The sequence below is a fragment of the Accipiter gentilis genome, chromosome 6 (assembly GCF_929443795.1).
Source record: "Accipiter gentilis chromosome 6, bAccGen1.1, whole genome shotgun sequence".
NCBI lineage: Eukaryota > Metazoa > Chordata > Aves > Accipitriformes > Accipitridae > Astur > Astur gentilis.
The window spans coordinates 43,507,843-43,579,931 of record NC_064885.1 but is presented as its reverse complement, the minus strand read 5'-3'; the positions used below and the strand labels follow the sequence as shown (position 1 = coordinate 43,579,931).

At 39.4% G+C, this 72,089-nt stretch overlaps 1 protein-coding gene across 5 annotated transcripts; it reads left to right on the top strand.

Annotated features, from left to right (window-relative positions):
- Window positions 1–19,731: 19,731 nt before the first annotated feature.
- MME (membrane metalloendopeptidase) lies at window positions 19,732–71,307 on the top strand. Of its 5 annotated transcripts, none has more exons than XM_049803294.1 (23): window positions 19,732–20,179; window positions 23,876–24,045; window positions 25,470–25,505; window positions 32,625–32,786; window positions 34,356–34,436; window positions 35,187–35,282; window positions 35,388–35,506; window positions 36,527–36,592; window positions 39,957–40,091; window positions 42,462–42,563; window positions 45,661–45,797; window positions 45,930–46,023; window positions 49,023–49,151; window positions 50,102–50,200; window positions 52,094–52,174; window positions 53,462–53,565; window positions 56,065–56,123; window positions 59,853–59,972; window positions 60,695–60,828; window positions 63,060–63,125; window positions 66,554–66,649; window positions 67,063–67,139; window positions 69,888–71,307. In XM_049803294.1, exons 2-23 carry the CDS (start codon window positions 23,886–23,888, stop codon window positions 69,985–69,987), a joined length of 2,253 nt encoding a protein of 750 aa, XP_049659251.1. In that variant the 5' UTR covers window positions 19,732–20,179; window positions 23,876–23,885; the 3' UTR covers window positions 69,988–71,307. The 5 variants fall into 5 exon arrangements, with proteins under 5 accessions (XP_049659251.1, XP_049659252.1, XP_049659255.1 ...); XM_049803295.1 differs by having other exon boundaries at window positions 19,732–20,191; XM_049803298.1 differs by lacking the exon at window positions 19,732–20,179 and adding an exon at window positions 20,530–20,661 and having other exon boundaries at window positions 32,628–32,786.
- The last annotated feature ends 782 nt before the right edge of the window (window positions 71,308–72,089 follow it).

Here is a 72,089-nt window from a genome sequence, read left to right as displayed (position 1 = left end):
CAGGACAACTACAAACAAGCTCCTGTGGTATCTTCAGTATAAATGCCAAACAAAATAATAAACACCACAAAACCGTAGGAGCTGGGGGTGGAAGAGTTACTCTGCAATGCCCAAAAGAACATGAGGCACTGAATGGGCAACGAGGTCATACTCCTTACACTAGGATGTGCACTGGGGGAAAAAGAAAGAAAAAGTCAGAAAAGCAGCTAGATAAAATCTCAGAAAGCCTGAACAAATTAGAAATGCTTTTGTGTGGCTGAATGAACACTTAGACGAAAGCTGTCCCAGTAGAGCTGCTCCACAGAAACTTTAGCACTGTCTCCTCTCTCAGCCTTGTGACTTTAGGAGATTACACAGCCACAAGAATAATTCCAGAACGTCAGTGCTGCCTCAGCACTATCTTTTGGTTTTTTTAAGAGTTACCCCTTGCACTAAGAACAGTTTCAAATTGCCTGGCACCACCCCCCGGGCTTGATAGAATTCAAGTATCTGCAGAACAACTTTCTGCAATCCTAGACCCAATGTCATCAGCTTTATGTAGTGCAATTTGTCAGGTGGAAACAGAACACTGCAGAAAAAACATAATACAGCTACATATGAAAATGAGTAAAGCTCCTGATGGAGCTCTCTGAAGGAGAAGAATTCTGTATTTGGCTTGTCTGGAGCGTACCATGTACCACAGCAAGACAGAAGCATTTGATTTTCTTCGAGAGATGTTTGCCTGAGCGCTGTGGAAGCCTGACAGCTTTTTATTTTCTGTGTGGCTTGAAGCCTGTTATCAGAGCAAACACAGTCCTGCTCATTTATAAAAGGGGTTTGGAATTCTTTGATGGGTGCCAATACTGGCTATCACGCTTTGGATTTGTTTTCTGCGTGCACTGTAATGCACTAGTATTTTGCTTCAGTTCTGTATAATTCAGTATTTATTTCTTTCTCCCACTGTGTCCTAAAATAACACTTTTTATTCCTAATCCCTAACTGCCATTCTGAGGAAAAAAATATATGGAAAATTATTATGTTGGGAAGATGTATTTAAATCGTTGCCAAAAATGCACAATTTTAAAATAGTAAGAGCAAAAGCAAAGTACTGTGGCTTTTGGCCAGAAGAAATTTTCACTCCAAAAATTTTATTTAATATACACAATAATTTCCCCAAAGAAAGAATGCTTTTCTCGTTTATGGGATGGGATGGATCTTTTCTGAACACTGGCACAAAATTTAAGATTAACTGACATGAAGAATAATTTAATTTCAGTTCTCTTGATTAGGCATCCATTGGCAGCTTCTCCTGAACTATGAAGAATAAACAATTAACTTCAGATGGAAATATGAAATCTAAATTACAGTTGCTAAACCTACGCACAGCAAAGAGAAGATTCTATTATAAGAAGATATATTCAAACTACATACATAGCACCTTTAATTTAGGAGGGTGGGCTCATTAGGAATGGCAGAGATGTGGATAGATTATGAAGTTTAGTATTTCTTTATATTCCTCAAACTTGATCATGACCAACACAAGACTGTACCTTGTTTTCTCTCAAAGTTTATACACAGAAAATCTTAAACAGCTTCTCAACTGTATATGCGTCTCTCCTATAGATACAACTTGCCTCATGTTCCACTGGGCCTGTTTTCCATCCTAAATCTTCCAAAAATTACTCACTCATCTCCTGGAGAGGAGACCAGGAACTGTGCTTGAAACTTCAACAGATAATACGAGTAGCTTGGCAAGTGAGCCTAGAGCCGTGAGAAAATATGACTGGCTTTTTATTTGCAATCTGGAGAGTACAATTCACTTACAGAGTATGGGTCAGTGAGAGACAGATGCCAATACATCAATACACTGATACAAAATACTTGAGACAAAGCAGTCAGTCTGTTAAGTGAAACTACTTGCAAAGCATTTTTTCATTAGCAAACTCTTACTCATTCTTATCCTCAGTATAATTACTGCTTGACATATTGTTTCCCTAAAGTTCAGTTTACTTTTCCACCCACCTGCCCTGACATGGTTGAGCTATAACTGAAAGTGCTAAAAAACCACGCTGAAACACAGCCTTGCTAGATTTTCCTGTTTTAAAGGTTTTACTCAATTGGCAGAACCTAAAGGGAAAGCTTCCTAGACATATTCCCCCCATGTAGCCTCTGGAAACTCCCCCAAAAACTCAGATCAAAGCAAATCACATTTAACTGGACAGATGTGATCTTCCAGAATACCCTGATCTAGCTCATCAAACCACCCAACTCTCCCCCTTGTGAGCACACCATCTTTTTCTCTTTTATAAAGACTACAGTTTAACTATATTCAGATGTACCTGTTTCATCTCAGGAGGCACAGCTGACATTCTCAACTCTCCCAAACCTCCTGCTGCTTTGCTGCATAGTGGTATTACTTCTACAGTCATCACTAGGACAACACAGCTGAGAAAACCTCCCTTACTATAATGAACTGGCCTAGCCCCTCATCACATTTCTTCTTTGTGGGAGACATTAAGCAGTGAATTACCTTGAAAAGTTATTAGTGTAGCTACATCACAAGGTCATCATTCCACATTTGCTGCTTTATCTGCATGGCAGTGTCCAGCTGCAGCCTACATTTCTACAAAAGCTGTTCCAAAAGTATGCTGTTTTCCTTGCTCGGTACATCAAAAGTAGCAATGGTTACGTGGGTACTGCAGAGAATGAGATTTGAAATTATTTTATCTATTAAAAACCTCAATTTATCGATACTGTTAAGGTGGTCCATATTATGCACATAGCAAAAAGTGAAGAAAAAGTTACTTATCGTCTATGTGAGACAGTACTGAAACACTGGATGGTACTCAAACATATGTAAGTATAACCTTAGAAGAAGAAAGAATGGAAACACTCAAGTTAGATTTCCAAATCAGCCATTGTTTTGCTTTATTCAGTTTCTTGAACTTCCACCTCTATGATGAGCAACTTCACTCTGTTTCATAACAAATAAAGGGGTTTTGAAAAGTATTCTTTTCATCTGGTGGAAGCTGCAATACAGAAATCACAGTTTAAATATTTATTTTAAAATACGTGAAGCAGAAGAGCAGGTCCCAGGATTCCCTCCACTTTACTGAGGAAGGCTGTAATCTGCCAGACTAGTCATGCTTTCTCACCCTTTTCCCCATGTAAACTTTGCTTTTTTGTTTTTTAAACACTACAGCTTGTTTCCTGAACAAAATGAAACACACATAGGAAAATGTGCACAAATGAACATCAAGTAAGAAGGGATTAAGCAGATCCAAAGCCCAGAATCAAGAGACAGGTGGGAATCACTGTGCATGTGGGATCTCTGATGAATGACTAAGCATGACTATGGGACACGGAAAGCCACTCTGGTTTTCAGAAGTGGAAGGACCCTGCCTTCTGTCCAGCTCAGTGAGAGCTGCAGACACCAGCATCTCTTTAACGTTGAGCAGAACAGTAGTGCTGAGCACTGGAGAGAAGGAAAACTGTTATGGTTGTGTGCTGGTCTGGCTCTGTAAGGGCTCTCAAACTGTCTGCTTTTTTGCAGGTAACAGAACAAATCTACTTCACCATCACACTGCAAGGAAAGACTCAAGACAGTAAGTATTTTAACAGTCATGTCTACAGCATGCAGAAAAATCACTAAAACTCCATGTCATTAATTCATCAATGGACTTCATATAAATAAGAGCTAATTCCTCAGTTTGTATTAGTTGACTTAAGACTCAGCTTTTAAGTCTTGGCCTTCTTTTGGCTGGGGAGCTGCATGACACACCTCCTGTCCCAAACCACTCTTTCTGCTTAAAAATTAATTAGAATTTTATTCTGAGATCAAGTTCTCACATTTTGAATCCAACTATGCCAGACATGCTTTGAAGATAGGCCTTTAATGGGCTTTATCCCAGACATGCTTTGAAGATACATCACTAATGGGCTTGGGGCTGCTTCCCAATCTTCATTCTTCTAATATTAAGCGACTTAGAATTTTACCACACCAGGATGTCCTTTAACAGTCATTGTTGTGGCAGTGCTCCACGTTTCAGAGCATCCGTTTAACCACAAGCATTGCTCTTGGACAGCTTCAAATATCTTCCATTCATATTCAACAATGACATTTCACTATTGCCTTGCATATGGTCAACTCACATGTAGTTAGAATGTATCATTTCAGCAGGTCACATGGGAAATGGAGTAAACTAAATAAAAATCTGATTGATAAAGAACGAGCCCTAATTAAACCCACTTCTGGTGCATTAAGGGGGAGAAAAGAATTTATAAGATAGACTAGATTTTTTTCCAAAAGCATGTACATAATTTATGAACTCAAGTTCTAATGGAAAGCAGGTGGGACTTGCACTATAAATGGCTCCAGCTCTAGAAAACAGAAATGTTCATTGAACATAGCCTGTCAGTTAACCACAGAAAATTCCTCTTAAAAAGTATAAAATCCAGAAATGTTTAATATTTTTGGCAGAGGATACTTCTAGCACGTTCACTTGCATCATCTTAAATAGCACCCAGAAACAAATGGTAGCAGTATATGCTATGTTCTATAAGATTTCAAACATTCTTGCACTGCTTCTTTTTACTGTAAAAAAGCAAACAGCCCAAGTGAGAATAACTTGGAAAAATGCAGCAATATTGCAGAAATGCTCACATGAAGAGACAGAATCACAGACAGGTTTTCAAACGTGTGTCATGCTGAATATGAAGGAAATACATTGAAACCCACTGTGACCAATATTTTCAAACTTAGAAATTTTGTTTTCAGTACTCCTGGGCACTCAGCTTCCAGCGACTTCAAGGATACCTCTGCCCATCTACCACTTATTTGGTTGTTTGGCAACTTAGCTTGTCTTCCTGTGTCCTGTATTTATTATACAGTGCCCTTGCAGAATTTCACAAGAGCTGGAATGGAGAAAGGCTTCTTCTGGAAAGAGTAAAATATTAGCACTTCAAAACAAACAATAACAATTGACTGTATTTCCAAAAATGTACAAGCTTCCATTTGCTTCCAATTTGCATCTTATTTTGGCTATCATTCGGGAAGGCTATTAGTATTTAAAAAGGGAAATGTGCCAGGAGCTCCTTTTAACATAGTATTCTTAAGCTGGAAGATGATCTGATTAGCCCCAGGGAAGTCATGATTTCACAGCAGGGTATTAATGGAGTTTTCCATTAAAGCAGATACATAAAAACAAAGCAGGTCACAGCTTAACAAAATGAATAGTTTAATTACATTTGTAACTAAAGCACATATTATGACTGACATTTTCTATGTGGATTTTTTCAGCTGCAATAAATGCAATAAACATACTCATTAATTCTCTTTTAGCAAAACCTATTCATGGAAAGCCAGTGGTGTCATCTCCTCAGATGTTTCTTTATTTAATCAAGCTGTTGTTCTTACACCAGCAACTGAATTCTTTGAATTTAGCGAATTGTCCAGCAAGGTAAACTTTTAAAACTTCAGAACTTCTAAATCTTTTGAGTCTCCGCTGCAATTGTGTGTAGGACAAACACAGCTCAAAGAAGAGGAACAACAACACTGAACTACACCTGTTCCTGAGCCTTACCAACATAGAGAAATATTACATATCCACGTATCTACATTCCCCTCTTTTCATTGCTTTCTAAGCTGTCTGAGCTTTCTGTGTATCTCAGCTCAAACAAATAACTTCAGCTGCATTCTTATTGTATTAAGGCCTGGTACAGAAGACTGATTGTTGTTATTATTATTCCTGATCTACTGGAAGGTATCCCTGCCCATGGCTGATCTTTAAGGTCCCTTCCAATCCAAACCATTCTATGATTCTATGATTATGCTGGAAAACCTTACTGTGCTCCTCCACCATTGGATGAGAAGAAAATTAAAAACGAAGTATCGCCTGTCAGTATCTTTAAAATAACTAAAGCTGGAAACTGAGAATTCATCTTAAAAAAGCTAGGAAAATCTTAACTGGATAGCAGCTGATTCAAATTTCTAATCTCCTAAAATGCTGCAAGCAGAAATGGTTAATTTTATATCCCAAACAAATTTGGATTATTCCCTCTAATCCCCATTAAATCACATGAAAGATAATGAAAAACTATTTTGGTTTAACCATTATTAGCAAAAACTTCTGAGAAATCTTATCCTTTAATCTCCACATAACTGAAATATTAAGATGACTGTATCAGCAATGATTTTGCTACACCTGTCAAAAATCATGAGTCTTCCCAGCTTAAATTATGCTGGCCATAGGGAAGCTGTAGCCAGTGTCACCATTAAAGAACGTTTTAATGTTTATCTGAATGCTAGCAAAGTTTCTCCAGCAAGTACAAGCTCATTGGGAATAAAAACCAACATAACAAAACCCAAAACAGAACACATTAGCACACCTTTAAGTCTTGTCTTACACACACTTTAAATTTTAATCTCATTCTACCTAGTTCATCTTATACATTTTCATTTATCATCCCAGCAGAATCAACAATCTTTAAGTCAGCTTCTTAAGAAACCAGTTGTGATGGTCTGTCAAATTATAGCCAATGTCTCAAACATTCATTAAAAAACTTTGGTGGAGAAAACGGCCTCTGCAAAAGCACCAGAGTTGCATAAACAGGAAGATGTGGCTGGAGGAGAGGGCCCCACAGGGATGGGACCGCACTTCTCCAAAGTCACCCTTCCCTATCTTAAGCAACCATGAGAAGTGGCATGACGCACATGCCAAGAAGAAAGGTCAGATAGAAGTCATGCCTACAGGGAGGAAGAAGTAACTCCCCGACAACCCACCGACCCATTTCTAGAGACATGAACTGTGCATGTCAAGACCGACGATTCACTTCTGGAACATTCCTGAGCACACACTGCGCCTGCTCAAATCCCCGTCTATAGGGGTGGACACTCTAGGTATGAAAGAAGGACAGACGAGTTCTCACGAGGCTCTCCGCACCAAACACCCCCATTGGCAGGTCGAATGCTGGATCCAGGACTGGTGATCTTTCTGTCTCTCCATCTCTCTCTCCCCCTCCAAGTAGCCTCTAAAGTTACAGCTAAAATCGTTAAGTAATGCAAGGCCAACCTTGATTTCCCATAAAGTAGCATAACTTAGGCAGATCTAGTTGTGAAAGTGCCATCATTTGTGCAATATTTGTTGCTATAGAAGTCTCCCATTTATGTTTATATACAGACCTCGAGTGCTATTTCACTTTAATCCTCACCCAGGGGATTTGTGAATCTGAGTCACTCCTCACTCCCCACAGGTGGTACATGACACCAATATCCCCATCAGACAAAGTCTAAAAAAAACCCAAACCCACCTGTAACATAAAAGGCAAAATACTTTTTCTTTATCACTAAGTTGATCATCCAACATATCTAATGTTAAGCTATCCAAGATACAGCAGGCTGTTTCAGTAGTATTTCAGAGCATATGGCAGGTAAAATCTGGGAAAAAGTGGCAATAAATATTTGCAAACATTCTTGTGAATTTTATTTTTGCTCAGCCATCTTTATCACAGTATTATTTACATAATAAAAGCAAATTCCTATCTGTAACCAAAAATTAATAATCAGGGCAATAATGCATGTTGAGGACAAATAATTTTTGTCTCAGGTGGAAACAAGTGTAACTTATAAACATGAGAGCATCCAGTCGGTGAAAAACCATGAATAATGTCACGGCATATCACAGAGTTTGAACTGATCTTCCCAAACATAAAGTAACAGCTGTAAATGATGCATAAGCAAATATAATATTTACCTAAAACTGTCGAGAAAAGCTTGAATAAAATATAAGCTAAAAGAAACCTCTCTGTGAAGAAATTATAAACTGTAAATGGAAACAGCTGAAATCTCACAATGTAAAAAGAAGTTTATTTATGCTACATTTTAAATTTAAAAATGCATAGGGCAAGGCTAACTCAGTGTAAATACACACCAGGCAAACACACTGCAGTAGGTTCTGAGGATGCTCAAGATCAGATTAACATAGAGATGCTGTAAATTCATTTTTGTTCTCTCACTAAGCTAAACACTTGAAGTACAACGCATAGCCTGACAAGTTGAGACAGAAACAAGAGAGTCACAACTCAGAAGTACTGTTCTGTAAAATGAGAATTCTGAACTATGTCGTTCAAATGAAAGATACATTTTACACTACTGCATACCAAAAAAACCAAATAAGCACCAAACAAATGTACTGCCTATGTTGAAAGACTAACATGGCTCTTACCCACTACGGTCTTCCCCCCTGGTTTTATTACCATTAGCAATGCTTTAAGTTCCATTGTGAATAAATTCACCAAGGAGCTATCCTCCCTTTGCTGTCTGCGAGAGGCTGCATAGAACCTCCCCCAAAGGGCAAATGTGGATTTCGATTAGGAGAGCCTTTCAACGTTTGTGCTTGGTTGGGATCATCCACAGAAAGAACGGACTGCTGGAGAGATACACCATCCCTCTATCAAATAAAAGGAGGGAAGACTAGCTAGAGAAAACTACTTTTAAAACCACAGAAGGATTCAGAATGCTGTAAAACAATATACACAGAATAAGGAGAAACAAAGCGAAAAAAGGTAGCTGTGCACTTAGTGAGGACTTGTGTTATTTTATAATCATTACTTTGCACCATTCCTCACATAAATCAAGAACAGCTTTGACAGAAATATTTCTTTAAAGTATGAAAATAAGGAGACAAATTCTACTAGTTCTGAGCATTTCTGGATATTTTTCAGAGGAAGTCTTGCTGGAGTGAAGGTCAAATCGTAATTATTACAATATTCTAAAACAAGAAAAATTTAAAGGCCTATGAAAACATGCAGAAATTACATCAGCACATTGTTGTATTTCATTAAGAATTTTCACAAAATAAATACTACATTTTCCAGTCCTCAGAAATGAATGGATGTCGCAAGTTTCACACAAAGAAATTTAAACAAGTATTATCTTCTCTACCTTCACACACAGTGAGAAGGAAGCAAGAATCGCCAGGCACCCAGAGTAGCTAAGTACTATTATCCCCTATAAAAGTAACTGTCAGAATTTGCTTTTATTAACGTTTAGTTTTCTCTATCTACAGGACCTCTGCTTGGCAAAGGCAGGTACAGTGTCTACCATCATCACCACCATCAGTGAAGAAACAAAGACCTAAACCTGTTAAGCTATTCCTCCATGTCTGCACCATAAGCCTGTAGCAACCCCCAAAATAACGCAAGACCATTTGCACAACTTTATGCGTGTGTGTCTCCCAGCCTGGAGTGATTCCAGTTACCAACCTCACACTACAAAGCAGGGGTTGTGGCAGAACTGGACTCAAGACTTCCCCTGAACTCCTTCAATAGAGTTACAAGTCTCACTGGAGTTACTAGGGCCTTGTCATGGCACAGCACTGAGAGCCATGCTTCCGTTACCAACTCACTAGTTTCAGTCATGCTATACCAGGCACACATCATTATCAGATATAGCACTTCATATTTGCTGTTCACTGTTTCTTTTTGGATAGGAAGGGAATGTATTTAACTGGTCAACAAACCAGAAGTCTTTTTTAATTTTAACATGGCATTCCCTGGGGTTCTCCCTATCTCCCTATTCTCCCTATCTCACTGAGCGAGAGAGAATAACAACACACTTCTGGAACGGGCTTGGTGCTTCAGCCAGATTCTCTCTTCTCACTTCCGCCTGAGTCACTCTCTGATCCCTCAGGCTTCTCCACAGCTGGGTGTCAGATTATTTTGGCTGGGAGTTGTACTTGCACAGTTGGTACCACCTGCTGTAAATTCTTCAGCCCTTGTTATCTCTGCAGCAGCTCTTGGCCTTTCAAAAGCTAATTCAGTGAAGAAAGGAAGGGACAGTTTGTGCTTGATGTTTAAACTGCAAATTTGTTTTCCAGAAACTCTTCAGATTGATAGTTTTGGTTATATTTTAAGAACTCACAGCACGACACAATGAACTATCAACTCCTGCTGCTGCTATCATTTAAAGAAGGCCAAACTCTGTGCCGTTAAGTTGGGTGATCATAAATACAGTGTAATACCAAAGACCACAATGGAATTACTTTACCTGTAGGTGACAGAGCTACTCTGGTAAATAAGAGAATAAAAGTACACTGTACCTCTCTATATAGATAAAAACCAAGCTATTAGGCACAAAGAAGACTCTAGTATTTTTCTGTTTATCCCACTACTCACAACAGTCAGCATTTTTAGAGACATTTGGTTTTAGTACTGAGGATGCCATCAGTCAAGTAACTGGGGAGGTAACAGAGATAGTTGTTACAGAAACAGCTGAATTTATATTCTTGTATTTAAACAAGACTTACTTAAACTCACTGTAGCTTCAAGACTTGAACATTCCACAGGAATGAACCGATTTAACATTAACAAGTGCATTCGGATTGCTGCAGTCAGAAGATATGGGTATGGACCCAAACTACTCTGAGATTCTGACACACATTACTGTTAAAAGAAAACCTGAATTTGAGACTAGAGCCAAATTTCACAAGTCAAACCCACTGCTAATCCAAAAATAGATCTGAACAGGTCAAATTTAAAAAAAAGTTCTACTCTCACTTTGCTGTACAGGTAAGCGGACTAATTTTTATTGCTGTGTGGTCTTTTTACAGCATAGTCATTGAACAAAGAGAAGAAAGCTAATTACGTTTTGGATATCTTTAACCTGGAAGGAAAAAATAGCAGTTTTGTGCTACAATGAGAAAACTGACCATTTGTTTTCTGCCTTTCCTTTCCCTTACCTTCTGTCTTGTCCAAGATAAAAGCTTAACCCAAAGCACTGAGACCTGGAGTAGGGGGAGGAAAGTACTTTTAGGTTACATGTATTTTGCTCTTCCTCTCTAGAAAGTAAACAACAACAGAAGCTCATACTTGTTCTCAGTTATGAGTAAGAATAAACTAGGACTTCATGATACAATAACCTGGCATTTAACAGACACAATCTGATCTCCCCAAAAAGATACAGAAAAATGTAATGCCACAGAACCTTATAAGTGGCAAACAGGTAGGATGGAGGAAAGCAAATACTTCATGATTTTTTTTACACACAATTATGTATTCAAAGATCAGAAAGTAGCAGTAGTCATATATACCTACAGTATGATGCATACATACTGCCTGGTTAATGTGTACTTTAATATTCATGTCTTATCGAATAAGTAAATACAAATTCTCAGGGAAAACACACATCATACGGTTTAAGCCAGCCATGTGTTACCAAGATAATTTTGAAAATCTATTTCTGTACTTTGAAACTTGTCCTTCTCTGGAAAATAAGCATTTTTCTACTTCTCATCTCACAGTTTTATGTGCATTTAAGAGACGCCCTACTTCAAAATCTTTCCCTGCCTAGATCAGTGGTGTCTTTAAAACTTCTTAAGGAATTTAATAGGTCTGGAAACTCTTAGTAGGCTACTAAATCCCCCTATAAATCCTGGCAAACTCCCAGACTCCCCATTCTCAGAGGGATACATGGCCTAATTACAAATCCATTAAACACTGTGAGTTCAAGGGTCTGCTTTAACCCTGGAATTATTTGATCTGCCTTACACTAATAGCTTCAGTGAAACAGAGAAGAGTAAAAAACGACAAAGCCAACAGGAAAATAAAGTGAAAACACGATCAGAGAGTAGGCAAACTAAAAACATGAGAAAAGTAAATGGCAATCGAAAAAGACTAAGCAGTAAGGGAAAGAACACTCTGAGATAAAGGGGAAGACTTTCAGCTAAAGGGGAAATAAGAATACTGCTCGCATTGTATAAGCTATCTCTTAGCCAAGTGTAAATAAACCAAGAAAAGATGTTAAAATGTTGATGTCACGCCACTTCTCTAGGTAACAAAGGTATGGGACCAGCTCTGTCTCTGCTGTTCAGCGGGGGCCACAGCCAGTTGCTGCAAGTGGGTAGGTATCACTGTAGAACTCCACCTGGCAGAGGTGTGATGATGCCTTTTAAGCTGAAGGTAGAGCAGGTATTTGCTTTTATTGTATGTGCTTAATTTTTTGTATGCTCAGACATCTGCAACTGTGCTTTATGCAACTAAATACCACAAACAAGCACCTAATTAAATGGCCCGATTTCTCAGGGCAGAAAGACATCCTAGGTCTTGATCTCATTGATAAAGTTACTATAAGTTTTGCCACAGGCTCAAGTGAAGGCATGACAAGTCCTCACTGAGACAATCAGTAGAGATTTATTTTCCCATTTTCAGATTCACACATACAGAAGCTTAGCCCTTTCATATTTTAAGGTAGAAAACCTAATGTAAACCATTAGGAAAAACTATTAGGTTTCTCTCCCAGATCTACTATTCGATGTGACCCAAGAAGGATATTTTGGAACAGAACAACTGTCACTGTGTTGTGACAGTCCAGAGTCAGGGGTTTTTTCCTCCCCATTTTCTATACAGTACTCATGTTATGCAAGCCTTGTACTTTGTCGTTCGGGATTAAGAAAAGACCAAAAAGAGGCATTTAAGTCATGGACTTTGTTCAAATTATCTCATTGTCCAGGGACGTGGAGCCAGCTAATCTGTGACATTGAAACAGAACTTATTTTTCTTGTAGACTACTTGCTTATGTCATTTGGATGGCGAACAGAAACTCTGATCTAGGGTGCAAGCAGCAAGAAAGAACAGAAAAATGTGACTACTGATTTGCCACTATGCCAGGCAAGGTGGTATTACTTACTGTTTTTTTAAGTTGTGGCTGATTGTTTTCCAGTGACCTAGACATCACTTATGAATATTTTTAATATGTCATCCTAAATTTAGACATTTCTTTCCTCTCATTTTGAATACCTTCCAGCCTTAATAATCTTCTTGATTGTAACTGTACTCAACACTCACAGCAAACATGGCCTTTAGTGTTTAGCATGTTTATTAGGCTTGCAGTACGTCAATGGCTCGTTGTTTTAACAGAATATGACAATGAAAAGAATCACACCCTTCGGCATGGTATAACCTGATTAGTGGCTTGACATTTTTCCAACCTACTGAGAAAATGCATACTTCAGGATCTGTTCTTCAAAGAGTTTGTCTCTCCTAATAAAGGCCTCCTCATTTATCAACAACCTAATGTGGTCAATACACAACACAGATGTCCAGTATCTCCACAGAATGCTAACTTATACATAACTCCCACACAGCACTGCTATGCCCTACTATTTATATTTAGTTAATAAATAATTTGTTTGATACTCTGAACAATAATTCAAAGTGGTTTTGGACAGGATGCTTAGATTTGGGCATGTGAGGTAAAGATATAGAAGGTAGGCATATTTTAAATGCAAAAGAAGTCTAATCACTTTAATCCACTGAAATAATTAGTATTTTTTAATCTTGCTTCTTTGCTGTACTTTTAATTTTCACACCAAAATACCTAGGAGGAGATGCTCACCATATAAGTGATTAAGTATTGATGACATTCATTATGAGCCTCTAGAGAAAGCAATGAGGCCCACATTTTCTCAAAGGTGCTGGGGCTCTATGAACTCAGCAGCAGCTGTGGAGCCTACTGAAATATTTGGTCTCCAAACACATCCAGATAGCTATCACATTAGAAGAAAAGTGGACCTTGAAGAGACAACTCATATGAGAGCTCTTCTGAGTGCAAGTTGGCACACTCAGTTCTGAAAGAGCATTTACACTGTATAGCACAGGAGTCATCAGCTTCTCAGGCATGCTATATCCAAGCATCCACATTAGAAGAGCTCATGTAAGACTTCACATAGTATCACTCAAAATTTCTAACACCAAGCGCAAAGCTAATTATTGCACAGTAACTCCAGACAATTCTTAGAATCTGTCCTGTTACTACGAAAAAAACTAGTCCATCTTTCTCAAGTACCATGGCTAAGTTCACCTATCAGCGCATTTAACTACAGCTTTATACCTTGGTTCTGAAACAGAACTGTTTCAGCCAGTGCCAAGCCAGTACTTGGGTAAGTTATTCTGTGACCACAGTCATGACAACAGGGATGCTTTGGCAGGCACATACCTTTGTGAAGCCTTATCAGGGCTTGAAGAGAGGACTTTGGGTGGACAGCAATACTTCCAGAACTTCCATGCAAGTCATGCCACCTTCCTGGCACTGTGGCTGAAGCCTGTCTCACCATCCAGGGAAAGAGGCATATTTTGTCTAGAGCAAGTCACCTATGCCATCTGGAGGCTGCTCCAGATCTGGGGCTAGGTGGCAAGGCATTTGACAAGTCAGGTGACAGTACACAGCTGCTTGACTTTTGTCATCTCTTTCTCCCTTCCATTCCTAACTAAGTCTCTGGGTGCTCTTTAATGGAATGGATCACCTCAGAGACCCTCTTTTTTCCACAGAAGTTCAGAAAACCATGACTTTTAATCTACACTTGATTAATGCTACCATGACCTCCACAGAACTTCTAGATTCTATCTTAAATGTCTGAACTATTAACAGTAAGAACTGAAATTTGCAATGACTGGTTACTGCGTTACCACATGATACCTATTGTACCCTGGCTCACATGACAGAGAAGTCAGAAACACAAAAGAGAGACAGGACAAGCACTCTGATGGACACAGAGCCAGTTTTACTCCTTGCATTAGTGTTTATACCAACACCAGTGCCTCTGGGGACTAAGCAACACACTCCGTTTGAACCTTGGAGGAATCCAAAAGAGCCCTCTGGTTTGTATTTCAGTAGAAGTAATTATTTCCACAAATCTGCTCAAATTCATGTACCCTCCATCAACAACAGGACAGGGCCTTTCATAAGCTCACTCCATGGCTTCCAGTCTGAAGTTCTCTGCAGAGCTGAGTAAGGCTGGTCAAATAACAATTCCTGGACAACCAAGTCATCTGTAAACTATCGAATGGATCCAAAAACCCGTGCTCCTTTATTCCTTGGTAACTTTAAGTATCTTGTACAGACACACCAGGCATTACAATTCAGGTTCAAACAGTGCTGCAGTCCAACATATTCTTAGCCTTTATCTCATTATTTAGCAGGATCTAGCTGCTATCATTTGGCCAGGAGAAATACAGAAGCAAGCACATGCTTTACAAGTTCCTAATTCAAAATATTCCCTGCATTCGTGGTCCCCATGTATCTCCCTGCCCACGGTTCACTCTTTGGTCAGTACTGCTACTGACTACTCTGGCACTTCCTGTACGAAAGCAACCCCAAAACACATCCTACATTATCATCTGACCGCCGCCACATGCACAGTCCCCTTTCCTGGCATATCGCTCTACTTCCCAACCACAAGGCTCTCTGGCAATGTCAAGCTCTGCAATAAAGGCAAATAGGAAATTACTAGCCCCAAGGCCTAAGAATAACAAAGAGGATGACATGCTAACAAAACACAAGTAAAGTTTAGGCTTTTGAGGCAATATAAGCAGCTGTCTTCTCCAGAAGAGGAATATGTACATTTAAATGTGAACTACGTCATCAGGAAAAAGCACAAATAGACAAGTACGGTCGACGGTCTTGCTAACAGCAGCAACGCCACGACGACTACTAGCGATTATTACTGAGGCAGCACCCGCCACAGCCCTACAGGAGCTCACACCAAAGGCTCCCTGAGGCGGCGGCAGGGCCCCGCCGGGCCGCCGTTCCGCTGAGGGATGAGCCGCGGGCGCCCAACCCCGCCCCCTCACCGGAGCCCCGAGTCGCACCGGAACAGGAGCACTCCTCCGAAGGGGCAGAAATCACCACAGACGAAACCGTTACCGTGTTCGCTGCGGGCGCCCGGCCCCCTCCTCGGCTGCACAAAGCCCGCCTCAACCGCCGCCTCAGCCGCGCCGCCCGCGCGCCCCCTGGCGGCCCCGCCCGCCCCGCGCTTTCTAGAAGGTTCTGCGCTGAGGCGGGCGGTGGCTTCTCCTCATGGGAGCGGAGCCGCAGCCCGCTTGTTCTCGGTGGGTACGCGGCTGGGCGGTCAGCTGGACGGCAGAATTACACGGTTCCTCACCCAGGAGGCTGAGCCGCTAGCTCTGATGTGAGAACCGCTCCTTGTGGTGGTGTGCAAGCGGGTGAGTGCGGGCCCATGGCCGCCTGAGGCGAGGCCCTGGGGAGCACAGCCCCTGCCCCGGGCGGGGCTAACGGGGCAGGGGCTTCGCCTGCGGGGCAGCCGTGCTTCAGAGCCCAAGTGCGAACAGCTGCTTGGAAACACGGCGTGAGTTGTTGACTCCTTACATTTTGTGTGTCCCTAGTAGTTTCTGTTCCAGTTGTTGCTGGAGTAAAGGCCTCTCTGTGCTTGTGCTCATTTTTGGCAACACTGTGGTTTTAAAGTTAACTGGGAAAGTGTGACTAAGATTTGCATAGTCATATCTGCAACCGTCCAGGAAACCTTGACTTTAATTCATCCGAATTCTGTTTCTTACCTCTTGCTTCTGTGTTTACATTATTGTCAACTTTTATGCTGTCTGCATATGTTACATGCAGTTTTACCTCACTTCAATTTTTACCCGTTTCTTCCACAAAACCCACGCACTATTTTCCCAATAATGCTTACAACTATGATTGCCAGTATGGCTGCAGAGAAATTCAGGACCCCAAAAAGTCTGTTAGCCTGCGTTAGCTGAAGCATTGTGTGTGGCTTTTAGGCAATCTCAAAAACAGCCACACAACAAAACAAAACAAAAAAAGGCAGCTTTTCAGCCAAGCATTTTATCAGGCTTGCAAACACCTGCAAATCAGTTACACTATGAAGCCTGTAGACTAACAAAGACAAAGCTTTGTAATACAATGCAATTAGACCTGAATAATTTAGGCACTGAAGCAAATATTTTTGAGACTTAGGCTGTTTACTTTCCTGAATGAGAAATTACCCAGACTTGGATTCATTGTAAACCTACTGAGGAAAAAAACCCACAAAACTACCCAGACTTGGATTCATTATAAACCTACTGAGAAAAAAAACAAAACAACAAAACTACCCAGACTTGGATTCATTATAAACCTACTGAGAAGAAAAAAAAAAAACAAACAGCAAACAACAAATGAGTAAATACTCAGTGTGTTAGACTTTAGCATTTAAATTCTCTCACAATCCAACTGCACTGAACATGCACGGGGCCAAGGAGGGAAGGCAGGAGATTTTTCATTTTCTTCTTCTGCCTGTAATACAGGACTTGAAAGGGAGAAAGATCACCAGGATTAAGATGGGTGGTCAAAAATCACACAGGCAGCATTAATGTTGGCAGCTGTTTGTTTCTTGAAGGTTGACTTTGTTACTTTGGGAAAGTGAGCTTTCCCAAAAGGAAATACAAGAAGTATCATCGACTTGTTTCATAGTAATGTAAATTAGTCCTAATTTCCTAAATGTCATCCAGAGGTCACATTGAGAATAAGGTCTTACTGTTGTCAGTTTGGACCAACTGGAGAAAACAATATTGAATGGGTTATTGGCTTCTCTTCACTTGATGAAGAATTCAAGTTGAGCTATTGTGACGTAGTATGTTTTTCTGATGGCTGGACAGTGCAACTTCTTTTATGTGTTGTTATGAACTACCTGCAGGCACAGTTTCTGGAGGACCATGCTTCCCTAGTCACTGATTTTTAAGCGAGTACTGATATCTCCTCTCAAATTAGTATTGAGCAGAAACCTTTATTTTTCAAGGACACTGATTTAATGCCAGTGTGGTCTTTCAATTAACTCTTTTTTCATTATCTGAGACTCTAAATCATATGCTGAGTTTTATTTCATTCTGTAGATTTACCATGTATTTGTTTCAACCTGGTGGTTCTCCATCAGAAGTCCAGAGCATTGTCAACAGTAGTGCCGCATCCCATTGAACTTACCCCTAAAGGATGAACCCGCAAACCCTTAATCCTGCTGTCTTTATCACTGAAAGCAGTTAAGATTACTTGAGTGTAAGACAACTCGGGAAGGTTATAAGGACAAACTATTTATTCTGATCTCTAAATGTGAGGATTTCATTATTTTTTTTCAATTCTGGGGTGAACTTTCTGTTGGTTTGCTTTTTTGTTTCTTAGCTTTGTGAAATGACAGTACTAGAAAGATGAAGGTGAGTAAGAGGAAAGCAAATAGTGTTTGACAGGAATCAGTAAAAGCTGTAATCTGCTCTTTGGTTCATCTTGGCATTGGGTGTACACACCTTAGCAATGTGTAGGGCATTTCCATTAATAGAATGAAGCAATAGGTCTCTTATTATCCCTAAAAAGACAGGGCATAAGAATAACCAAATAACTGTCGATCTCATCTAGGAAATTGTAGAAGTTGTTCCTATGTGGAGCTTGAAGGTCAGTGAAAGAAGGAACTTCATGTGTATGCCACCTACTGAAAGCCCTCTGTTCAGCTGAGGCGTGCTGGGGTGGGTGGCAGGAGGAGGGCAGTGACGGGCCCCCGTCACACCCTGCCCGTGGGCTGAGGAAGCAGCGGGCAGCAGGAGAGCCGTCCTGCGGCAGTGGCAGGGCTGTGCTGACTGAAGAGTGTTTCAGCTATAGCATAGGCCCAATACAGTCAGTGTATTGTCTCCTACTACAAACCTGGCTTCTCCAATTGTCTGCAGGAGCATCGATAATGGGTCTTAGCTTATTGTTAGGCAGGATATTACACTGTTGACTTGATGGGAGTTTTCCCTAAGTAAGGCCCAAACAGGAATCTCAGCATTTGACTCACAGATCACACCTCTTGCAGCCTGCATATATACAAATGTCTGATCCCTCTTTCCAAGCACAAGGTTCTGCAAAAGTGGGAACTCTCACACTGTCTGTCAGGCATGTTAGTCCTCTTTGGTCTATTTACAGATTTCCAGTCAAGTTTCTCCCTTTTCTCTCTGTTTGTGGTGAATTAGGCAGCTACGCTTTTTTGGTTCACCTAAAATTTTTTAAACAAGTCCTTTTTTGCCATTTTGGTTCAGTCTGTTCACACGCATCACCCTCTGGTTTTCAAGCTTTGTTGTAGTCAAGGCTGTACCATAGGCATCTAGTTACATACGTTTTTGCTGACTCCTCTATTCTCCTGTTGCTTGGTGAGATTTTCTGTTGTTCGTGTCGAGGTGTCTTTGAGGCACCAGGTAATGTCAGGACTGACCTGCAGGAGCAGATGGCTTGTTCTGGTAAGCGGAATGGAACTCTGCAAGAATTAACGCAGGAAAGGTTGAAAGCGAGATATTTATATTAATTTGAATGCTTATTCTGGAAAGGATATAATCAGTGTTTACCCCACTCCTGCCTGTAAGAAATGCAGTATTTTTGTTCTCTAGACTTTTTGAAATGTTTTTCTTGCCTATTTTTGGTACTTCTATTGCCTTTTCTCTTGAGTGAATAAAGCCTTATTCATTCTTGTTCCTTCTTCAGATGTTAATTTTGCGAAAGTGCTTCATTTTTACAGCTAATGCTCAGTTAATGCCTTATCAGCCTCCCCTCTTCATTGCATCTGCTCTGCGTGCGGATCATTTGCTGTGCAGTTCCATAAAGAAGTCAGTATTCAGTTTCCACCTTTCTTGGAGAGGAGGAAGGTTGCCCCTCTCAAGCAGCAGACATTTTAGTGTGTGTAGCGGGTAATAAAAGATTTCGGAAATTTCAGCTGCCATTTCTGCCTTGGTGGTAAGAAAGGTGCTTTTAGGAAGGCAGCAGAAGTGAGCGTGATACCTGGTTTGAGTGAGAGGAATGACAGCAACTCGTATTGCTCCTTCTGATGTTTGCAGATTTATTAGTAAAAATGAACTTTGATAAAAATGGAACTTAGTAATAATGAAGCAAGTATCTTTTGATACTTGGTTGGCAGGGAAATCTTACGACAGAGCTTGGAGCTGCCTCTCTGTGCAAGAAGTCACAGCTGTCTCCCTCCTGAGAAGAAATCACTCGGGAATGAGGATACAAGATCTCGCAGAGCATATGTGACTGCATTAATTTGACAAAGGCAACGAGTCCGCACGGAAACGGGCACCAAGCACTGCAGGCATGCAGCCGCTAGCCTTCCCTGTGCATCAGCTCTCTCCTTCTCTTGAACTGACTGGGGAGAAATGAAGAACCGGAGAAGGCAGGCAGGTGCGGGCTGCTCTCGCACTCCAGCTCAGCTGCCGCTTTGCGGACGGCCTCGCTGCCTTCCACCCTCCTCCGCGGCAGGCAGAGGTGGCCTCCCGAGCCCGCGGTCCCGAGTCGGGAATGGGGCAGCTCCATCGGACATAACGCTCATCTGCACCGCCTGTCTCCAGGCGGCAGCTCCTTCTCTCTCCTCTACCTAAGCGCTCGGGGAAGCTTTGCGAGGTGAAGAGCCTGGTTAGTCGCTGTCGGGGCGGGGGGTGGGGTGGCTGGGGGGGCGGCTTGCTTGTTTGTTTGTTTCCTGCCCCATCACGTTTTTATGATCGCAAAGAGGAAGAAGCCTTCAGGTCACCCGGAGAACTGCTCGTCCGGCAGCCCGCAGACAAGGGCTCCTTTGATTGCCAGCAGCTTGGCTCTGCGGCGGCAGCGCCGAGCAGCCGGCGCGGGGAGCGGGGAGCGCCCCGGGCTTTGATGTCCCGGCGATGCCGGCGCCCCGCGCCCCTGCCGCTGCCCGCGGGCGGGCCGGGCGCTGAGCCCCGCCGGCGGCCGCCCGGCGCCCCGCCAGCCTAGCCTGCGCGCCGCATTCCCCCGGGACCTGCGGGCGCTGCCCCCCGCCGGCTCGGGGCGCCCCGCGCCCGCCTCCGCCCGGCGCCGGTCGGGGATGCGTGCGGCGGCCCCGGGGCCGGACCCCCTCCGAGCGCCAGCCGGTGAGTACGGGGTCGGGGGGGTGGGGGGGGGGGAAGTGCCGACGGGAGCGCGGCGGGCAGACAGCGGCGTGGACGGGCGGACGGGTCCCCGCGCCCCTTCCCCGTCCCGGCGGGGATTTCTGCCCCGTCCGCGCGTTACGAGCGTGCTGCGGCAGCTTCGGTCGCGGGGCGGCGTGCCGGCGGGGCGGGCCGGGCTCGGCGGCGGGGCGCGCCCCCTCCAGCAGCGCCCCGAGCCCGCGGGACGCCTCGGCAGCCCGCGCCGTGCACGGCGGGGCCGAAGCACCCGACTCTGGCGCCCGGCGCGGCCCGGCCGGCCGCTGCCGCCGCGGCGGCCGCTGCCCCGCTGCCCCGCGGCGGCCCCGGCCCGGCGGCCCCTCCCCGCCCAGGGCGGCCCCGGCCCGCGGCGCCACCCGGCGGCGCGAGAGCCTGCGCTCGGGGCCGGGCTTATAAGCGGCAGCGAGCCCAACGCCGGTCGGGCTTCGCGCCGGCCCCGCCGTGCGGCCGGTACGGCTGCTTTCTGCCAGCCCCGCGGATGGGGCTGACCGGCGGCGTGGCCCGTGGTGCGTCCTAGCCGTCCCTACCGGTTGCGTCTCGCTTTTACCGCGCCTGGGGGTAGCTCGTCTGCACGGTACCTGCTACGCAAGTTATTAAAAAAAAAAATATTAAAAGTATTCTTGTGACGTGCTACGTTTTCTGTAGAGGCTAAACTGAGAACCAAGTAAGGCACAAGTCGATTTTTAATGTGCGCATCCCGAAAAGAAAAGCTAATGCATTAACTCTCTTTGCCACCTAGACCAGGATCGGTCAAAGTCATTTCAGCTCTCTGTTGTATCTAAGCATTAGCAGGCAGAGTAGAGGACATCACGGAAGCGGTAAGAGACATGTAGGAAAACCGTAATACCTAGGCGTATATCTGCTTAAATTATACTTATACTTTTGCTGTGCTTGCAGTTAGCACATAAAGAAGCTTTCACCTGGTGTTCCTTAATGCAGATGGCATAAGTTCTCTAAATAACTAGAAGTAAAAATTAGTCAGTGGGATGCCTTTAAACAAGAGGAACACTCCTGGAGGAACAGAAAGATTAGCTCACTTGGAAAAACTTAGCTGACTGTAAGGAACATATTTGCACATGAAAGGTACAGTGTTTCTTGCTGCACTGATGAACTGTGTTTTCAGTGCTCTAAAGACACCATCAAAGTCAGAAAATAAGCATCATTTCTTAAATTAGACTCCAGCTATTCAGAGGATTCTGGGACTGGTCAGTATTTAGTCAAGAAGGGTATAATTGTTAATTTGCTTTTCTATTACCTATGCATTTATAGCTCACAGTTAATGCAGGGCAAATTTCTCTACGTAGCTTGCTCTTTTACGTGGTTCAGTGGGATTTCAGTCCTGTGCCTCAGAAACCACTTGCTGATTTGACCAGAAACCTACTCTTCAGAGAAAAATAGCGGCTCATGAGGGAAATGAAGGCAGTTGTAATGGTCCCTATGGGTTTGGAAAGACAGAGGCTGGGCAGACCTTGCAGGATTCCAGCTTCCTGAGCCATAGAAGACCTGTGATTCTGACACTGCCAGTCACTTCATGCATCTTGATGTCCAGGGCGTCGTGACAAAAGGGGAGATGAGACACACTGAAATAAAACGTTCTCTCATTAACTTAGAGAAACAGCATTAGTGTGGTAGTATCCAAGGATCCACTGAGACAGGTATTGTGTAAACACGTGGAACACAAAATCTCTGTTTACTTAGGTCCATAATACCGAGTTATTTGACACCTTTATGAATAAACAGACACTTCAGTGACATGTTTTTGCAGTGGAGGAGCTTGTATTCTAGGTGAGGTAGACATCAAAGAGAGGAAGAGATTATTGGGAACAAAGGAACACCTATCAGGCAGAAACAGAAGGTCCAGAGGAAAAGCAAAGACTGGATATCTGAAAGATTGCAGCAGCTTGAGGAGACAAAGATCAATACAAGCCAGTAATACAGTTAAAACTAAAATAATTAAGTTCAAGTCTTAGACTTGAATGGATGCAGAAACTGGGAAGGGTTCCCTTACTGCTGTTACACCAACTTACAGAGTGGGGAAAAAAGGGTGTGATGAATACAAGAGGACTTGAATGCCCTGACCTGCACCACTGGTTGACCTTCTTATGAGGTGTCTGGTGAATGAAGGTGTTTCCATTATTTATCCCAGTGGAACTCTCATATTCTTCCTCATTGAATGGAAAGGGGTGTACTTTATCTGTGGATGTAAAGATCCCCAGGAAATGCTGTTAATAGAAATTGTTGAGTTTTCATTTTGAAATACTGAGAAATACGTTGCTCTATATATAGGAATTTGAATCCCTGTCAGGAGAGGAAAGTCTGGCCGTAAATAAATGGGAGCAGATGAAGAGAGCAAAGAACTGTAAAACAGTAGTACTGCAAAAGGTGGCCAAGTTATCTCTAAAAAGCGACAGAAATACAGTCTTAAGATCTACTATTGTCTACACATTTCATGAGTGAGCATGACTCCATTCACGCTCCCACCAGTTTTGTGTGTATGTGTTGTAGTTACTTCTAATTTACAGTGTTCTAACCTCAAAAGAGAGACTTGGTCGCACTTCTTTAAAAATTACTGTCAAGACTCACTATCTTCAGTGTGAATTTGACAGGCTCCCAGCAGAGCCTGAATTTTTTTGTTTTTCTTCTATTTTTAGAGACAGCTGTAAAGCTGTAGTCAGGAACTGCTTACATCACATTTGAAGAAATGACAGCAAAGCACAATGGCATATTTTGACCTTTGGCATTAGATAAGTAATGGGCAGATTAAGTTAATTTTTATTCAAGTAGGGAGACTTGCTTTTTGCTTGCTCGTGAATTCCTGTACCATCATACAAGGTTAAACCACACAGGTACGTTGTAAAAAGAGGGTTTGGTTTATTAGCCTCCCTTTTCTATTTGGTGGCCTCTTCACATGAAGGAAGACCAGTCTTCTGTTCTCCTTAAATGACGAATAGCGCATAGTATGTACCTCTGTGTGTGTGTGCGCGAGAGAGAGAGAGAGGAGGAGAGAATTTTTAATTTCATGATTGACATTCTAGTAGTGTTACAAATTATTTGAAAACTCACCTAGAAAACATCTTTGTTAGTGTGCAGTTGAGGAGTCAGTTTCAAGACCTGTGGCTCAGTATAAGTCCACCAGTGCATTTTCCCTTTGCCTTTTCAGACGCTGGGTTATGGGCAAGTCAGAAAGCCAGATGGATATAACTGAAATGAATGCTCCAAAACCAAAGAAGAAACTGCGATGGAGTGGCCTGGAAATAGGGCTAGCTGTTGTAGTGATTCTGCTAGCTATTGTAGCGATCACAATGATCGTTCTGTATGCAACATATGACGGTAAGTGCACTTAAACTGTCTGTGAATGTACAAATAAATATGAATATAAAAGTGTTTTAAGAAATTAAGAAAAAATGCTTTACTAAAGGGAATCCAGTTGTTAGTATATAGTAAAAAAAATTGAAGTTGCACTACATTAAAATGTTGTATTATAAAAGACTGTGTTGCATGGTATATATAGCTGCACTACATAAAACATTAAGAAAATAAAATGAGGTCAGCTCAGAATTATTTGCTCAATAATAGAAAATTGTACCTTACCCAGTGTGTAAAATTAGATAATTAATAGCTGCTACATCATAACCATATTTCATATGTATGTCACTAGACAGTATGACACAATTATCTGAAATATAAAGCTGCATCCACACTTATTGCTGGATACTGCCACAAAACTGCTTTATTCCAAAAGGGGCTCTATAAATTCATTTGTTCATGCAAAGTTGTGGTAAACACAAAACATTTGCTTGTTCTGACTTAGCAATACTTCTGTTTGTAATTAATACTTCAGTAAGCAAAAAACCTCTACAAAATACAAGACTGCTGAAGAAAACCAAACTATAGTGCTTCCTCCATATTCCTGAATATATATGAAAATCCTATTTTTTCCTTTTACAATCTGTTGCAGCAAGGGCTCTTAGTAAGTGTAGTCATACTAAGAGGTTTTGTGATTCAGCAGCCATACAAAAATATTTGAAAATAATTCCATTCAGGGCTAAATACGCTGATAATTTTTTGGAAAAGATAATACAGAGAAGTTAAAATTTCCATTTGGGGTAAAACTAGAATGTTCCCTTAGATTGGAAATGAAATGCTTTGGTTCATTTTAAAGGACGTAATAATTTTGTTTAAAGTTTTTGTTATAGTCTAGTTCAAATATGGAATGGAAGAATGCCATTCTGAAATGAAAAATAAAAAATATTTTGTTTCTAAAGTCTCAAAAGGAAACATTTTCATGTTCCTGAACCTTGTATTTTGTTTAGAAGACTTCAGAGTGAATGTCTCAGAATTTTCAGTTAATTCCTCCAAAACCTTTTTGTCACTGAAGGGTATTGCTAAATTCAAACTGACTTTGCAGCTGCCTTCAGTCCTTGTGCTATTTTTCAGTAAATTTCTTCTTTGTTATAAATATATTTTGCCCACCTTTAATTGATTGATAGAACATTTTTCTCTGACGACTACAAAAATTCCACATGATGAGTGACTAGCACTGAAAGACCCTAAAGGGATGAACATGATGATATTTTTTAGAGCCTGATCTTATAAATATTCACTTGCCGAGTGTGAGGTGTCCATTCATCTTTATGTTACTGTATACTGCAATTAAATGCAATTCTAAAGTGACTGTCAATGAAAATAATATTTACAATAGGTTTTAGATATATTCAATAAAGAATTAAGAATATGACTGTATTCTCTTTTAGATGGGGTTTGCAAGTCATCAGACTGTATAAAATCAGGTAAGAATGAAAATACATTCCTTTTAAATTAATTTTTATATTTTTCAACAAAATTACCACCTTGTAGTGTTCCCATCTAACTGCAGACAAGTATGGCACAATGAGGCCTGGGATCTGCTAACCCAAATAATTTTCTTAGCATATTTCTTCTACAAATGTAAAATCTTGTGATGTGATGTGATATTGTTGGATCTTAAAAAGTCATCAGGGTCTGGCTAGTTTAAGACTTAGAAACAGACTCTCCAAAGAATGCCTCCAACTTCAGAAATGCTTTAAGTCAATCACAAGATGGCTCTTCCCCACACCTACCTCCAAGTCAGAATTCAAAGCAGAGGCTCTGTCTCTGAGGAAGGTACATAAAAATAGTCTTGATCACTGATAGCCATGTTTGAGGAGATGCAATATTAATCATGTCAAAAAAATTTCCAAATTTTATAGTCTGACAGGCTAACTTCATTCTTTAGTAACAAATGCATAAAAAAATACTTAGGTGACATCCTGGTCTGAACTCTACTAGAAAGCTACTAAAATGCATCAGAGAAATGCTGAGTTCCATACTACATATCCTCTTGTACTAGGTCAAGTGGTAGTTATCAATGCTCTCCCTTTCCCCTCACCTGTAGTTCTCTTATCCTTTCTGTTTTCTCCTCCAAATCAATGAATGCTGGTTTTCCTTTTTTGCCTAATTTACTTCTAAATGTCCCCATTCTCTTTATAACACTTCCTCCACCCCATTAATACAGACTGATCCTAGGCTCAGAAGCAGCCTCTCTCTCTCATTCCTCAAAAGAAAGAAGCATTTAGCTGCCTGTGCCAACATATGTTTCAAAGGACCTCTATGCCAGCTGTGCCCTGCTTTCTCCTTTCATGTCATTTTCCATGGTCAAACAGTTGACAGTTCTTCATGCCCTTGCAGCAAGTCTTTTCCAAGTCAGGAGGAGAGCCCTACATTGCCAATGTATAATCAACCTTGTTATATCTATATAGCCCTATAACAGGACTCTTTTGATTATGTGGGGTTTTGGGAAGCTTCCGAAGCTGGGACCCCTGAAATCACTCTCTTCATATTACTTTTTGGCAGGCGTTCCTCTTTCGCTTTTTCCACCCCTGTAGTATAACTTGGCCACACAGTTCAAAAAGGCTGTGGCCCAGTCACAGAGTGTGGAAAGAAATCTAAAGCGGAAGCTTAGAACATGGATCATTTCCCAGCACCCACACTGTGACCTCTCAGCTTACCAAACAAACATCTGGCATTTTGTTCAACCTTGGTAACCTCCTATTGAAAAGCATCATAGACACCCTGATAGCTATGTGTTATCTTCATGTCAAGTGGAACTCATAACTTGTACATAAATTCTGTATGCCATGACTGGCCTCTCTGGAAGTTGAGAGAAAAGACAGCCCTAAGAGAAGACAGAGACCTGGTATGTCAGTAGGAGAAACAGGAAGGGTGGTGAGGAGTAGTAAAGGATTTGACAGTCAACATGCAAGAAAAATGTATGTGCTTGCAAGCAAAAGTGTATATAAGTTAAGTACAGTTGTTAGGAAATCTGACGTACACAGCACCCCATGGGAGGCTTCCAAAAGGTTTTGATTCATAGGCCCCATTTAGACTTGCAGACATGCCAGAAACAGCGTAGAAAGGTCGTTATATTCGTTTCCTTACTTCTGTGGGACTACTCATTTTAGGTCACATTTTAGACAGTAGCCAAAGTCCAACATCTCTGAAGATGCTCGGTTTTGGCTAAATACTTATGGATATCTGTTAAAAAAGTTCAGATAAGACTACATAATGATGAGTGAACTCAAAAAGGAAAAGCAGTAGAAGGTTTGGAGAAATAAGTCGCAATGTAAACTGAAGATCTAGCAAGAAGTGGCTAAATGAATTAAGCAGAACAGTTTTACTCTTTTATGCTTCTGTTAAAAGATTTAACAGCATGCAGATATTTAAGGGGATAAATAAACATTCTTACTGAATGTAAGATTCTCAATACAGAAGTAAAATTGTGAAAGGATTACAGTAAGGACACTGATAAGGAAAAATGGCAGGCTTACAAAATTACATAAGAGGGTGAAGAAGGAGCATTTTTTAAATATAAATTTCCTCAATTCAACAGAGATAATAATAAAATATAAAATGAGAAAAAAGGGTAGGTAGACTAAAACTTGCCCAAAATAGAAATGTACGGTGTGGTTCTAATGTCATAATCTCTTTTCATTTTTCATTAAATACAGCTTTATTGTATTCACACATTTATCTCATTTACTATCAACTGCCCCGTATTCTACAAATTGTCTAGTTCAAACATTGAAAGAATAACTCCTAAAGAAATAGTGAGAATTCAGTCTCAAAACATGTAAAATGCCAGGGTAGTGCTATAAATGTATTCTATGAAAGTTTTTTTTACTGGCAGGAAAATCATCTAATTGACATCATAGAGGTTTTCTTTAATCCATATTCTGCTGTCCATAGGACATGGAAACTGATCCACTGCATACAGGGGGAGTGCTCTTGTGAGTAACTACTACTACATGTGCAAGAACTGCACACTCCAGCCTGGAACCCATAAAATTTACAACTGGGTGAAAGACAGCTTTTGTATTTTACTAGGTGTTAATACTTGGTGTTTACTTACTATACTGTAAGAGTCCAGGGAGGCAACCAGTGTATCTGATTAAATTACAATCTTTATAATTAAGTTTTAGCTGTGGGGCTATACCTCAGGTAAGATCTAAACAGATGCAAAAGCAGTGATGTCAAACTAGAACCCTTACTTCAGACCATGTTATGATCTGTAGCATTAGTATGTGTTTCTGCCTAGCAAGGGTCAACTACCAGAAGCAGCTAAAAATCTGCACAGTCTATTAGACTGTTGTAGCAATGAAATCTTAGTATGCAGGAAGCAGTTAGGATCAGGGAGCCCCACATGAAGTTTGGATGTGCTAGCTGTTACAGAACTGTCAGTTCCAAATGATGCATCTGTCTGTAACTGATTTAGAATGGATAGCTCTAAGCAATGTTGGGAATGACCAGCTTGAATTTAAAATTGTTATTTATTAACTGAGCTAGGATTTCCATGTCCCACCATGGTATGATGCATTTAATGTAGAAATTGCTATAGAAGTGTTGGGCCTTCTCCACACATGCATGGCCATTAAATGGAATATAGTCAGATTATGAAAAGGGGAGGGAAGTGTTGGTAAGGATGTAATCACCTAGAAAACTTGTTTAATTAGGTGGTCACTCGAGCGAGTGAGTTCTCGTATCCGGAAGCAGAACACTGTGAATCAGGAGCCCAGAATGGTTAGCTGGCATCTGCTCAGGCCTTCAGTGCTCCAAGAGGTTAAAAAATAGTTCAAAGAGTTTGTCAGGATTATATAATTTAATAACAAAATAAATTAGTATTTTAAAAATGCAATGTAAAGTGTTTAATCCAGAGAAATAAACTGTATTATTGCTGTTTAATAATATTCTTACTGGGATGAATCTACAAGTTTAATATTACTGAAACCAGAATTTTGTAACAGTTCCATCTTTAATTTAGCTGCTTCTTCCAGACCATGTACGATAACATACAGGAAAAGTTAGACAGATAGCTGCAGATAGAAAGCCAGAAGTATTACCTTCGGAAAATTTATTGTGGTCTTTCAAGAACTATAATTAGCAATAGACATTAAGTGAAACAGTAATGCCTTGGACCAGAACTGACCAATACTGTGACAGTTTTTTGCAATGAATTTCAAAATTTTGCAATAGGTACAAGCCCGTGAAAAAGAATAAAGTGAAGATACTGACAGAATTTATAGTACCTTTAATGGAAGAGCTTCAAATAAATGACCAGAAGAAAAAAATGTAATGAAAATTCCACTGGTTACACACACAGTAAAATATCAGTCACTGCATGGTAATGTTAGCAAGGTTTGTGAAATCCATTCTAGTGTAGCACATGAAGATAGCATGTAATTGCTACATTTGAAAATTCTTTAATAAGCTGACATACTGTCTGCTAATTTTACTCAGCTCAGACAGCACAGACTGGTGAGAATAGGGAATTTTGATCTCTCTCATACCAGTTTCACCTAGGTAAGCATATTGTGTTTCTCCTATATCCTCCCCAGGTCACTGGTTGTTACATTAGCCTATATTACTTTATTTGTAAGCTATTAAAGCAACAACTGGCAATCAGGAGTACCACAATATAATTAATCATTAAAAGTAATAGAGATAAGGCTCTACATTCTTCACTGACAGTTAGGAAATAGAAAAACAAGTGAGAATAGGAACAAACCCAAACACTGGTTCATCAAAACAATACTGAGGACTAATGAAAAGTATACCATGTAATATCTGTATTTGTATACGTATGAATTAACCTATTAGAATTAAAATAAAATATTCATCAGTCTCACAGTTATTCCAGAGCAAAAATGTCTCAGTGTGTACAGCCATGAACTTACCATAAAGCTTCTTTGGGCACAAGTATCAACTTATAAATAACCTCGAGCATGTTTTGGATTCTGTCCAGCCTAATTGTCCCATTGACTTTGAAGGGGCAATTCATGTGTCTTTATGCTTCTGGGCATGGTTGATAACAAAATCACATTTCATTGATTTTAATACATCCATGGTATCAGCCAAATACTGGGTGGTTATCTTGGGGTTCAGAGGTACAAATTACACTTTTGAGGAGAGTATTCTGGAGTTGGGTACTTAGTCCATGTATTTTGCATGAAGCCCTAAGTGAAAGACTACAGTTCCCATGACTGAGCTCTTTCTGTTTGCAGTATTTAAGCTTCAAGTTTTGATAAAAGTTGATTGGCTAATATTGGCTAGCCTGGACTTTACAGCAGAAAAGTTATGATAGATGATTATTTTTGTGTGACAGTAGTAGGCAAGGAAGATTAAACCGATGCTGACTACAAAACAGAGCAACCTGATTCCACAGTTAAAGCAAGGTTTGATATTACATAAACTGTTAGTAATTTCTCAGATTTACACAAGATGTGGATTTCTCCTGGGTTTTGTTGGAGGGTTTGTGGTTTTTTTTTTTTTTTTTCAAAAATGACAAGACAGTAGGTAAGAGGCATCTTTTCTTGGTGTCAGAAGATTTCTCTATCCTGCCATTACTTTTTGACAGGGCTGGCACACTGCTCTGAATGAGTGAGCTGCAATGTCCAGTCCTGGCTATTAAAGACTTTGTTGCTGGACTAACACATGCCAAGATAATCCAAGGGACAGTGTTGCCCTTCAGATGCTGCTCCAGCCTAGTGGAGAGATTTGTAAAGATACCCTTTAAACAGGAGATGTTAGTAATAATTAGCAATCTTCCTCTTTTACAGCAAATAGATGGAGCTAGGACAGGAATAAAGCACATCATTCAAAACACTCCCCTTCTCCTAAAGAAAACAGGACAAACTAGACAGAAACAAGTACCAGAGTTTTTACACAATCACAGAAAAGTTGAGGTTGGAAGTGACCGTTGGAGATCACATAGTCCAACAGCACTGCTTAAAGCAAGGTCAACTAGAGAAGGTTGCTCAGGATCTTGTCCAGTCAGGTTTTGATTATTCCCCAGACAGAGACTTCACAACTTCCCTGGCAGCCTATTGCAGTGTTTGACCACCCTTACAGTAAGAAGTTTTTTCTTAAGTTGAATAGGATTTTTTTTTCTTATTTCTGTATGTGCCCATTGCCTGTTGTCCAGGTTTACAGACAGCAGGGAAATTCCTTGCTCTACTGGACAGTAGGACTGGATGCTTGGCTTTCTCAAGAATGAGTAAAAAGCAAGTGTCAAACTTAGTAAAAACATGACTGAATTTCACAGTCTCTTCTTGTTGGCCTGATCCTGTATCCCTGAAATTGAAGTCAGCCTGACATTGACTTCAGAAGGAAAAGAATCAGGTCCTAGGCATTGTACCTATTTCCGCAATGCTTTTTATGCTACTGAAGCAGTCTAAAATTGAAAATGCCTGTGTTCATGGCTTTTTCCATCTTCCAAGGACTGGAACATTGTAAAACCACCAGATGTTGGCCTCAAATACAACAAGCGTAAGCCAACTGAAGATCCCAAGAAAAATGAGTTGGGGGGGGAGGAGGCAAGTCAACGTAAATACTATTGCCTGTCTATCCACCTCTTATTTCCACCAGCATAACAGACATGGAAAATATTGAAAGTACTGGAGAAATAACTATAAATATTTGACTCACCCATGTGGGTGGGATGAACACTGGAAATCACAAGCCTCACCATTTACTAAAAATAATGTCTGAAAAATGGGAAGGATATTCAGTGTCCTAGGGAGTTCAGAGGTATCACTAGCTCTTGCTTGACTCCTAGCATTTCTCCTTTCTGTGAAAGACTTTGTGCTAGCATACTAGTGGTGAAAGCAGTCTAGGTGGAAGAGGAATACAAAAAAAGCAGCAGCACAGGTTTATGAATAGCAGCTGGGAAACTGTCATCAAGGAATCGGTTTTCACTAGAGAATCCCATGTCACGATCAGTCAGTGACTGGTTAGTCTTTGACAAGCCACTTCAAGAGGGTCAGTAGGGATAGGAAGAGGCAGTATCAGTTCTAGAATAAAAGGTGGAATAGGTCTAAAAAATCAATGTAGATTCAGAAAAGCATTAATAGGAAAACTTTCTTGACAAGAACTTAACCAGTACAACAAAGTCATTATTTTATTGAATAGATTGGATTCAGCTGAGCCTACATCATATTAATTACTTAAATTACATCACAGTGGATACTTAGCCTCTGATATGTCTTGTGCTTTTAATCTCTCCTTTCATCACATTTCAATGCAAAGTGTAAGTCAGTAAATGAAACATCTTACATTTTATTTAAAACTAAGCAACCACTCACAGGGAGTAGGAACATTAGTCAGTTTACCCATCAGTAAACATAGGCAACAGAAAAGTGTATAGGTTATGGGCAGTGAAGGAATAGTAATTTGTTGTGCACTTACTAGTACTTTGTTTGGTTTACAACATTCAAGTAGGCTTGAGCCTATTCTAAACTAAAGGAAATACATTTATTACTTCCCTCTTCAGAGCAAACAAATGTATTCATTTATTTTCTCTAAGGATTCTTTATGCCTTAATTTGTCTCATATTGCAGCAGCCCGTATCCTTGAGAACATGGACACCACTGCAGAGCCTTGTAATGATTTTTACCAATATGCCTGTGGAGGATGGCTTAAGAGGAACGTCATTCCAGAAACCAGCTCCCGTTATAGTAACTTTGACATTTTAAGAGACGAACTAGAAGTTGTTTTAAAAGGTCAGTGGGGTTTATGTTTGTGGACTATATAAAGTTTCTTCTTTGGCTTACATGTTATCCTAATATGATGTGGTTGTCTAGCAAAGCTTAAAATACTACCAGATATTTCAGTTTCTTTGTGTTTGGTTCGGGACAAATCTACCACAAACTGTTTGCTTGGAGAATGCTGTGGAAGTTACGCTGTTGTGTCTGACACTGGAGCAGAGTTGATCAGACCTGACCTTTCTGATATCTATACTCTGTGGGCTCATCTGCATATTAAAACAACTGAAATCCGTATCATTACCCTCATGTACTAACAATAGCAGCCACGCTAGGTGAAGCAGAAAGAGGTCTGCCTGTGTCAAAGTCAGCTGAAATGCTGGAAGTTGCTCTCTGGCAGCCCTGTGTCCTGCGTATCTGTATTCCATCAGCTAAATCCCAAAGAGCAGGCAAGGAATTTTCTAACTAGTCATATCATAAACTTACAAATATTCCTTTTTCCACAAAATGTAAGAGTGTCAAATTGTCCGTATTCCCTTTTCTCAGAGGAAAATAACAAAGAAGTCATGAAACATTCTCCAAACCACGCTCTCAGACTGAGATTACTTTGCATGTCCTCTGGTTTTGCCAGGTTTGCAGTTTATGGATGCCATGGTGTTCCTTAAGCTTCAGTTTCTGTGGAGCAAAGCAATTGTAAAGTAGTAACTGGAGTAATTCTAAAGTAGTGGCAAGAGTGGGCTGCCCCACAACGGAAGGTGATCCAGGAGCTGACTGTCACTCGAGGCAGGCAGGGACAGAGGCCTCACAGGTGAGGGGCTCAGTCCCACAGGACCCAAACCAGAAGAGCAGAGCAGGTCCAGTGACAGTGACCGGGTTCAGGCAACCCCCCCATGATCGCCAGACAAGTCCATAGTCATGCAGCAGGTCTCAGGCAAGTCAGACAGGCAAGGTCCAGCATACCTATGAGAGCATGGGCAAGAAGCTGACCTGGACTGCTGCTCCTGAGCCAACAGGCATAGGGTGCGCAAGTAGAGGCACCAGATGAGGCTTCTTACAGCTTGCTCTTACAATTTAGCTGTTTTCATGGAAGTATGATCCACGGCCACACAGCTGCACCATACCAAAGCAGACCTTGAACACAAACAGCTAAACTCCTGGCTACAGTGAAGAGATTGCAGGATAGAATTACAGGAAAAGATGGTTATAGGCTGGTCAGTGTAGTTAGAGCCTGCTGGTACACTTAGAGTCCTGACAGCAATTCTCTTCACACAATAGCTTGGTCACCTAAAAACTGTCCCTGAAAAGTCAGAGCATTTGTGTTTTGCCAAGGGTGATCCACAGAGTATCTACCTGACTCCTTTATGCTCAATTTATTAACACAGACTGATGCAATTGCAAGCCATGTAATCTCCAAAGTTTTTTACCCTTGGCTTTTGAAAGGCAAAGCTTCCCTGGAATTTGAGATGGATGCGGAGTACTTACTGTCCACCCTCTGGTCCTCAGGATGGTGGTATCCACTATGGTTCCTTCAGTGTCTTTCCAATAAAGATCAGATATTAAGATACATTTGTTGTCTGTGTGTTTCAGATGTCCTCGACACACCAAGCAGTAATGATATAACAGCAGTGCAGAAGGCAAAAACTCTGTACAGATCGTGCATAAATGAAAGTAAGTGTCTCCTGAATTTATGCCTATAGGATATATAAATTATCATCCAAAGAATCCCATCTTCACAGTCAGCTATACCTATATCCTCCTAGTTTCTGTGCATAATTTTTCAGAAATTCATCATGAAAACTAAAATGTATCCATTCTATAGAGTCAAATAAGAATGTCAATAGTAAAATTAGTGTTATATCTCCTGTTTTATTAGCTTTGATATTTTAGGTGAGATTACATTGATCTTCAGTTACAAGTTTGCTGCAGATACTTAAATTCTTTCAGTTAAATGTGAGTTAACTTCTTTTTTAAAAATTATCAGGGATGAGGTGAAAAATGACTAGCACGCCAGGCTTCTAGAAAGACAGGGAGATCATTTCTTTCAAGAATTTGAGCTAGATGCTGCCACTAGAATGAGGAGCGGTAAAACAGTTAGCAGTGCTTCCTAAATCACATGTTTTTATAGGTTCTGTAAAGTTACTAATACTTCTTAAAAATATTATTTCAAGATATCTGCAGAGTGAAAATACAATTGTTCTTCAATGTCATGGTCACAAGGATTTGCATATGCTGTTTGCAGTCATGACTGAAACATTTTTTAAATTAAATGTTAAAGTACAGTCCTACATCAGAGCATACTTCTATTGTGGTGATGGTGAAAACATATTTCTCAGTTTCATTATTCTGAACTCATTATAATAGTGTTAACATTTCTGTGTTTTATATTGTCATGGTAACTCATTTTAATTTTTCCAAAAGCTATCATTGATAGCAGAGGTGGAAGGCCTTTAATCAGTTTATTGCCAAAGGTATCTGACTGGCCTGTAGCAACAACTAACTGGGATTCTTCCTATGGTAAGATAATCTGTGTTTATTCCCTTTTCAGTTAAAATTTTTAAATTATTGTACTTTTCATTGCTTACCAAAAATAGAGGCTGAGTATACCTTTCATTTGCTTAGGTACTGCTTGGACAGCTGAGACAGCTATTGCACAGCTAAACTCCAGATATGGAAAAAAGGTCCTTATTAATTTTTTTGTTGGCACGGATGATAAAAATTCCACAGCACATATCATTCATGTAAGTCTCCCTGGGTGGCATTGCCTTGTTGATCATAAAAGTGCAGCAAAATAAGTAGAAGCACAGACATAAATGTTAACCAGGAGAAACATTAGTGATTTGCATTTTACCAGAGTAAGTGGTAGATGAATTTGTGAATCTATGTCGTTTTAAAACTTAAATTATCAGTTTCACAGTGCTCTGTCCATTCTCAAAGTCAATATCTTTATTCTGTGCACTCATACGCTGTTACTTTCAGTGAGATGAGAATAACAGAGACTTATATAGACATACGGACACAATTTATGCGTACACTGGACAGAAGACAGACACAATCTACTTATATATGCATGCAAGCAAATAAGTAAACATGATTTCCTTACCATGTACGTCAGGCAGAAAGCTCTGTCACTGAAAACCTGGGCTATGATCCCAGTGGCAGAAAGCCCAGCAAAGGGGTTGTTTTTACAAGGTATTCAGATGCCAAAGTACCAACAGGACCTGCTGGCACAGATATGAAAGTGGCTGAGGACATTTGCATAAGGAGTATGTCAAAAGTCCCCTGCCTATAAATGTAAGATGATCTCTGAAAATGGAAAATCCAGTGGAAGGCAGTATTACGTATGGTGAATCTTCACCAGCTACTCTGAGACGCAACAGTTAGAAGAGCAAAAGTCTCATCTTTCTTGTCAATGGGTGGATAGATCCTTGACTACTTCGCATGAATGAATTTCAAAGATGCAGTAACTGCCTTGCTTGACTGAGGACTATTTTGTCTTCTGTACATGCACTGTTTTCACACTGGTTATGCATTGCATGCATTGTTCAGCAACAGAACAGAAAGACTGAAAAGAAAGACAAAAAATATAAGGAGAGTGAAAGGAATTAAAGGAGGGCAACAGAATGAGAGAGAAACTCCCCTTTCGCCAGAAGGTAATTCGGCAAGAGTGAAGCATCAGTGACCTGTAATTGACAAAAGAATAGTACAATGCTATGCCATTTTGTCCTTAAGCACTTTTAAATTTTTATTTGAATTTATAGATTGATCAGCCTGGGCTTGGCCTGCCTTCTCGTGACTACTATGAATGCACTGGTGCATACAAAGAGGTAAGATGAAGAGCTGACAGATCACTGACTACATTTTAGAAGTTTTAGCCTGTATTTCCAAGAAAGACATATCCTCAAGAGTGGGGATAGGCGAAGAGCAGGAACAGTCCTTCCTGAAAGAGATTCCAGTACTGCCCCTGGGAAATACCACTGGGAGAATTGGGGAAACTGGAATAGAAAGGTAATAATGATGAGCATTTAGGCAAGGTTGATCTGCAGGTGAGCATAGCGTGTGTCACAGACTGGAGAAAGAAGTTCTAACATGGGTAAGTGAGCAAGAAGGCAAGAGAGTCAAAAGGGGAATGAAGAGAATACAGAGAAATGAGATTAAGGGCAAGTAGAAATAATTTAGCTAAGAATGGGAGGGAGTATAACAAGTGTCCTGAAGATGAGGTGTTATAATATTATGCCATAATAGTTAGTGACCTAGTTTGATCTTCCTGGCAGCACTAGGAGCCAAGGGGTTTTTGTCTAGGCTCCAGATGCCAGAACATACCAATTGTCTCTGCACTGGATGAGAAGAGTGCACATTCCTCTGGCATCACTACAGCCTGGACATCCCAACCTTTCTCCCTTCCTGTGTCCCCCTCCCTTCTCTTCCCTTTCTCTTGTAATCACTGAACATATATGTGGAAGAAAAGTAGCTTTTCCACACAATTCCTTTGTGATTATGAAAGTCAGAAAAGGAACAGCTGCTTGACTATTTAGGACCTCTTGGAAGGAAATAAACATGAAACAATTTGGCTTTGTTACACAGCTTCTGCCAGGCTTCACAGCTAAATCAAGAGATAACATAGCTGTCAAAGTTGTGTTAAGATAGATTATGAGGGCTTATGGATCACCCCTGTTCTGTCACTACAAAAAGGATGCCATTTCTGAGCAATGATCAACTGGCATTGATTGGCAAGTGCTGCAGGTGTCAGTGGAGTCCAGGTGGACTAGTCATACCACTAATAGGCTTAGAAAGAAAAAAAGAACCATTCAGAACCAAAGACACACTTTTCTGCATGAAAGATCTGAAAAGATCACAGTCACCTAGGTCAACTGCTGAACAAAAATGCAGCAGCTGAAGTATGTGATATGACAGAAATTGCTTCAGATACCTAAAATCTCATATGGTCTTCTTTAATTCATGTTTACTTATTATTCTTATGCATTCTTATTAACCTGTTACCACTGGCACTGTGTATCCGTTGTTGCTAATGTTGGATATGCTTTAAGTCCTTGAGAGCTGAAGTATATGTGTTTGCTGAAGTCATGTAGCTGAAACTGCTACCACAGTACCCTTTAATTAGCCACTTCTCTTCTGTGTAATTAAATGCAGAAGCAATGAGAAAGCATACAACACATTTTGGGTTTGTGGGTATTTTGCTGACATGCTAACAGTTAATGCTCTAACACCGATTACATTTAATTACAGGTCACATGCTAGTAAAGACAATCATTACCATATTAACTGTTCAGTTACATTATTATCACGTGTTACGGCCTCTAGGAGCTGGGTCACATATCACAATTTGCTCCCTTCCTTGTATTACATCGACTGCAGCACTAAAACACAATTCCCGTTCTAATCTCTGACCTACCTGAAAGTATCATACTACTTTCTACTGCTAGAAAGCAGAGGGGAAGTATTTTTTTAAAATCAGAGATTTATCACTGAAAGGCAGATTCATAATATTCTTACAAGCGTGAATACTTCAAGTGAGAGATGTTCCTCTTTTCAATCCCTGCACTCTGAGGGCAGTCTTTTCTGGGGTCTATTTCCTGTGGTGTCATTCAACTCTTTGAGCTGTATGTAGCAAACAAGGTATCTGCCTTCTGCACTTTAACCTCTGGCTTTGTCAGGACTTCCCATCACAAAGCTACAGGTGGAATCTGTGCAGAAGATATTTTAAAAATCTTTTTCTTTTGTAAGATATATAACTCCTCTGCTCATACAGGAGTTATTCTGACATCTAAGTTCCTACTAAAATATCTGAGCATATTTATATGGTCCATCTGAAATCAGCTGACTTATTTCTTTGCTACCTGACCATACAATGATGTGCACTTTCGGCCAAAAATAAAGTCCATTAGTTGGTACCTGAAAATCTCTGTTGACTTACTGGTTTGGGGTAACGTCTGTATTGAATTTTTATAAACTGTATTTGACTATTTTAAAATGGAATTTGCAGGCTTGGTATGCACTCTTTTTTTGTGACTTGTAGCTGTCAGTGGGTTCTTGGGCTTTTCTCTTTCTGGTAAAGTAATCTATCTTGATTAAAAATAACACTGAGAGTTCAGTCCTTCAAGACGCTGTGAGCCACCTGTCTTTTTGAAGTCTGTCAGTACTTTTCATGAGCTGCTCAGAGTTTTCCAGCGCACACAGCCTGTTATAGCACAGCATTGTTGGCAGGTAGGGGAGGCTGACAGGAAATGGATGCAAGGAAGGTAGTTACCCGGATGGCTGTATAAATGTAGCATTCATTAAAGGGGTGCGTCCTACTGCCTTAGGAGCTGAACTTACCAAAATACTTCTATTAACAAAGCTGATGACATGCACACCTTATTAACCCTAGGTTTATCACTCTTTTAGTAGATTACGCTATTTTGCATAAAATAGATTTATTATGTATTTTTATTTGCATTTAAAAAGCATATTGAAAACAGCATTTCTGTGGATAGAAAAATGAATGTGGCTTATCAAAGAGGAATTAGAGTAATGTTAAGTTCCATAAAATATAATGAGATCTGTAGATACTTGACAGTGTAATATTTAAGAGAATATACTTCCATATTTACATTCTTATCCTTGGTGAATTCTTTTATGTTAAATTTAATATATACTATATTGTCTGTAGTATATCTAGCTATATACTAAATTTAGATACAGCAACATGGTTTCTAAATGTTCCAAGAAGCAATAGAGGAGGTACACTGTTTCTGGGAGTAATTTTCCCACAACGCTAATTCAACACAGTCCATCAGCATGTCTCTCGGTTTTATGTTTCTGGGAACATCGCTCTTTGGAAGCAGTATTTTTGGAAGTTGTAATTAAAGTGAGCTAGAAAAAACATGGGTGATGGTTTAAATATGGACGTACAAATGTCTCATTTCAAATAATGAAAACACAGTGCAGTAGTTGAGGGTGTTTAGCTTTGAACAGTGCTACAAATTATACAGCAATTTTCCATTAGGGAATTTTCAAAGTTAATTTCTATTTGTGATCTAACAGTATTTCAGAATACAATACTATTAAACTGTTTAAGAAAGGGATGAAGAACTGTAGTTCATAAAAATGAAGATGAAATCTTAAAGATAATCAAGGTATGCTATACTTTGAAGAGTTTTGTCTTTAAAATGTTTGTATTTTTTCCTGCAGGCATGTTCTGCCTATGTTGATTTCATGATTTCTGTAGCTAAACTAATCCTACAAGAAAGAAATATTTCTTTCAATGAGAGTGAGATTTCTGAACAAATGAAAAGAATTATGGACCTGGAGAAAGAGATTGCCAATGTAAGAAAAATATTTTTAAAGTATTTTTTAAATAACTCACTTTTTTCTTAATACCTAAGAAAGCTAACTGTAAACTGAGTTGTTAAGTTACTTGCTAATGTTATTTTGTGGGACCAAAAGCTGACCAAAAATGTATGGGGCCTGGAACACCTAAGAGGAACGCATAATAAGAAAGACATGCCTTCTAATGAGCAAGGGAAAATATTTGAGTTAGCTGTTTTCCAAATAGCAAAATGTTTTATTCTAATCTGTTCACAGAAGCCCTTCCAGAGGAGAAAGAGAGAGCAAGAGAGAGACAGACTTGGTTTCTGTTTAGTCTGTTTTAGAAAATGAGTTTTGGGAGATGCTTTCAGGCCGCTTCTTCCTTTGTCCTGTTTTCCCTGTGGGCTGTTTGGTTATCAGAGCAGTAGATTCCCAACCCTTGGCCTGCCATGCAACACAAAGTAATGTTTGTCCTGCACAAGCTGCTCCACAATGCTGATTGTTCCAAGTGCATTTTTAATCAAACACTGTTCTCCATTAAAGTATGGCTTGGAGAAGTAGCTACGATTTGAACTTGCATGGAGAAAAACAAGTGGAAAATCAAGCATTCATGAGCAAAAACATGGCTTACAATTATTAAACATTTCAGAAGGACCTGAAGCTAAGGATGACTGTAAAACAAGCTAAATACAAATTTTTCTAGCTTCAGCTATGTTTCAAGTTACACTGATAGTAAGGGCATGTGTTTGGCATAGGAAGACCTTTCCCCCCAATTTGTATAAACTAAAAGCATCTGATTTTGATTTTATTCACATTTTCCTGAGAAACACACCTCTGGGCGTAGATCAGAGATGGAAGATTATTAATAGAAAAGGAATTAACTGGAGAAGGATTTAAAGGGGAGTACAAAAGGCAACCACAACTGAAATGTCTCTACAGCAGTTGCTGTTGGTAGAGAGTGAAGTTAGTGGTGGGTAAGCTGCTATTGCCTCGGTTTTTAACCTCTTTCATCAAAAACTCAGCACCAGCCTGAATGTTACTGGAAGAGAGCTGGCATTATGCTCTTGGGAATTTGTTGAAGAAAACACAGAAAAAAAATACTGAATGCACAATAGATTAGGAAAGAGGAAGTGGAAGAGAACTCTTTTTTAAAAAAAGGATAGAGAGAGAGAAAATCAGACTTGGCATGACTTATATTTCAAAACAGTTTAAATGGGTAAAATCTACTATTCTCTCTCTTGAGCGAGTCATTTAAGAGTCCTTGAGGCAGTAGTGATGTAGGCTCTCCCATGAATTACTCTCATGAATCACAAGATCACTCTTTTCCCATAGTTGTTTGTGTACCTGTATTTTCTCTCTCTGCCATCAAAAAAAAGTGGAAGTTAAAAGAGGGTGGAGTATGAGGGGAGCAAGTGCTGATGCTGTCACAAGGTACTTCTGCATGAGAACAAAGGAATGAAAGAGGATACCAGAATGCACTTCAGAAACCTGCAGACAAGGGACACACTAGTGTTTGAGGAAAAGAACAGGAAGATATCCAAGAGAGTATTCAGAGACCAAGGGTGTAGTTACCATCAGGTGCTGGTTTTGCCTCCTCTCAGTCTACGTTGTCCACACCCTAATTCCAGAGACCTCCCTGCTGACATTTGCTGTCTAGACACTCCAGTGATTAACTTGCCTCGTAAAGCACCACTACAGACACAGTTCACTGGCAGTCAGGCAGTTTTACCGTCTATAAGAAATGGCCCTAATAGAGTCGTGCTATTAAGGTGTTAATGTATGCACATTTTTAACACACTGGTGCAAACCCACATTGCCTAGACTAATAAAGAGCTTATTTGAGTTATGACTCCCTTTCTTTCTATACAGTGGTTCCAGAAAGAATGTATCAGGTAGCACATGCATCCTGATCAGAACGCTCACACTGTATTCCTACCACAGCACACTGGTCACCCTATACTCAATAAATACATCTTCTTTATTCCCTTCTCCCAGGATTTTGCACCTTGCATCATCCTATAAATATCATGAGCACATTCTTGAGTGTATCTGTTGGTAACAGTGTCTACTCAGTGTTTTGAGTGATATGCGTCTATGTTCCAGTGTTCCTGCACAGCCTGAGCTGCTGATGCTCTAACACAAAACATCCAAAGAGTAAAGCTCCAATTTGCTGTCAGAAATTTAGTCAATTTAATCTGTCCTTTTATATACCTTTTATCTATAAAATGCTGTCTGTATTTACTTGTAAGGTACTTTACAGTTAATGCAAACTTACAATAATGTATTAAGCCAGAAATACTACTTTTCTTTCTTTTTACTTCCACTTACCAAAATTCCTGTGAACTGACTTGATGTACTTAATAATTTTCTTATGATTAACTTTGATAGGCAACAACAAAATCTGAAGACAGAAATGATCCACTTTTGCTGTACAATAAAATGACCTTGGCACAACTCCAGAACAACTTCTCATTGGAAATTGATCATAAGGTGAGTGATCAATAATCTGATATTTTAACCTCTAATTTATGACTGATTAAACAATGAAGCCTGACAATTTTTGCTTTTAAAGACATTTCTTTCTTGAGCTGATACATATTTGAAATTGAACAGGATACCTGACGTGCACAGTATCTTACCTAAACATCTGATGACATTAAAATATGTAAAAGACTTGCTTCTGTACCCACAGTTTCTCCTAACTTGAAGGCAGATCTTGCCCTCTGTTTCAACATAAAGAGATGGAAAAGGACAAAAGAAAAAAAAACCAATGAGTTTGATTTATCCTCATGGAATCAGGATGATAAATCTTGCAAAACTTGCATACACATAACCCTTGCAGCAAATCAGGAGAGTATCCTTTACAGAGTACAAATAAATTCCGTTCCTGTAATTAACCACAGCAGCTCCAGAGGGCCCAGGACAAACATTAGGACTGTAGCCACCAGTTGATACAAGTATGCTGTAGTGTGACTATTCAGCCCCTCTCTGTTTATCCAGAACTGCAGATTCAGAACAAAAAGTCCTGTTTTTCCAACATTCCCTCTGTAAGATGGGCTTCCAAAGCAAGCAGAAAGGAGCCCAGGAAGTCATGACTATGAATCAGGAAAATTCTCCCCATTAGTCTGACTGTAGCTCCTGCCAGGGATGTTTCAGCTGTGCCTTTTCTCTTACCCTGAGCCATGTCCCATTTGTGCAGTACAACCTTTACTTCATGGCACCACAAAGTCCAGCTAAAGAATAGCCAAAGATTTGATAACATAGGTGTGCCTCCTCAGTAACTCCAAGTCTTACTAGACCTGGATATTTTTTTATCGTAAATGATTTCCACTTCAGTATCTTGCACAACAGGCAAGCAGGTTAACTAATGTGTCACATGGAAAGCACTGTGGTCTGACTAGCAGGAATGCATTATTGAGTCTTTTGAGGCCAGTAAGGTACTATGAAATACTATTATTCCTACCACAGTTTCATAATCAGTGCTATTTTTATTGACTTTAAATTCTTCAACTTTAAATTATATGATGGTTCACTTCTGCCTAACTTAATTTGTTTCATAATTTACCTTCTCCCACAGGTCTTAATTGAACAGTTACCATTACAGTCACAATGTCAGAAACTAACTTCTCTTGTCACAGAGTGGTATTGCCCTGGTTATTTTTAGTTCCTGGGGAGGGCTGCAGATCAGTAATAATCATCTCTAAATTTATCAAAAAATGCTCAAAAGATACATGATGGGAGTTGGTAGCGTTGTTGTAATGGTCTAAGGATAGAACAGCAATTATTCCTAAGATTACCTTGAAGTTTGCTGCTTCTCTTTCAAACATAAAGTGATTCTATTCCTGAAAGCTTATCTGCTTTCCTCAGCTACATTAGTTTGTCTGATGAGAGATGTTGCCTCTTCCAATAAAACTTTCCTCTCAAAAGATACAGACTGGGAAAAATCACCAATACTTTTAAAAGTAATAGGCATAACAAAAATTTAAATTAACAAAAAAAAAAAAAAAAAAAGAAAAAAGTACAAAGATTATTTGTTTTTCTTAAATGTAACACCTTCCTTTTCATTACTAAAGTGAGTACCTACCCAGTGTGGTAAAAGCACTGAGTAGCTCTAGAGTTTTGATGATTATTTTCAGCTTTTGCTCAGAATCATTTTTTTAGTTAAATGGTGAACCACAGAGGCCATGGATTAGAAATCTTTGGGCCAACATGGAGAATTTGAAGCAGTGTATATAGAGTTAGCTGTAACATCAGTGTCATTGACTAAAGAAGTAAATGGAGATATTGGAGGAACATATAACACTGTACAATCTACAGTATTCCAAGCTGAAGGATCTATCTCTCTCAGCGGGTATCATACAGAGGAAGACAAGTAACACACTTCATACTTGTGAAAATACTTCACTTGACACCAGCTGCAGGTGTGAACTTCCTGGGTAGAGGAATGCAGAGGTTATAACCTCCCATTAATACTACTCTGTTGCTCTGGGTTATGTGATGGAGGAACAGCAACGTGGTGGCATGCAGCTTGGCTCCTTTGCTCTTTGCATGGCTGCATGGCTCAGATCCCAGTGCTGTGCAGCTGAGCAGCAACTAAAGGCTGCGTTCTCTTAGTAGGCAAGAGAATGACTCTGTGTTCTCCAGTCAGTCCTTTGACCATCTACTGTCTGAGGCACATGATATTGCTAACCAAAGACTTATCAAAGCGAAATTATTTTTCTTATCAGCAAACTAGTATGAGTTCCCAGTTGAGAGTGCCCACGCACTAAAGTAATGCTCTATTCAGACTAGATGGACGCTACAGAATGAAAACTTAACAGAAAATAATTTTCATAGGTACTGGGTCATGAAAGTTACGTGGGCCTCTCACAAAGGTGAATACCCACATAAAGAAGATGGGGGTTTAGGACCAGAGAGGCAGAAAACAAACAAGAACTCTAACCCTTGTCTGAGATTTGTCTGTCATGGCATGCTGCAGACTGATCTGCTATCAAATCAGTTGCTTCTCCAGTATCTAGTACTGTGGCATGCAGAGAAAAATTCATTATAGGTAGTGGATTTAGTGTGTCTGTTTTAAAGCCTATTAAAATAAATCCTTTTATGGACTTCAGCATACTTCAGAACAAGTCTGTACCATATGCTTCAGAATGGATTCTCAAGTATACCATGAATCTTATTGCCCTATAGATACAGAGACAGACTGCACTGAAAATCAGGCTGTTAGTCATGCTTTGATTTAAAAGTTCTTAGCCAAATGTAGCAAAAAGGCAACTGATGATTTTATTTAATATACCATTTCTGCTTTTCCAGGCTAAAAAGAAGGGGTCATAGCATTTTTAATTGTGTTAGTCTGAAATCAAAACAATGTCTCGACCCTTTCTGCTAAATATGACCCTATTTTAATAGGATTTTAGAGCACAGAGGATATAAATTATCTCAGATGTGACTCCAATTACAAGTAATACAACAATTAGGAAAACTAAAAAGGCAGAGCATTTGTGTTATGCAAACATATTTAAACTGGAAAAAATGCTAAATACTGTTTCTTTATGATTTAACCATATAATAATGCATATTGATTTTCCAGGTATTCAACTGGTCAAAATTCATAAATGATATAATGTCAACTGTACAAATTAAGGTTGAGAACACTGAACATGTCATTGTTTATGATCCAGAATACCTTATCAGGCTGAAGTCTATTCTTAATAAATACACTCGCAGGTATGTATGTTAGGTAATTTTGTAATTTGCAAGGTATGTATGTTAGGTAATTTTGTAATTTGCACTTTATTTCCAATAAACTTAAAAAGCCTAAAAACATTACCAGCTTATTATTGTTGTTTTGTTAAACAGAGACCTTCAAAATTACATGATCTGGCGATTCGTAATGGATCTTGTCAACAGCCTAAGCCGTAACTACAAGGACACAAGGAATGCTTTTCGTAAGGTGAATAAATTAATCTTTTAATTTGTAAAGATGACTTTTGTGAACCATAAAAGATAATTTTTTTATGTACTTGTAAATTATAAAAATTTAATGTATTTTGAATTTTGCACACAAAAGCTAGACATGGTTGCTGAAGCTTCTGCTGCAGTGTACACATAAATTATGTGATAAATGCTTGATAGCTGGAGTGAATTTGAAAAGCACTGTTCTAGTAATTGGTGTCTATGCTTTTCCAAATCTAAATTAATCCCCATTTTGATAACAGAACAGTCCCAGTTATTTGCAAACGATGACAGTTCTGATTGATTGTTACAAACTCTTCAGCATCCAAATTAATATATTCAAAGTCAAACATTATGGGGCCAGTCTTGTTTTTCAGTCATTTGATCTTGCAGGTATTTTAGTGCTTTTAAGGAAGTGCTAAGCAATTTCACAAACAGGTTGGAGATGGAAGTTCTTTGTATTTCCACAGTAGAACTTTCTACTTTGTAAGTTTGCTCAGCTCCACTGAAAAAGGTTATGGCCATACTTTAACACACATACACAGCTTTTTAAGGAGATTCTGCTTGTTACAGAAAAAGATAATAATTACTGGAGGAAGTCAACAAACATTCAGTTTGGTCAGTTTTATATATCTGAACAGGGCAGTCTTATTCATAGATTATTTGGCTTTTTCCCCTACCCTTTATAGTATGAAACTGTTTTAATATCGAGCTTCATATTTGTTTCGTCTGCATCATCAGGGAATAGTATGTTTTGCACTCTATAAACTAAAGTCATCCCCCACTACATCTTAGGACTTCACTGAGGAATTTTCATTTAGAAAAAAGTCAGTTTGAAAGAACAACAGGAAAATATTTTACCGTGGTCTACGTATAAAAACATACAATTCTTTGCTAACTAATTAATAATATATGATATAGTATAGCTTGAACTTCTCACACTAAATGCATTGGAAATAAACTAGCATTTGTCTTGTTAAGTTTGCTTTCATATATAAACGTTAGCACAGTTATGGCATTCTATGAGTCTCCCATACCATTTTTTTTCTGGGTTGTGTGGCTGATTAGTCACTCAAAACTCCATTTGTTTTAAATACATACTGTTTAAAATGTGCTACAGAAAGTGCCAGAGTCCTAGCAGAAATATCACTGGATCTACAACCACTTCCTTAAGAAATCAGCAAAAAGATCTCAACAGCTGACTAGGCTGCACATGTAGACTGGCCTATATGTGTTACTGTGGGGCAATGCTGTCACTCTAAATCACTTAAGTTTGGTTCTCCATCTCAAGGTCAAATTGTCAGTTTTCACTGTAACATTTGTTCAAAATTGCGCCCTTCCATCAGATCTTCTGTCAAGAAGCCCAGATGTGGGGGTGGAAGAGCATGCAGAGTACTATCATGATACTAGTTTAATACTTAGAGCTACTGGAACTGTGTCCTCAGGATACAATTACTCCCACCAAAGAAACACATCAGTATCTTTCTTTTTTCCCCAAGATCTATTTAAAGAGAAAAAAACCGCATTGCCTACAATGTTGTAGTTGAGAATTTATGCGCCATAAGATCAGGAGGTGTAATTTCAGATGCATCAGCACTGTACATGTATGAATCTACAATAATACATTTTAATTGCATGTTATGTTTACTAATAAGCAGGTAAGTTTCTGTTGCTCTAGAAAGCACCACTTTGGTTTTTCTTATGCACCTCTGGTGACACTAGGCTTACTTGAAAAGAGTCTAACTCGGGGTTCCTGTGAAGGGCAATCCTGGTCTGATGCAAGTCCACCATGGTCTCAAGTAGCCCTCTACCCAAGTGAACTATGATTGACTAGGATAAGCTTGAGCAGCACAAGGTGATCTACCAGAATCTTCATTGCGTAGTCATTATGAATTAGTTATTATTTTGATTAAGCTCAGTACTGCTAATATTTATTACTGGGTTTGCTTTAACTTCTGGGGGAGAGGGGTCATATTTACTTTTCCTATATGAGCTTTTGCTATATAAGCAAATGACTACTGATGCAGCCTGTTTGTGTGCAGGGAGTATCTAAGAAAGACACAGATTAAGGACAGACAGATTTTCTAGTCTATTCAGCTATTTGTCAGTAATGAGTTACAAAAAACTCCAGTATCACAGGCTCTCCAGGGAGACCTGCAGTAGACATCTCTGTGCTGTGTTGTACTGGTAACATTTTCAAAAGCCCATTCCTGTGTCCTTAATGCTTTAAAGTAAAAAGAAACATTATTTTCCTAGTAATTCAGTTCAAGGTATAGTAGTTACAGAGCTTTTAACACCATAAGTCATTGATCTGTACCTCTGAAGAGATGGGTAGCTGCTTCATTATGGAATATAAACTTCATTATAGAATGGGATTTCAGAGAGTTGCCCTATAATGACACTGTCTGCTATATTCCTTGTGTTCAGATGCCATACCATTGTATTAACCACTCGCTTTATCACATATTTACACATTATCAAGACCAAATCCTTGAATGCCTTGTAGCAACATCACATAGAGTAAACAAGCTTCTACTTTGCAAGCTCTCAAAGATGGGAGGCTCTGACAGAAGCTGCTGGTTGGGTAGAAAACACAGTCTTACCACTGCAGAAATTAATTTGCTGCATAATCACAATGGCCCTGTCAGAGATGGAACTGCAATACAGATCCCTGTAACAGTGAAAGCTTTGTGTCAGGGTACTCCTCTTTAACATCTCCCATTCTTAGCTTTTAGAGTAGTTTTCTTCTCTCTACCTTTCATGTTTTGAAAGGATAAAGAATATTGCTAATGATTCTCGTATTTCCTCAGCCTGTGACCGATGTTCCCATTACAGAGTGAGTCCACATAGCTGCCATAAACACAACTGTGAATTAAATGCATGTATTTAAGGTTGACTAGGCTTCTCTGAAACACACATCTGCTAGTCAGTCACCATTCTCCTTCACCTTATGTGGGCCCAAATGTCACTGTTTTACCTAACGTTTATGTTTCACAGGCACTTTACGGCACAACATCAGAAACTGCTGTTTGGCGTCGTTGTGCAAACTATGTCAATGGCAACATGGAGAATGCAGTGGGACGATTATATGTACAGGAAGCATTTGCTGGAGACAGTAAACATGTGGTAAAGCTTTTAGTAAACTTAGCCTGTGTGCCCTCTAAGTGTCATTTAATTGTCACTTACCATGCAGTTCTTTACACAGCTTTGATTACAATTTTTATTAACCTTTTCTATGTAGCAGGTCACTTTCTCAAAAACCTAACCTTCAGATTTCCTTCTCAATCAGTGTACCACTGAGGAGTAACAACGTATGTGCTAGGAGAGTCATTCCTTTGCACCTAAGTACTTCTGCATTACTTGTCTTGAACTGGCCTGCTTTCCAAGCAAATGACAACAGTGTGAAGTAACGTGTGAAATATAAAGATTACGTGTGCACACTTGGAAGGAGAGAGGCATCTGCCTGCTCCACTTGTTCTATAAGCCAGCCTTGAGCCTAAAGCACCATTGGCACATGAGCAATGGACCGTGCCCAAGCCAGTATGCACGCCCAATGAACAGTACTTACTGAAATGAACAGTCTGCTTGTTCTTTGAGACCGACGCGAGTTCACATCCTGTCAACATGGGGCATAAGGACAATTGATTATTTCTTTTTTGTCTTCAGTCACACAGAAAATTGCTGAAAATTAATTGAAGTTAAGCCTTAGTTTCCTTCTATCACTCCTACTGTAATCCAGGCTTAAGATACACCATTTTTTGTGGTTGACGTATCATATACACAGTAATTTGATCAGATGCGCAACATCCAGCGGATGGATATCTGTCAGATGTTTTGTTAACTGAGTAACTAAACTGCATTGACTTGTGAGCTTATGCCTATTCCCTTTCCTCCTACAGGACAGATTAAAAGTACTACTTAACTTGAGCTCCAGATTTTGAGTGTGGCCGATAAACACCATAGACTTAGGCAGCTAGTGCAAAAAAAAAAGAAGTCTGTAATAAACAAATCATAACTGTGGAAAAATAATTGGATCATTTTATGTGGTTTTGTAACATACGGATGTTTTTTCCAAGGTTGAGGAAATGATTGCAGATATACGTGATGTTTTTATAAAAACCTTAGATGAACTTACCTGGATGGATGCAGAAACCAAGAAGAAAGCAGAACAAAAAGTAAGTTAAATCTTAAATATTAGTAATGTTGTGTATTTCTATAAAAATCAGTATTTCAGTTATTTTTCCTGAAAAAAATAAGCATAACATCTATCACTTTTATATATACAAACTCCCATATATTTGTGTTTATATAGGCACAGCAGCTTACAGACTTCCTATATCAGATCCAGAATACATGGGAAGAGGCCTCTGTGGAGATTAAGTGCACAAAATAGGAGGAATCTATATACAAGATTAAGACCTCCAGGCAAATCAGTGATTAAGGGGCTAGACAGTCAATATCTACAAGAAAGTAATACTGAAAATGAGAAGGAATGATTTATGGTGATTTGACCAGCTATTAGGAGCAACAGGACAAAAACAAAAAGTCAAACCACAGACTGGACATCATCAGTGAGTTCTCTTAAGGGCAGACATAGCTTTAGACAGTTCATGTAAGTCTGGAGTAAGTAACAGAAATCAGTTGTAGAGAGCCCTGAGTTGGGAGTGAAGCAATTGAAAGAACTATTTATTACATCTCTATTTTGTTATACTGTAGAGATAATTAAAAAATCTTTAATTTTGCATTTTTAATGATAAATTATTATTAAAATTTAATTTTAAAAAAGCTTGAAAAATATCATGGTTTTATTAATTGTAGAGTGGGACCTGGCATTTTCCTCCAGAATTTTATGTTAGAAGATCTTAGAAAAAAAGAAAAATAACTATCAAAATATTACTGGTTTATCAAACAACTCTAGATTGTGAAGACCACAAAAAGCTACAATTGCAACAGATAGCTAAGACAGTCATGGCATGCAGTGAGGTTACACGGATTCTGATGTGATCAGACAGTAACGATGCAGTTATATGAACAGGTTTTTATGTACATTCCTAGTGTTACTTCCATAGCTACACATGTTGATCAGTTAGAACCACACAGTAATGTGAAATCGGGAATGGCAGCATAAGTCACGTAGTAAACTGAAAATCCTAATTTCTGTACTGTGATTAGACATAGACAGTATATGTACAAAGTCTATGAAATACTTCCACTGTTACGAACAATTTGACAAAATGAAATGCAAACTGTCTGAAAAGTTAGGATCAGAAACCCGTGCACTCCATGTGTTGCTTATAATGTTCACTTGTTTGTGGGAATAGCCTACATCAGAAAATAATTTGTATAAATAATGTGATTTTACCACCAAATTTATTGAGACATATTTATATGGAAATAGTAGAAAGAATTGCTGAAGAATCATTTGTTCTTTGGGTTTTTTTAATTACTCCTGACATTGCCATCAAATATAAATCAATACTTGGCTATCAAAAGAAACTGGGTAAGGATTGGGTTAAAAATTTTGTTCAGGACTTCAAATTGACAAAATCTGGGAACACTTAAAGAAATTATTTTAGTCCTATGTAGATGTGGCAGCTAGTTAAGAAACATGTATACAGACCGAAACTGAGTCTAACTGTACAAATTTCTGGGAATTTGTAAATGTGTTTTTCTATAATGTACTGAAGTTAAAAAATGTCCAGTTATTAATTTTATTTATATTTTAAATGCTGTAAAGTATGTCAAATATTTCAGGATTTCTACTATTTGTTTAAACCAACCTTTCAACTCAAAAGCATAGCTGACGTACGTTTGGCTATCTTGTGCATATTTCTGTAAGTTTACTTACAAAGGGAGGAACAGAACATACTTTCTAGAATTTTCCATTGTTACAATTAACCATAAACTTTACAGTGCTTTCAATGAACAAAAAAATGTAACAAAAACTATAAATAGTTAACATCCTGGGTTTTCTGCAGTTGCTTCCATATTGCATTTATTATATAATTTATGATTGATTTAAAAATATGGCTGAATTTGCTATGGGTATCACATTGTCTTGTCCCTAGGCAGCAGCAATTAGAGAGAGGATTGGTTATCCAGATGAAATTGTGATTGATGACAATAAGCTGAACAGTGAGTACCAGGAGGTAAGTATCCGCAATAGGCAGTATAATTAGAAAAGAGTCTTAAGAGAAAACATGGTGAATTTACCTTCATAGCCAAGCCAAACCATATGCATCTGCACAGAATAACACAATCTGGTGCACAGATTCTATACCTAGTTGCACAGGTATAGAATCATAGAATCGTTTAGGTTGGAAAAGACCTTTAAGATCATTGAGTCCAACCATCAGCCCAACACCACCATGCCCACTAAACCACGTCCTGAAGTGCCACATCTACATGTTTTTTGGACACCTGCAGGGATGGTGACTCCACCACTTCCCTGGGCAGCCTGTTCCAATGCCTGACAACCCTTTCAGTAAAGAAATTTTTTCTAATATCCAATCTGAACCTCCCCTGGTGCAACTTGAGGCCATTTCCTCTCGTCCTATCACTAGTTACTTGATAGAAGAGAGCAGTACCCACCTCACTAATAGTAAATAAGGATGTATTAAAAGCCAGTGTAGTACAGCTGGTCCAGTACAGATGGTAATAAGTATTTGACGGTATTTCAAGGGAATGTATAAATTCTAGAGGAATTATGCTAGAATAAAACATGAAGCCAATGGTGTTCAGTCCAGTTTTTCTAAATCTGCCACTGATTGATGCAACATTGGTTGAAGTGGATGCAAGTACACGTAACTTAGTAACTGTACCTATTTGTCCATGGATTAGAATTAGTCCCTGAAGTATGACATTGGATGACCCGTATAATTTAAACTGCATCTGAGCTTTTTCACTGCAAAATGTGACCTCAGTATTCTTTTACCTTGTAGGTTGATTTGTGAGAGTAACTCCATTAATGTATTTAGTATACATGTAAGTTCAGGCAGAATATGTCTTAGAAGTCAGTTTTAATTTTGAAAAATAGAGACATACAACCAAAGTATGCTTTTTAAAACACCATTTAAGCTTTATTCATGTATTCTTTCTAAGGTGGAATTGCAGCTTACCAAGCTGGTAGCTACTGGTTTCAGGTTGGCAACTCTCAGAGATTAGGGTCAAAACCAGCAAATGCTGAATTCCACTCAAAAAATTAAAGAAGGAATAAAGATGTCTGGAAAAATTTATGCAGCTGCAGCTGTATCCAGCTACAATATCAACTCTGTGATGTAGCACAGCACTGCAAACCAAATTCTAATTGTAGATCAAAAGATACTCTTAAAAATGTGCTGCTTAGCTCATCATGCTTAAGACTAGATTTTCCAGATCTATGTGTCTTTTATTGCAATTCAGTAACACCACCACTAAGTACTTTTCCCTCTTTTTAGTTGAACTACAAAGAAGAAGAATACTTTGAAAACATTATTGAAAATTTAGTATTTACACAGAAGAAAAGGTTGAAAAAGCTTAGAGAAAAGGTGGACAAAGAGGAGTAAGTATTTAAAAATATTGTGTGTAGTCTTTCATCCAGTTTCCACAGGAGGAGGTATTTGGAGGGTAATCAGTGATGATTTAATGACCTTCCTTCTGCACTTTTTACTCCATGAAGAGGGCAGGTAAGAGGGCATTGTTTCTCAAAGGCTGGACCTACATTAGCAAGTAGGGCAAAGAAATTGGGAGATGGTGTAGAAGGTTAAGTATTCTGGAGTAGGTCTATTCTGGTCCCTTAGCTCCCAGAGTGGATTAAGTGGACTCCTGGAGAGCAGCTTTTTAATTAAGTTCATGTGAAAAATGAATGTCATCCCTGAGAATTTCATTTCTCTTGCTCAGAGACTGCATGAGAAAAGAGAAAGCATGATTAAATGAAGATGAGCAGGAATTTACTTCAGAAATGTACTCCTGCTCCGAATTAAAATATTAATGTAGAATGTAGATGTACCAAAAGACTGACAGGGCACATTCCCTAGCTGTCCTGGCTACTCTTCCTGTCCCAGCTCTGACCCATTTGGAAGTTAATTTAAACCAAATCAGAAAGATGACTCTGGTAACCATAGTCCATGCAAACTTTGCAAGACTGTTCATTTGAATAAGGGCTGCAGAACTGGATTTATGTTGAGGAGAGGATAAGAGAACTAGCTTTGTATAGTCTAAAAAAAGAAAAGACTGAGGGGAAGTCTTACTGCTGTCTTCAACTACCTCATGGGAGGAGACACAGAGAAGCCTGACTCTTCTTGGAGATGCACAGTGATAGGACAAGTGGGAAGAGACACAAGCTGGAATATGCAAAATTCTGACTAGTTGTTAGGAAAAACTTTTCACCATGTGAGTGGTTAAAGACCCAGAGAGGTTGTGAGACCTCCAGATCTCCATCCTTGGAGATACTCAGATCTTGAATGGATAAGCCTCTAAGCAACCTGATCTAGTTTATGACTTCTAAGGGTCCTTTTGATGTAAATTATTTTATGATTCTGTGTTTCTATTTTTAATTACTTTATCATTTTCATAGTGCTGTTCCAGACTTCTTTTTTAAGAAAAAAAAAAATCAAACCCTGCAACTGTTTAGGACTCTTTCTAGTCAGTCATATTGCATCTTCAAACTTACCTTTTCAGAAGATGAAGTATATACTTCACACCTCTGGAATGACCACTATAAATTTTCCAAATACTATGTCATAGCTTTTCAGAACTATAGTCATTATTGTGGATAAATAATTCCAACTGTTGTTTTTGCTGTTCTGTGTTTACATATCATTAACTGAAAATTTATGTTCCACTTAACAGCCACCTCACTTCCGCTCTATTTTAACTTCAAGCTGTGCTTGGGCTTGGCTTGTTCAATTGCTTCACCTTGATTTAACACAATTCCTATTCTGTTGTCACAAATTTATGTTAGTTAGGAGTAACTACCATAAGTGTAATTGCATTCAAAGATTACCTAAAGTGAGTGTGGAAGTATCAACCACAATTGATTATCCTCTGATAGTTATAATTTGTTCCACAAATTAATTTTCACTTAATCAAGCAATAGCCACTGTTAGAATACTTTGCATTGCTTATGATTGGCATATGCAATACAGTTATCAAATAGATCATTTATCATAGCAATTAATTTCACTCAGAGAGCACGGAGCCAGGAAATAAAACTTCAGTTGTGTAAGGCCCAGCTGTTCTATTTTGTAGAACTGTTATCTCATTTTCTCTGACATATTTTCTGAAATATTATTAAATGTGTACAAGAATAACCCACAGCAAAACACTAGCCCTGCTTGTGATTCTAGGAATTTAATTAGGTGATCACTGATGAAAGCCAGTAAAACTGTAAACTAGAAAAAAAGAGTTAAAACTCATTATTTCCTATGTGTTGAGATGGACCCAAAAGTAATGCTGAGAGCCTTCATCAATGAGTAGGTAGTATTTAAGTTAAACCATAGGACTGTGAATCAAGCCGTGCCTCTGTTACAAGAGCTCATGATGATCTTTGCATGTACCTTCATTCCTCAAGAAATTAAGGAAAAAATTATAATAGTCTCAAATCTGATACTTGTACTGATATTTGAGATAGCTGGATATAGGGTACTAATAGGTGACACAGAAATCCTTTTAAGTAAGCAGTCTTAAAAAAAGTTACATTATCCCCAAGTGTTTAGATACCATTATAACCTCAGGTTCTGTGTTTCAGTTTCTTTATGTGGGAAATTTTGCCTGTACAATGCTGCAGTATGAGCAGAAATAGAAACAAAACCTAAGTATCATTGTTAATGAGTTTGGATAACAAAGGGAAAGGGCTACTAAAATGATGAAGGGATTGGAGTGTCTGACATACAATGAGAGGCTGAGCGCACTGAGGCATTGGACTTGATAATCTCTGGAAGTACCTTCCAACCTCAATTATTCTGTGATTCTGTTATTCAGTTTCTATGTTTGTTCTAGTAATCGTTAACTCTGCCATTAAGAACTGAAATTCTAACATTTATCCTTCTGTTATTACTAGGTGGATAAGTGGAGCTGCTGTTGTCAATGCTTTTTATTCAGCAAGTAGAAATCAGATAGGTAAGGTTTACCAACTTATGAACTGGATACAGATTTAATGGTCAAATTTTTTTATATATATATATGTATGTATGTATTCTTAAAATCAAGAAGTTAATATTATGGGGGTTGCAGAAGGGCCTCAGTGCAGCAAAACTGGAGGTTTCATTCATAGTGTTTTCATTCCCTCGTGTTTTGAATTGCCTTTGTACAGAACAAGGACAGAGGCTTGGGATTCAGCCATGAAAACAATAACAGTGTGGAGTGGCTAGAAGTTTAATGACCCAGTAAATTTGGTGGCCCCAGCCTTTTTTTTTTTTAAGGGATGAACAGTGAGTACAGTACCACTTCTACCTGAAGGAAACACTGACTAAAAGAAAGCCGCGGATCTTTCTGCCACAGTGTGCACATGGCTTCCATTCCTTATAACCCCTTCACAGTCCCTTTGTACAAGCTCATTTAGTGTGGCTTGGGGAAGGATGTTGAATTTCATCCTTCTGGTTAATGAACACACCAGTTCATTGACTGTACTGCTCAGAATCCCATAACATTTCACATGATAGGCCAGAATGACAAAGCCCCATGCTTTTTCTCATGAGGTGGTACACTTGCTTTCCATAAGGGTAATTACAGAGAGTCTAAAAAAAAGTCGTATTATCAAGGCAACAAAAGTTCTGCATTTGATGATGAAATAATGCTGAAATATTAGTGCAGAAACCAGCTTGTTCTCAGTTTCTATTTCCTCACTTCAGCACTTTCCCATACACAGCTGTAAGATCCAGTGCTCAGAAGACAGACTGCAGTGATCAGCTTCACAGAAGCTGTGCTAAGCAAACTTGTCCCATGCTGTATGGGAGCAGGAACTCATGGGGTCAGTGCTTCTGGGGCATATGGTCACTGTTGCACGAGTGTACATGTAGCATCAGGTTTATAATGGAAGAAATAAATAAACTAAGCCAAGCTTTCCAAAAGGATTTTTCCTTTTTAATTATTTCTGTCCCCACTGAAGAGTTGAAGATAAAAAGTTTTACAGTCCTAGATTTTCAGATTTTACTGAGTCAGGTGATCTGTTAAGCAGACTTCTGCAAATATGATCCTTATTTCTCCCATTAGTCACCTGTGTCTTTGCAATAGCTTGCACCTTCAGAAGCACAGAGAGTACTATTGTGGGCACAGTGGGACTGCAGCATTGTAAGCCTCAACAGCATGCAGGCAAGAATGAGGAGGCATAGAGAAAACTCCTTGTATTGGTGCAGTCATAAACAAGACGAGAATACAGCACACTACAAATGGTGCTGTTTGCAGAGGAATTCAGCAGCTACAATACTAACCTATTTTTAGGTTTCATATCCTAGTCAAAACTTTGGTGATATTTGCCAAGGTTCATTAACTTTTCCAGTTAACCCAACCTGTTCTGACTTTGCAGTGGGTACTATAGGGAAGACATGAAATAAGCATTATGAAATCCAAGGTAGACTATAGAGACAAAACTGTGTTGACTTAACTGACCAGCACTGCTTGGTTAAGGATGGCAAGACAGCGCAATCAGTTTGGCAGGTGGCAAAGCTAAGTGAGCATTAAGCTCATTAGTAACATTTAGCACAAAAATCTGCTCAGAAGGCTTTGTTTAAAATAGTTTTGTTCAGTAATTCATAGAAAAGGAATCATGGTTTGGAAGACTGAAACTGGTGACTGGCAGTTAATAGGAGCTACAAATTCTTACCTCATCCTTTAGCTATGGCATGCCACAGGATAATTAAAGCAGTCTGATCTTTAGAGTGATGTCTGAATTAGCTTAGTATTATGCTTTAAAAAAAAAAAATCCCTCTAAAGAGGAGTTCTGTGCATGATGTGTAGGAAATTTAGAGCTCTTATGATTATATTTTAATATCGTCTGATCTTTACTGTTCCATCAGCAGCACTGATCATAAGGATGCCACTCAACCTCAAAAAAATCAGCTGAGCTGCTGCTAGTAAGGTAGCCCACCATATGTTCCCTTAGGTACCAGCTACCTCTGACCCACAGGCAGGTATGCAGGATTGAACTGACCTGTGTTTCTGGCTGTTGGGGGGATACTGTGCAACACAGTGCTGGTAAAGGCATTACTGTTCTCAACACATTCAAGAAGAAAAGCAGCATGTTTTCTTTTGTCCAGGGCTGCACAGATTCTGAGGGAAATTATGCCTTTTTCTGCCTTAGATATTCACAAAGCTGAGAAGTACAATCTGCCTGTTAGGTCCCAAAGGTGTTGCACTTCTCTCTTTAAATCTCTACTTGAAATGTATCCCACTGTGGGAGGAATGCCTGTCCACTTCAGACCTGTGGTATGTAACAGAAGTCATGGAATAAGTTGTTTTCAGAAGGGTGGAGTTAAAAATAAAATCTGTGAATTCTGACATTTTAGTCTAAAAGCGGATGAGGTGACAGGGTGTTAATTAACAACTGAACCGAAAGTCCTGGGGAACTGTGTGCCTCGGGGGGGGGGGGGGGGGGGGGGGGGGCGGGGAAGATGGTCCTATGATTTGAAGTAAAAGACAGGTTGAGCTCCAAGGGAGTCACAGTTGTAATATTCCAGGCCACCAGGACTGATGTGTATCATTCTGAGTAAACATCTTGCTAGCAGTACTCTCCAAAAAGAATAGTGCGTTGATGCTATACACTCCAGCTACCACCCTGTTTTGCCAGTCATCAGAATAGCCCATCACACAGGATGGCTTTACACTCTTTGTCTTTACTATCAATACTTTCTGGCAACAACATCAAAACATTTAGATATTTAGTTCCATGTCAAACTAACAAGGTAATAGAATTACTGTGACAGTAGGCAGCAGTTTGCCCAGGACAGCAGAAACAGGTTTTTTCCTAACCTGTTTATTATTTTTCCATTTTCCCATGGTTCTTTCTCCTCTTGAAAGAAACTGCTAGAACTGTACTGGATCTATGCTGAAATGCAAGAAGTATCTGTTTTTGTTCTTTTGCTGTGTGAAAACTGTCATCCAATTCCTCTTTTTTGTTCAAGTTTTGTAGAGTTACATACGTCTCATTCACAGTGAGAGTAAATACTTTGTATTGCTGCAAGAGGCTGAAGTATAGGGAAAAGGCCTGCATGGGATATAAAGTATAACTGAATATTTTATAGAATTTTTTTAAATTCTTCACTTATAAAAAGATCACAAGTGCAACATGATTTTTTTTACTGATTTGTTTCTTAAAAGCCTAGAAAAATGGGCACAGAAGTGTGTGAAAAGAAGCCCTTTGTTCCAGTTCTTTCATTGCCAGCTTGACCTATTTTTATTGATTCTATAGTGGGAATTACTGGTATTTTCAGTGGAAGAATAAATTCCTCTCTCTGAGATTGATTTGTGGTGGGGATAATGATCAAATAATTTATTCTTCTAGGGGAACACCCTCCCACTTCTCATGATGTTGTGAGGTTTATTTAATAATGATACAAGAGTCTGAGAATGCTAAATGCTGTAAATTGGAAAAGTAAACTGCTTTTTTGCAAAGTAAAATAGTACCAAAGACAAAGTAAAAGCTGATCATGATTTTGCAAGTGTCTGAAGAGGGGAGTTGTCCTGCTGGTCTGTTCCTACTATCCTACAGCAATTATCATGTGTCAACTCAGTTGTTGCTGGTAAATGAGGGAACAGCATGACTTTGGTTCAAGCCTATAAAAAAGGTCTCTTCACACCGCACGGATAGGATAATGAGGTAGGGCCTTAACTGTGTTGTGGGTTTTTTTGCAGTTTTCCCTGCTGGCATTTTGCAGCCCCCTTTCTTCAGTGCATCCCAGCCCAAATCTCTGAATTATGGTGGCATAGGCATGGTCATCGGTCATGAAATCACACATGGTTTTGATGACAATGGTAAGGCACTGAGTTTCTAGTTACAGAACTTACAATGCACAGAATGTTTTACATGCTTTAGTGCTTAACCATTCCAGAGAGCAGATAAAATGAAGGTAAAATTTCCATATATAAGACCAAATCTGGATTTCTGAGGCTTTACAGTATTGTTCCCCATGATTCCAAAAAGTGCGATTCAAAGAATACCACAGACCCTCCTGTAGCTGCTAGGCTGCAGCAACAGCCCAGGATGTGGGCCTGCAGCACACAAGGGCTTTTAATATAGTTGCTGGTCACTTGCTTTTCCCAAAGGCTGCATCAAAAACCATCATAAACTACACATAAGTGTAAACAGGCTGTGTCACTAGGCTGGCATAGGTGTGAACTCAAGGGTCTACCTCTCAGACCTGCTGCCCAGCCACATGATTCATTTCTAGACCCACACTATGATCAATCCAGCATTGAGTCACAGATCAGAACCATACCAGGCATCCTAGGAGAGCCTTAATCCCGTCTTCTGATTCAGTATGAATTTGTTTTTCTCCTCTGCTGAAATACAGCCCTCTTAGCAAAAAAAAAAAAAAAAAAAAAAAAAAAAAAAAAAAAAAAAAAAAGCATCATCTGTATGACTGCCTCATTACAGCAAATTTTTTGCATGAGTGACTATGCTCACTTGCTACCCTTCTTACTGCATCAAAAACCTCTTTTCCTGTATATATAATTCTGTTAGCATATTATTACAGGCAGAAATTTTAATGAGGATGGAGACCTTGTAGACTGGTGGACTGAACAATCAGCACGCAATTTTAAGGAGCTATCCCAGTGTATGGTGTACCAGTACGGAAACTTTTCATGGGACCTAGCAGGTGGACAGCATGTATGTATATTTATTTGTAACTAACCAATGCTATTTTTAATGAGGAAACACAAATCTTATGTCCTAAACATGCAAACTGTTATTTACATGAATGCTCTGTTGGCTTCTGGTCAATATTGTTACCCCTACACACACACACACAAAAATTCTTAAAATTAAATATAGTGGTAAAAACTCCACACATACACCAACTGTTCTGAAAGAGGCAGGATTTACGTTCTGAATGAGTGGCAGTCCTAGAAGCCTTTGCCTTAGAAGCCTTTCTGGGCCGTCAAAGGCTCTTTTTTGAATTCCATGAAGGAACAGAAAAAAATAAATTGAAAGTTTGAACTTCATTTCCCCAAAACTTGATGTGCAAATAATATATATCCCCATCAAAACAAATCCTACCTGCTGCTTTCCTTCGCTCAAAAGTTTCTTGCTCTTTCCTCCAGAGAAAAAGCTGGACTACAGAGCTAAAAGGTCTGAGAAGAATCAGGGTACAAGGAGAGGAAAAGATGATAGATTTAGGAGAGGCAGGCAATCTAAATGTGACTGCATTTATAGCATTCTGCAGAGTTAAAATTATTAGGCATTCAGTGTAGCGTCTGTGTCTGGAAGCCCTAATTTCATGAGAACAGTTAGCAGGATCAGGTCTGTTCTGTGTCCCAACAAGACCAATATTCCATTAACTCACAGAAACAGGTGACACTGATACTGTAATTACTCATACTGAACAGGAGACCAGTCCTCTTCCTATTAAAATGGAAGCTGCAAAACTGCCACTGGAAGGAGGGAGCCCTGTATACATAACACAGCACTTCATAGCATGTCATTTCAGGGGTGACCAAATGCTCTGCTAATGCACCTGCATTGTCTCTAGTACACAACCCAGCTTTAATCATCTAGAGACAGTTTAATCATCTTCACAGTGCTCCCACCTTGCTGCCATAGCGATTTTACTGTCCCAGGCTGGCAGTGCACATACTTCAAAGCTACAGATGGCAGACTTCAACCACAGTTACTAGCTGAGCTGCCATCATTCTGTCAGCCAAGGTACATACTGCACCAGTGCAGCATTTAGCTCACACTCCTGCATCTTCCACACAAGTGACATGACAAGTATCAGCCCCTAGATCATTGCCGCCCAGTTAAGAAAGGAAAGCAGTTTACTACAGGAGCACTCAGTTGCATTGCATTGTGGAAGACCACTTTTAACATCCACCTTGTTTATTTTGGACTTCACTGGATAACCATGTGTGGCTTTGAACTGTGCCGCCACCTGTTTCTCTGTAAGGAGCAAAATTTCTCTTGGATGGGTCCTCCTACAGTTAAGTGGCGAATGAGAAGACACTTGCAAGAAGCTATTTCTCTGACTACTACTGTCTTTTTTTTAGAGGCTGACAATGTATTCCATCATACAGAATAAGGAAAAGATAAAACTTCCAGCCCTGAGGTTTTCCTAAATCTGTGCGTTAAACTGTTGGGACTCACAGAGAGGCCACTAAAAATAGAGAAGAATATTTCAACATTTTTCTGCCGTTTTTTCACACATTAACGTCAATCTAATGATGATTCTACATTTTGCAGCTTTGAATATCATAGGCCAATATCTTGGGCTAAAGGTTGAAAATACAATTATTTTTTTTTAAATAAAATTACAGATTGTCCATTACCAAAGCTTCATCATCTTTAGTGATACTTGACCAACTTACAAATACTATACCAGCTAAATAGATATCTTCTATGTATCTTGCTACCAAAGAGCTACCTAACTTGCCCAATGTACAGGAAAATACTTACTTTCTAGCAGATTTGCTGATGTCTGTTAACTGATAATTTCCACTATTTGGAGTTTGGATTGTAACTTGTTTTGTAAATTATATGGAGAGATTCTGCCTGCTTGCTCTAACTGGAACTGTAGTAAGAAGCTGAGGGTTAAAGACATGGAGGAAATAGGAAGAATGAACAGTGACTAAGCATCAGAAAATCTGGGTGAAAGAGATATGAGAGCCTAGAAAGCTGTCTGTAAGGGAAGGAGGAGAATTAGGGAAAACAATAGTATTTGTATGGATTTTGAGACAAGGGAGGCAAAGACTTTTCAGAGACGGTAACATAATCTTTTGCTAAAACTTCATATTTTAGGGAAATTCTCATGTTGAAAAAGTGAAAAAACGCACAAAGTTTGACATTACAGATCCTGGATAAGCCCTTCTTTTAAAAAAACTATACTTTTCCTTTCTATTTTACAGCTGAGTGGAATCAACACACTAGGAGAAAACATTGCTGATAATGGGGGTGTTAGACAAGCATATAAGGTAACAAGTATCCATTTTTCTATTTTAGCTGAAACCACCATAAATTAAGAAAATTAGTTTCAGAGCCTTTGAAGAAGAAACATCATTTTTGTGCTAGGGACAGGACCATACCTACTGCGTCATCAAGGCATGGTTTAAAACTATTGACTAGCTGTTGTATTTCTATCATCCTGTTAATTATTTCCTGATATATATTATCTGTTCCTAGTGCACTCTTTTTCAGCTGACTTCTTTCCCTCTTTTTTTTTTATTATTATTTTTTCCTATTGTGAATAAGGAATTTGTAGAATGAAAACATTTAATGAATCACACTTGGACCATCACCTAACTAAACTGATGATACCGAGCAGATGTCTGCCTCTGTGTTCACCAGCTTTTTTGTGCCAGGAAGGAGGGACAGAATGACTTTCTTCTAAGCTCTACCCATAAACAGTCTCTGCCTATATGGAACACTATTCACTGTTAAAAAAACTGTTCAAAATATCGTCTTGTACAAGTGACTTGGGTCCCCTGTACAAGTATCCAAAGATGTCAGTGACATCTGGACTCCTTGTGCTAAGCCTTCCATCAAAGCTTGTATGCTTTTTGGCTTTCCTTTCATTCTCTTCCTGAAATAGGTATGTAACTCCTTAGATGGGCCAACTTTGAGACTGAAAGTAAAAGCAGCAGAGGTCTTCTCTTTGTGAATGCGGGTTGCAAGCTGAGAAGCAAGTCAGCTTCTCTGAACTTTTCTTGTTACCTGCAAATCTGATGGTAGCAGGCCTTAATAACGTGACCCTCCCTCTTCTTCCCTGAACACCTTGTTCTGTGGCAAAACATTCAACACTTCACAGTGCTGTCATTCCTCAACAAAGTGCCCACTGGGGTGCATGGGCCAACTCATACTTCTCAAAGTTATCATCATAGCTTCTGCAAAGAAAGCCATCAGCAACGCTTCACTAGAAATACACAGGTTTGAGGGCAAATACAATTATTAATGAGAGTATAAAGAATGATTTGGAAGCCTAAAAGAGGTGTCAGTGTGGCTTATTAGATTAGTCTGATCTTCAATTACTGGATCATTTGTGCATTTTAAAAAAAGAGTACAAACTCATGAAAGCGGATACTCTTTCTGAAAGGAATGGGAGTAGCCAGAGAAAAATTAGGAGGTCAGAAGTATTACAAAAAAAGAATTGGACATTTATAATTATTATGACATCATATAAGTAGTAAAAAAAGTCCAAAAGGAATCTTGAGAGTTCATCTAGTCTGCCCCACCCCCACCTCCTAGCAGGTAGAATCAACCATTTCTGTATCATTCAAACAATTCAAACAATTCAAACAATTAAGTAAGAGAATTTCCGCTACGTCCTTGCTGCCGTTCAAGTGCCATCATGTCTTTGCTTTCAACAGTGGAAACACAGAACAATCTGCTCCTTTCTTTTCTGTGACCTTTTGCGTATTTGAAGACTATTACATACTTGAAGGCCCAGACTTCTCTTCTTTAGACTAAACAAACCCAATTCTTTCAATCTTTCCTCATAGGTCATGTTTGCTAGACCTCTGCTCATTCTTGCTGCTTTCTTCTGGACTCTCTCCAGTTGGTCCACATCTTTCTTGAAGTGTAGTGCCCAAAACTGGACAGAGTGCTCCAGCTGAGACCTGGCCAGTGCCAAGTAGAGTAGAAGGATTACTTCATGTATCTTATATAAGACACTCCTGTTTATGCATCCCAGTATGACACTTGCCTTTTTTGCAGTACTGTGGCACTGTTGGCTCTTGTTCAACTTGTTATCCACTAAAACTTCCGGAGCCTTTTCAGTAGACCTGTTAACCACTCATACCTCAGCTTGCACTCGTGCAGTTGATTGGCTTTACTCATGCAGTAACTTGGCACTGACTTTAGTCAGAACATTTCTCCAGTTTGCCAGCATCTTTCTATTAGTAATGATATACTAACAACACATTGTTTGACACATGGTCTTCATAAGAAACATGAAAGCGGCTGTTCTTACGATGGAAAGGTTTTAAAGTCTGCTGCAATTTGCTTAAAAAAAAAATAAATCTACTTTTCTACTTTCCACAATGCAACATTAGATAATTGATAAATTAAGGTCTTCTCCCTGCAGAATCAGTTTTGTGCTAGTAAGATTGGATCCTGGAACTCTGCATTGTATACAGGGAAAGCATATCTTACCATAAGTGTGGTATTTAGACTCTAACCCAATAGCTGGCAAAAAAATATGTAATATGCTCATGTGACAAACATTTGAGAGAAAACCAAACTGTAAACAGGACAGCAAATACATGTGTTCTGTAGAATCGGAGAGAGGAATGATTTTTTGCCACAGCTGAAGCTTTTTACCCCACATCTCTCAAGTCTAATGGAAAGAAGCAGTGGAAGAGGGAAAGACGAACAAATGGGGAAAGAATGAATCTTGATTGTCTTGGAGATCATTTGTGCCTCCTTGAGCAGAGGCAGGCTGGGTTGCCCAGCAGAGTCACTTAGCCAAGGATCCATGCACAGGGAATCCCCAAATCACGTAAGACACCTCAGGTATGCTCATTTTGCGACTGTGCCTTAGAAAGCAGCACAGCAGCATGCTTTTCCATGTGGATTTTTACCATGCAAGGTGCGTGTTGAGGGTAACTGACAGTAATGCATGACCCGCAGAACCTGCAGGAGACAGAGCTGCTGCAGGTGAATCTTTATACAGACAGCTGTGAACCCCAACAATTTGGAGGCTGCTTTTAGCACAGGGCTTGCTGATGCCTCCCTAGACCTACCCCTCAGTTGATGTCAGAGAATCTCACAGTCATTTCCATTACAGAACATATTTTATGTTTTTAACACAGTACCACCTTGCTTTATACAGCCATTAATTAACTCTGTGAAAAGATTTGGCAGGTAAATATGTAACAGTCCAATGACATTTAATACATTCATCTATTATAAAGCTTGCTGAAGAATAGTACTAACTCTCTGTAGCTACTGTACTTCAGAATATGTCCTCCTTTGCATTCTTGATTTCTTCCCCTGTAAAAAGATGCGTAGTTATGCAAAAATCTTGTTATCTGGGTGTACCCATCTTACTGAAATTACTCCATTAGCTTTGACTTCTTTTTGCTACAATAAATTGCCTTCTTTAAGCCTGTTTCTCTTACCATTTATTCCAATATAATTCAGGCAGCTTCACTAAACCTGGTGTAAAACACTACTGTAAGGCCCATTCAATGAGAAAACTGTTTTGATTCAGCCAGGCCACTGGTATCACAATACTAAGGAATGGCCCTGTTGTCTTCTGCTTAAAGGTGGCATGTGGTAAGATGAATGTCCAAGGTAGTCCATGATTAATTATGTCAAAGAATCCATGTTCCTCCTTGTCATCATTTCATTTTGACTGTCTGGGCAGGGCAGTTTTAACATTTCTACTCAATTCATTCTACAGGCCTATCAAAACTTCGTGAAAAAGCATGGAAAAGAAAAACTTCTTCCTGGTCTTGAAATGAACCATAAACAGCTGTTTTTTCTGAACTTTGCACAGGTATTCTATAATTCTCGACTGAAGACTTTGAAAATCAGTTAAAGTTACAGTTTAACAGTAAGCCAGAAAGTGTAGGCTGATTGTCACAGTTTTACTAAGAGCTGGCAGAGTTGCTAAGCTGAGCAGCGTTCACTACAAAGTAGAAAAATAAGGTTGTCTTAGATAATTTTTATCTTGCCTAAATAAATGAATTCAGCCACAAGTTAAGTCTTGTGGACAGTTTCTTGTGTCCAAGTGCCTTTGTCTGAGGACAACAGCATACTTTACTTTTTTTTTAAATGTACTTTTTTTTTCTCTATGTTCTAATGTGAAATTTATTCTCATGACATTAAGTATTTCATAGTGAAATGACAGCAGGTCTCTTCCTGGACAATCTTATGGCTCACAAATGGTTTTCTTTGTTACGTGTGTAGGTATGGTGTGGAACATACAGACCAGAATATGCTGTGAACTCCATCAAAACTGACGTGCACAGCCCAGGCAAATTCAGGTCAGCATGTGTAATAATCTTCAGTGCAGTTCCTAGGTGCAACATAGCTTTTAGCTATAGAATTTAAAGAACTCTACACAAAAGGCTAGGTTGCACTTACCAGGGTAGATTTAGGCATACATATATATATAGGCATAGCACACTGAAGATGGCTAAGAGAAAGACAGACTGTCCCTCCAGACCTCCCAGCCCTAGCATAGCTCTGTGCTGACAGAAACAGGCACAGTCCTTCCCAGGAAGCTGCACAGGCAGAATAAGGCTGTGGGAGAGTTGTCCTCACCCTTGAGAGGATACAACTTAATTCTGTCCACACTATTGAGAAGCTTTGAACAGTCCTCATCACAGAACACAAACACCATCACCTGGCTGTTACCAAATGTGCACAACTGTTACAGCAGAGTCCCAGTGACTGTGTCTGGAATCCAGTGCTCTTCTGGAAGTCCCCTGGCTCCCACAGTAGCTCCCACAGTTCTCATAAAGACCAAAGACTATTGATGGACTTCCATCCTCCGCTAAAGTCACAGGTAAAATCTCCAGTTAATCTGTGGGGTGCAAGGATTTTACTCTTCAAAGCATGGAGAAGAATTCATCTTCTTGTAAATGGTAATACTGACATGAGAGAGAAATGACCTTCTGTCGATAGCCTTTGCCATCATTAGAATGAGGAACGCCTTTGCCATTTAGAGCTAGAAGGATGTTCTTCTGTTCCAACAGAGCGGATTGGCCCGTCTTCGCTGTTAACAGCATTACTCGTAACGCCTGCGGGACAGAACTGGGGCTCCGCTGTGCCCCAGGTGTTCTACCAGGTCACTGTTCGTTCTCTGATGCAAGAGTAACAGAATTGAGTTCTAGGTGGAAGATTACTCCCCTCAGTCAGTAACAAACTTGTGTGCTGTGGTGCAACAAGCAAATTTGTATTTTTTGCCTTATGTACTCAGTCAGCCTTCCCAAGAATAGGTGGGCTTGAATTCAGTAGTCATGCAGGAAACTTGGCTGTTCAGGGTGGAAGTCTTTGGGCCAGACTAGGATCTTTTCTTTTTAACTTAAGTCAGAGCAACCTATTCATCAGTAGTGTAACCATGTTTTTGCTCTGATAAATCTGTTTGGTCAAATGCCATGAGATAGTAATGTAGACATCACAACATCTCTGTTAGTTTTGAAAGGCTGTGTCATCTCCAGGATTCACATACACAATAGCTGATTTCTCTCCTGATACAATTCAGAACGTTAATTCCAGTATCTTTCTTTCAACGGCTTTTCACCAAAGAATTATTTTGTTTATCCCACATACTCAAATATTTAGTGAAATCAGTGACTGTTCCTTCAGCTGCTACTTGACTGGCATTTCACTGTGGGTGGTTTTTGTACTTTCTGCAGATCTCTCCCAGAGGCAGTTTATGCATCAAGTCCTACCATCAGCTGAATTTGGTCACAATGCTAATGAGGCTCTGCAGCAGTTCTTCAGAACTGTTTTGCATATCTAATTTGTATGAGTCATGAGTCCTTTGAAGTTCACTAGTTCAGCATCTCTGTGTAATTGTGTGTCTCTTGGATATATTACATCATGTATTGTGCTGTTTTTACCTCAGTAGGAAAGGCTATAAACTTTATATGAAATTACACAAATATTAATAAGAAACCATACTAACAATTTTAGAATCTGAAGTAATTTTCAGGATGAGGCCCCCTAAGAGCTCTAAAATAGAAAGCATTTCAGTACACGAGACATACCCACAAATTACTGCCTAAAGACATACTATTAAAATGTCACAATGGCTCCCAATGTGCCTTTTTTTCCTTTTTTTTTTTTTAATTGGGGGGAGGGGTTGTTGTTTGTTTAATACCTGCTATACTGACTGCAGGCTATTTCTCCTTACAGGTAGGACAGGCAGCTCTTCATAAAAATGGTTAATTGCATAGCCCAATTTTAGTTTATGGGCTAACAACTTTGAGTACTGGACAGGTAGAATCTTTTGTCCACTAGAAAAAATAAGACGTTAACAGAAAGACGCCATAGATCAGGTAATTGTCACAGGCATGTGACAGAGAATCTGTATCTGAGTGTTAACATGCAAAATTAAACACAGCAAGTACAGTAACAGATACAGGTCAAGGCCTGCTTATGTACCAAATCCCTGTAGTTCTCCATTTTAGTAAATGAAGCAGGATTCTTAGCCCACTGCTGTTCTAGCTGTTTGTTAATAACAAATGTAAATAGAGTTATTACACCCAAAATACTTTTTGCTCTGTTTCTGGCAAAATCCCTTTTTAGCTGTTCCAGTCCTTAAGAGCAATGAAGCGCTCCTAGATCACTAAAAGTAAAAAATGTGTAAAAATACAAATGAACGTTCACTGAAAAGTTACACCGCAGTCCACTACCTCAGGGTCTTCTTTTCCCTTTACCAAAAAACTTGTCAGCAAAACGTAGCTGAAAAAATTCTCAGTGAAAACTAACGACAAGCAATAAACCTGTTCCTAGTGAAATAAATGGAAGTTTTGTGAGAGCCAGTAACGAAGGGACAGATCCTGTATTTTGAGGGGTTGCAACAGGGACTGTACAAACGGAAAAGAGAAAATCCAGCCACTCCTTGAGGTGAAATGGAAGCAATAGTCACAGTTCAGAAATACAGCATTTCCCACAGTATTTTGAGGTGATGCAAAAAAAGAAGTTACAAAATGTGGGTTGTATTGTTTGTTTTAAACAAAGGCAAGCAACAATGACAAGATGTGGGTTTTTTTGTTTTAAAGGGTCATAGGGTCACTGCAAAACTCTCCAGAGTTTTCTGAAGCCTTTTCATGCACCAAGACAAACTACATGGATCCTGCTAAAAAGTGCCGAGTTTGGTGACGGAACCGTAGACCTTGCATCTTGAGAAGCTTTCCAGAAAAAAAGAAATTCTGAACTAATTTTGAGAAGGGGAGGAGGGCAGAAAACTGAGGTGAATATGCTAGAGTAGTCACTGTAATTCTTAGTAAACAGGCAAACCCCCCCAAAAAATAAATAAAAAAATCACACATCAATATGTCAAATGAAGGACTAATGCCAACGCAGCAATTAGCTGCTCTAGCTGATTGGCTGCTTTTCCTATCACTGAACCCTGTAGAATCTACATCACTTGACAGTGTACAGTAACATTTCACTTGCAGTTAATCCTGTTCCCCACTGGCCAATGGCTTTTTGGATTTGTTTTAAAATGTCGAAGTATAACGCATTAACTCCTACTGGTCGGTGAATGTGTGTTTCTGATCAAGCAGAGGAAGGAAATACTAAGTAACACACAGTTTTAGACATCATAAGATGATAATGAGACAACAGTTTTTATCCTAAGTGTCAGACTTTGTATCCTCTGCTGTTATGATAAATCAGTTCTACCAAATGTTTTCATTTTTACTTGAAACCATTTATACAAGAGGAGTCCAAAGACCTGCTGTACTTAAGTAACTTCTCACTAATTATTCCAGTGTGTATTATCTGAAGTCACTATTTACAATAGTTTATTTACTGCTTTCCAGCCAAACTGAAATTGTAGATAATTTATTAATTTTTGAACATATAATCTGTAAGATTGTGATCAAAGACCCTTTCACAGTTTTCTAAGCTTTTCCTTGCTTTCTCTAAAGTTGGTCTTTTTTAAAGTTTCTAGTAATGTATAAATCATAGTTTTTATATTTAAATCTGAGCTACACTTTTGACTTGAAGTATTGTAATATATTTTATCAGTGGCTGCATAGAACTGGGAAATTTGAGCAAAGCATGGTATCAGGCAATAAGATAAAGTCTACAAAACTGAGTTCTCCAATGGAGTATACCAATATTTAAGTTTTCAGGCTGACTTTCTCAGTGTTTAGGGTCTGATCCTGCACATAATTCGTACATATTCTGATCGATGTCAGTCCTCACATCACTAAAGCTGCACAGCTGATTGCAAGAATCAGAAGGAGCTTTAAGTAAGAAGGTAAAGGCTTTAAATCTGCAATGATATGTATTAAACATCCTCATGCAGATTGCAAAGGAACTTACTGCTTTGTATATCAAAGCAAACAGATTTCCAAAAATAAGTACCAGATACCTCAGATGACTGCTACAATAGGTATATTTAAAAACCTATGTTTCCTTTTAGCTTTCCGAGTTTGTCATCTGATAAAAACATTTTGATAATAAACTGAAATTGTGAGCCAAATGCAATGTGTGTTCTTTATAGGAAATACAAAAGTACAAAAGAAAAAAAATCTCTGCAAATAAATTTCGATACTCACCCCTGAGCCCTACACCTCAACATCTGTAACAACTGACAAAAGGAGAATTCAAATAATTTTGTTCTAATTTAAAAGCAGATGTCAATAGGTTATTTAGTATCTAAGGAAATCACACCAAAATTGCCTGCAGAAAACTTTGTCTTCCCGGACTTTTCCCCAACAGTATGATAAAGAGAGCAGAAAATAGAATCCTTTTTGTGAATTCCCAGCTGGAGGAGTCATGCTTAATGCAAGAGCAATAGCGAAGGCATCCAGGAGCAGCCAGGACAGCTCCACTGCTGCTGGAGGTACGGTAGCTGTACCTGCAGTTTCTGAGAATCAATGGAAGGATCTTTGGTTGTGGTGCACCGGACAGATCAAGTGGCCACAGGCAGCCACAAACCAATTCCCACTGACCCTTCTGAAGGCATGTGATGTCCAGGGCACAGAGGGGACCTGCAGAGCCCTTGTACCTACACCATTCTTTGTCTAGTCACTGCTGCCTGCAAGTCACTCCTGACCACAAAAGGGAAGCAGAGAGTGAAAAGCAGTAGAAATTGGAGAAAAGTGCTAGAAAAAAACCAAAAGTTATGTTAACAGGGTTATCTCTCTGCTGAGTCCCTTTTTTCATGTATGCCCCTTTTCTCCATATTTGTCAGAGATCTTTTTATACTCTTTATCATTAACCTGATGCATACAAATGAAACTCAATCC

Coding starts and splice junctions, on each gene's coding strand:
- MME (XM_049803294.1), top strand. CDS start 23,886: ATGGGCAAGTCAGAAAGCCAGATGGATATAACTGAAATGAATGCTCCA. Junction 35,507..36,526: donor CCACAGCACATATCATTCAT/GTAAGTCTCCCT, acceptor TTGAATTTATAG/ATTGATCAGCCTGGGCTTGG. Junction 60,829..63,059: donor ACCTAGCAGGTGGACAGCAT/GTATGTATATTT, acceptor TCTATTTTACAG/CTGAGTGGAATCAACACACT.